At 41.7% G+C, this 72,089-nt stretch overlaps 2 protein-coding genes across 2 annotated transcripts; one reads left to right on the top strand and one right to left on the bottom strand.

Moving 5' to 3' along the window:
• Window positions 1-26,400: 26,400 nt before the first annotated feature.
• Window positions 26,401-38,054, bottom strand: NUDT9 (nudix hydrolase 9). Its single transcript, XM_032224568.1, is given in 15 exon segments — window positions 26,401-26,975; window positions 28,830-28,873; window positions 28,876-28,912; window positions 30,395-30,474; window positions 30,477-30,540; window positions 32,637-32,689; window positions 32,692-32,733; window positions 32,736-32,746; window positions 35,513-35,538; window positions 35,541-35,575; window positions 35,578-35,600; window positions 35,997-36,093; window positions 37,817-37,853; window positions 37,855-37,878; window positions 37,880-38,054. Coding segments are annotated over 15 exon segments (864 nt in total). The 5' UTR covers window positions 38,015-38,054; the 3' UTR covers window positions 26,401-26,819.
• Window positions 38,055-45,085: 7,031 nt separating this feature from the next.
• LOC116513544 (estradiol 17-beta-dehydrogenase 11-like) lies at window positions 45,086-60,772 on the top strand. Its single transcript, XM_032224684.1, is given in 10 exon segments — window positions 45,086-45,398; window positions 50,862-50,889; window positions 50,892-50,968; window positions 52,461-52,512; window positions 52,515-52,547; window positions 52,550-52,590; window positions 54,224-54,330; window positions 58,236-58,373; window positions 60,230-60,346; window positions 60,512-60,772. Coding segments are annotated over 10 exon segments (879 nt in total). The 5' UTR covers window positions 45,086-45,188; the 3' UTR covers window positions 60,588-60,772.
• Window positions 60,773-72,089: the final 11,317 nt, after the last annotated feature.

The raw sequence follows: 72,089 nt of genomic DNA, 5'->3' as shown, positions 1-72,089 counted from the left end.
AGTGACACACACAATTTTCACTGTCCCTCAGTTCAGACTTCATTGCTGCATGAGCTACATTGCCTTCCAGTTGCTTTCTGAGTGCAAGGTCCTGGTCACTATCTTTAAAGGCCTGGGCCTGTATGGCCCAGGGCTAGGTTACTTGCTGGACCACTTCTCCCTTAGCGTATCTGCCTGTTCTACTACATTAGATAGGGAAGATGCATTCCAAGTCCCCTTGCTTAAATGTAGCTATTTGATGGGACCTCAAAGGCGCAACTTCTTGGTAATTGCCCCACTCTTTTAAAACAGTCTCCAACTGAAGAACAGAGAGATTCTTTCAGCTTTCCAGAGGAATATTAAGACCTGGCTCTTCCCCCAAGTTTTGGGCCACGGTTTGGGATTGAGCTATGAAGATGTTTGGTATGATAACCTTGGAAGAATATGCTTTTAACTGTGTTTTATGGATTGTTAGGAGCTGCCTAGATATTGTGTGAGATTGGCAGAAATATAAGTCCTGTAAATAAACAAATAAAATGAATAAATCACATGACGTTGCAGAACAAAAGTAGTTACAGGGAGTGGCCATTAGGAAGAACCCAAGATTAATTGTTCTGTCAGGATATTTGTAGATTAATATCAATTCTGTCAAGGAATTGTGCAGCTGATGTCCAAATGGACTCGAAGATGAACTTCTAGTTTTATATAAATAAATATATTTTACATTTATATTTGCAACAAGCAAGATAGTCAGGCACATCACTACATCATGAGGCAAATCGTCAGGTAAATTGCAAAACAGCATACAGAAGAAAAAGGCAGGGAAAAACAAAAACTTCCCCTTTGCACCCAGCAACCAATCAAAACGTAGATTGCCTCATGCAGGAATTCACACTCTGGAACCAATCAATTACAACTCTGTGTCCTGGTCTACTTTACTGTTTCAACTATTAAATTAAAATATCTTAACAAATCCATTCAAATTCATAGAATAGGAAACAAAAGACACATGTCCATCATATTGGCAGTTCAATTGTGATCTGCTCAAGGTTGACTCAGCCTTCCATCTTTCTGCAGTCAGTAAAATGAGGACCCAGATTGTTGGGGACCATATGCTGACTCTGTAAACTGCTTAGAGAGGGCTGTAAAAGCACTGTGAAGTGATACATAAGTCTAAGTGCTATTGCTATTTTAAATTTTATATCATATAGTATGCCTTATGTTAATCATGATGCTTCTGACACAAATAAACAAATATTTGAAAATCATACTTCTCTGATGATATTCAGTACACAGATCTGAATAATTTATATAATACAGTTATATTGTCAGGACATTCCTTATTCTTACATATTTCCCAATATGTTCTTGGTTGCTTCTCATCCATAATTTCCTATCTAAAATATGAAGGTCTACCAGATCTGAGCTGTAGATGTGACAAGTAGATGGCAAATAAAATGGACATCATCTAGTGGTCAATTGGATTTTTTCAGAGGGACTCTTTTGCCCCTAACATTGGGCATATATCCTAGCAACATAGTTAAGAAATTGGTGTACTTTGTTATTAAAATGGCTGGGGAAAGAGAAGAGGTAGCATAATTTAATAAGCAAACCATATTTTATTTGCATTTTTCTAAGCAAATTAATCTTTAAACATCAATGACGGACTTAGAATAAAGAAATTGACTTGCAAGCTAAAACATTTTTTAACCTGTTCCATTTGACCTCTCTTATGTTACTTGGAGGACCCAGAATAGGTTGACAGATGGCGTGCCTAAATGTAAAAACAATATGCTCAAGTGGAAGTTCTTAGCAGATAACAACATGGTATGTGAATCAGGGGTGGGTTGCTGCCAGCATTACTGCCGGTTCGGTGTATGCGCAATTCTGTACGCAGTTGCCCATAAATAGGTTGCCCATAAATAGGTTGCCCATAAATAGCATGCGCAAAACATTAAAAAATGAAGAAAATAAACATGTCGTGCTGACCGGGGAACCCAGGCCAGCAAACCACTACCGGTTCGGCCAAACCAGTCCGAACCATTAGGAACCCACCTCTGATATGAATGTGGAGAGACACAAAGCCCGGCCCCTCCGCTGGTGTGTTGGCTACTACCAGAAACATGTACCAATAATGACTTACCTGAACCGGGAGGCTCTCACAACAGTCACTCGCGCCCTTGTGACCTCCAGACTGGATTACTGCAACGTGCTCTACATGGGGCAGCCCTTGAAGAGTATTCGGCGACTTCAGCTTGTCCAGAATGCAGCCGCGCGAGCGATTGTGGGTGCACCTCGGTTCACCCACGTAACACCTATCCTCCGCGAGCTGCACTGGCTGCCTATTGGTCTCCGGATACGCTTCAAGGCGCTAGTCGTCACTTATAAAGCCCTTCATGGTATTGGACCTGGGTACTTGAGAGACCGCCTGCTGCCAATTACCTCCACCAGACCAATTAGATCGCACAAAGCAGGCCTCCTCCGAATTCCATCCGCCGGCCAGTGTCGACTGGCGACTACTCGGAGGAGAGCCTTCTCTGTGGCTGCTCCGACCCTCTGGAACGAACTCCCCGTGGAGATTCGCACCCTCACCACCCTCCAGGCCTTCCGCGTAGCCCTTAAAACCTGGCTGTTCCGACAGGCCTGGGGCTAAAGAATCGTTGCCCCTATCTCGAATGTATGATTGTTGCGTTTTAACTATGTATTGTTTTTGTGTTGTTGTTAACTGTCTGTATCCCCCTTCCCTTGAGTTGTGAGCCGCCCTGAGTCCCTTCAGAGAAAAGGGCGGCATACAAATGAAATAAAACTCAAACTCAAAACTCAAACTCAGACTTATTTTTGGCCAAGACAAAGCCAAGAATGTGGCTTCATTCTGGCAGTTTAATGTTGAATCTACACGCAGAAGAAGACGCAGTTGTCCAACTCCTATCAGCTTTGGGCATCCTTCTTCCACTTCAGTTACTCCACTCATCAATCCATGGCATTAGTGTCCATAATTATTATGACATCCTCCACCCAAAGTGCAATGGCATGCCTACAGTGATGTCATGATACAAATCCCACCTCCTATTTTTGTCCTGTGTCCAGAGGGGCGCAAATATGTAAGTCATGAAACCTGCATCGTGCCGTAATGACATTGCAACATATATTTCATTATTTTTCATTCCTCATAACCTCCTGGGGAGGCCTATACTTAAGAAGAAATATTTTTTGAAATGGGAATTGTAATAATAATGAAAATAGTAACAAAATGGAATATTTGCTTGTCTTTAACTATTCTAATAATGCCTAAAGAATAAATTATTGTGGAATTGAAATTGTGCTCAGTCATCCCTGTGGAAAATATTTACTCTTGTTTTGCCCTTTTGCCTCAAAGGGACAACAACAAAGGCAATTAAGTATTTTTGTTAAATCTAAACATTACTACCTAATCCAGAAGATGGTGATGTCAATAGAAACACTCCTTGTGGTTTCCAAGGGATTTACAGAGGAAAGCAATTAAATATTTGTAAGTTCACTCTAGTGGTTGAAATAGATAATGTGACTGGAGTAATAAGAGAAATCTTATGTGACCTTTTTCAAAAAAGAAAAGAAAAAAGGAGGAGGAGTGGGCAGGGGGAGGAAAACCATAACTTGCAGGAGAATATCTGTGTTGAAGGATGGAAAATGGAAGTGAAGTGAGCACTCAAGGTTTCTTGGTAAATTCAGTGAGGAGAGGAATAGAAATGAATATGAAATAATAACGGGAATTTGGTTGTCAACTGGATGAGAAAGATGATAAAAGTTTGACAAACATAGGGTTAAGAACTGTAAATAGATTTAAGAGATTACATTTCAATCACAACATAGTAAATTTCAATTGACTGTAAATATATTATTCTTGATTTTTTTTTAACTTCACTTCCCTCAAGTTTTTTTCCAATATTAAATTTGATTCATCACTTCATATATTAGTTTAAGTTAGTTCGGGAGAGATAGCAGATAATATCCAATGCGATTTGATGTACATTTCTCTTTGATACATTTCTGTAAGCAATTTGCCCTATATTGCCATTTTACGATGACTTTCATTAATACAACGCACAAAAAACTTGTGAAAAAGCAATACATTTGCAACCTGAGCCAGCCTTGCATACATTTGAATGATTGGATTCTGCTTATATAATAGGTTGAAAATTGAAAATAGTTTGCACTAGAACAAGAATGGAACAAAATATTCCTCCACAAAGAAATGAATGGAAAAAACCCTATTTCATTATCTGTTTTATCATTGTAGGTGTGGGAGATAGCCAGGGGTGGGCTTCCAATTTTTTTAGCAAGGGGTTCTCTGCCTGGTTGTTGGGTGGATGTGGCCATGTTGGCCTCCTGCACCACAGGGGGGGGGGCATTTTTGCACTCCCTGGGCTCTGGAGGCTTTCCTCGAGCCTCCAGGAGGGTGAAAACAGGCCTCCCCAGGCTCCGGAGGCTCTCTGGAGGCCGGAAACAGGCCTGTTTCTGACCTTCCCATACTTCCGGTAGGCCCATTTTGTCACCCTCCCCGAGCCTCTGTGCACAACCTGCATTTACTCCTGGGAGGGGAGGGGTGGGCAAGGCCAGCCAGGAGTGGGATTTGGGGATTCTCCGAACTACACAGAATCTTCCTTAGAGTTCTCCTGAACCCCTGAGAACCCTCAGCAGCCCACCCCTGGAGATAGCAGAAAGTAGCATTTGTTATGGATCCTTCTCAAGCCTGAAGCTAGTTCTATTGGTCTATCAACAGTTGTGTCTCCATGAAATCAAAGTCAGTTCAAGATGGTTAAGCTATGGGTTGTTGGAATTACCTTAATTGTTTACTACTATTCATTATGGAAGAGAAGATACAATTCAATAGGACAGAGGTCTCCAAACCTGGCAACTTTAAGACTTGAGAACTTCAAATCCCAGAATTCCACAACTGAAGTTCACAAGTCTAGAGCACTGGAGGCTAAATTGAAGTCCACAAGTCTAGGGGTCCATAGATTTAGGGGACAGGAGAATAAAACATATAAAGAATGGTTGTTGGAACTGGGTATGTTTAGTTTAAAGAAAACAAGGACTGGGGTGACATGATAGCAGTGTTCCAATATCTCAGGGGCTGCCACAAAGAAGAGGGAATCAACCTACTTTCCAAAGCAGGACAAAAAACAATGGATGGAAACTAATCAAGAAGAGAAGCAACCAAAAACTAAGGAGAAGGTTCCTGACAGTGAGAACAATTAACCAGTGGAGCAGTTTGCCTTCAGAAGTTGTGCTCCAACACTGGAACTTTTTAAGAAGAGATTGGATAAATATTTGTCTGAAGGGTGTAGGGCTTCCTACTTGAATAGAGAGTTGGACTAGAATACTTCCAACGCTGTTATTCTGTTAAAATGTGGGACTTTATTGTGTTATCAGATTTTCATTCATAGGAATGTAAAAGCTGTAAATATAGATGGTGTCAGTATTGGGATTTCTGTTGCAGACAGAAACTCCTATTGGATTATATCTTCTCTTCCACAATGCATAATAGTAAACAATTAAGCCAATTCCAACAACCCATAGCCTAATCGTGAACCGACTTATAGATGGAGACACATTTCCAGACAATTATGCTATCAGGATTCCATTGTCAATTCTAGAATGGCTAGCTAAGTGTTTTGAAGGAGAATCCACAATAAAAACCGCATATATCTCATATAAAACCATAATGATTATGACTGAGCTCTGTCAAAAAAAAAAAAACCCAAAGCCACCAGCTGAAGAAGATTGGTGTTCCTCAAACTGAGACTTTAATTATGGTGAAACTTCAGAATGGAAAGGTTTTAAAATATATGTTGTATCCACTAGTTAATCTCACCTAAGTATAATACATCCCATATAATCATTATATTTTACAAAGCAAGATTTTGGATTTAATAGGATTAGGAGAAATGTTATTCACACACACACACACACACACACACACACACGCAATCCATACCAATTTCTTGTTCAGTTTCTCACAATTTTAGAACATCCCAGCTTTCCTTCTGAAAATAGCTGATTATAACTATTTAACAGGTAGATAACTATATGTTCTTCCAATTATAACTATTACAGGTGCAACATAATTTGTACCAATATAGTGATTTATATATGAAAGGAACCTGGCCTGAACCTATGAACCTAGTGGGGTAATGCCATTTCAATTCTTCATTATGCCGTGATTTGATATTATGTGACTATTTGGCTTTATGTAAGAATGACCTATAGCTAAACAATATTTAGTAAAGGGATTCCATGCACAGAATGGAAAACTTTGCCATGGCTGATTTTCCATGGCCAACTCGCCGCAGGACAATTCAACAAATACAAAAGTTAAATTAATTTTGACAGAAGTCATGGTCAGTAATAATAAAACAAAGAAAGTCAATACAAAAATGCAAGAGTTACAATGTTTTTGATGAAAACGTGGTCACCTATTGGTGACTACCTATATATAAAAATAACTGAAACAATAAATACAGCACGAAATTGTCATGCAACAAGTTGTCCCATGGCGAGTTGCTCGCAGTGAGTTGGCCCATTAACTGTGGTGAGTTGGCCATAACAAATTGGCCATGGTAAGTTGTCCTAAACCCTCCAGGGAAACAGTAAGGGGTTAGCCAAATTTCTGAAGATAGAACTTAGAGATGCCATGTTCCTCCTTTTGAGAAACCAGCATCTTTATTTTGTTCCCTTGTTATTATGTATTAGGTCAGGAAATGCCTTGTTGATATAATTTGCTAAGTGTTGGCATTTACCAGATCTTGATAGCTTTTTCAGAGAAGTACAAGCATTTAAATGCATGTATGTAAAATTAAGGCAAGTGTAGCATGCTTAGTCTACTTCACACAGTGCAATTTTGAGATAACTTTCTAATTGCATCCAGCAATAATAACAAACCATTTTAGCAGAGACCCACTTAGCTTCTCCTTCAACAGAGGCAATAAATAATAAAGAAGGAATGGGAAGGTTGCACTTCCTATTTTGACAAACTGCTATTCATTGCATCATCTGAACTTGAGAGACTGTGATTAAACTTAAAAACACTCTGCTTAAAACAAACCAAGATCAAAAATATTTAGATCATCCTCTTTCTTTGTAAGTTATGAAGCTGACATATTTAAGCAATCTTTAATCACAAAATGACAGGCTAAAATGGCACTGTTTTTCATAATTAGTGAAAGGTTTTTGTTTTTTTAACCTTGCTCCTTTTGTCGCCTCCGCACAGCAGAAAGAAAAGGTGAGAATAAGTGAACCCAACATTCGCTGGCTTTGTTCTCGAATTAAACCAAGGGAATTATAACATTTAATTTGCAAATTAAATTAAGGTCATTATACCATAAGATAAAGGTAAAGGTTTCTCTCATACATATCCCATAGTCATTCCCGACTCTAGAGGGCAGTGCTCATCTCTGTTTAAAAACCGAAGAGCCAGCGCTGCCGAAGACGTCTCCATAGTCATGTGGCCAGTATGACTAAACACCAAAGGCGCATGGAACACTGTTACCTCCCCACCAAAGGTGGTTTCTATTTTTCTACTTGCATTTTTTATGTGCTTTCGAACTGCTAGGTTGGCAGAAGCTGGGACAAGTAACGGGAGCTCACTCCGGTATGCAGTGCTAGGGATTTGAACCATTGAACTGCCGACCTTTCTGATCAACAAGCTCAGCATCTTAGCCATTGATATACCTATAGAAAACCCTATATATTATAGGGGGTTTTTTTTTAGTCCATTCCTTTGAAAATAACACTAAGTAGTTGGAGAGATTAAATAACTGCAGATTTCAAAATGTAATTCTGGGCAAGGATAAAAGAGAATTCTTGTTATGAAAATTAATAGCATTCTTTTTATATTGCTTTTACCATTGTTCCTGAATGAGTAGGTTGAACTGAGCAGTTAATAGTTTAGAAGTGACCAATGAATCAAGGCATCAAGGCATCAAGGACAAGGTGTGTGTGTGTATGTATATATATAGGTTCAAATCCCAGTAAGGGTATGGCTAGCTGATGAGAGCTAAATAGCTTGAAATAGATCTATACTAGTCTCCCTTTATTTATTTATCAGCACAAATAAAAAATAAATAAAAAATAAAAAAAATAAAAAACATATATATATATATGTATGTATGTATGTATGTGTATGTGTATGTGTATGTGTATGTGTATGTATATGTATATGTATATGTATATGTATATGTATATGTATATGTATATGTATATGTATATGTATATGTATATGTATATGTATATATGTGTGTGTGTGTACGTACGTACATACATATACATATATATATATATATATATATATATATATATATATATATATATACACACACATACATACACACATATATATGTGTGTATGTGTATATGTATATGTGTATATCTATGTATGTATATATGTATGTATGTATGTATGTATATACATACATACATATACACATACACATACACATACACATATACATATATATATTCCTCCCATATTTGGGCATACCAGGGGTTGTGACACAATACATACCTATTTCCCTGGCTTAGCTCATAACGGAAGAGAGCCTGTGGCTTAGTGGCTAATATAACTGCCTGATATGTAATACAGACCAGGTTCAATTCCCAGTAAGGGTATGGCTAGCTGATGAGAGCTAAATAGCTTGAAATAGATCTATATTAGTCTCCCTTTATTTATTTATCAGCACAAATGCAACATACACACACACACACACACACACACACACACACACACACACACACACACACATACAGAAAGAGTTAGGTACATCCATTGAGCCATGCACAATGTTTTTAATCTTTTGAACATTCTAATTTTGTATTATTTTATGACATTATAAGCCAACTTGAGTCACTTGATAATAAAATGGGCAGCCTATACATTTGATAAATAAATATCCCATTGTCTTATCAATTTCCCACTTAATGCAGGAGGTTGTCTGAACCATTTGACAGAAATGGTATAGGGTCTCCTGCTCAAGCAGGACTAGAAGACCTCCAAGATCCCTTCCAATTCTATTATTCTGTTTTTTACGGCTCTAATAGGACTCTTTGGGTACCAATTTTATGGTAGATAAAATCAGTTCAGAATAGAAGGTTATAATAAGGTCCAGTTACCAATGCAGTCTGTTTCTGTGGGTGCAATTCTTTTCCTTGATTTCTTTTGTCAAAGCACCATAGACCAGTCCTTCTTAAATAACTTAAATCCTTAAAAAATTCTATATTAAAAAAGGTCTTCAAATTATACCCTGGATATTTCTAGCCATATTGAAAAAGACATAATTAATTAAATTCTTTTCACAACAAGTTTTGTGTCGAGATGAAACATTCCTCCAGGGATTTCTGTAAGTAAGTCACAAAACCCCAAATCCTTAACCCAACAGCTGTTTTCCAAGTTCTGATTCATGAAACCTATGATTATATTTTTAATAAATAAAGCCAAATCATCAGGACAGCATATAAATACTAGCTACTGAGAAAAGCCTCCTAGATCAAGCTGATTTCTTGGTTCTTCTGCTGGTGTTGATACAAAGCAAAGGTAAGACAAGGATTCTAGTATATTTTAGAATAAGCATCCAAATAAATTGAATATATTTTAATAGCTAATCTCTGTAGAATTACATTTTCTTTACTTAGATTTAATGATTGTTTAAGATATGTTGACCTCAGTTGCAGATGAAACTTCCGATTCTTTCAGACAGAGATCTGGTTGCTAAAATTAGAAATCTATAGCATTTGGTCACTCTGCTCAAACTTTTTGAAGTTTCCTGAGCCATTCTCTTGTCTATGTTGAATTTCAACCAATTCCAAAAAGAAACTAGTCGTAACCTACCTATGATTTGTATGAGGGGCTGAAAAAAATTTCAACTACGGATAGCTACATTCAAAAGCATTTTTTAAAAAGTATTAAATGACTAAAATTTGATGAGAAAACCAACGTCTTGAGCTATTATAAGATGTTGGCAGTTTGGTTCCAAAACTTGTAAGGTCTTATTGAGATGACACCAAAATCTCATAAATTTTAGTGTTCTAATGCTGCAAGAAAAGACATGTTTTTATACCTTCTTAGGATTCCTGATCATTTCTTTCAAAAGTGGAGTTGAATCTGCTGCAATGTTGGAGGTAGCAGAGGATGCTCCTATGACTGTTTGATAGTTCATAGTATGTAAAAAAAATCAGATAGCAATAGTAGTATTTCTAATATTAGCTATATTTAAAACTGAGTTTTACAGCACCTTTACTGTTTGGTATTTCATAAAATGCACCCCAAAAAATCAGATATGAATGGTATTTCTACTACTAAGAACTACTACTAAGAACTGATTCAGAGGATATTCAAAAGAAAACAAATCAATTAATACATTCGTACCAATGAAGAAAAGGAATGGCAAACTTTGGGAGCAACCAAAAGTAAAGAGTAACTTGAATTGTTTCTCTGTTATATCATTTCAGGTTTCCCTACCAACATGAAACTGTTGATTCTTGTTGCCTGCCTTCTGAATGTGGTACTCACAGTCCCTGTCCGGGTAAGTAAGAATTAAAGTGAAGACTACCTTAAACTGAGCTGAGCTCCTGGTGATTCCAAGAATAAATTGTGTAGCTTTAAGTTGAAGTAGTTTGTCATTGTCTTTTAGGTTGTTTCTTCAACTTCTCACTCTAACCTACAACTTTGGGATTTCCCATTTAAGTTGGGCATTGTTTTGTTAGTGAAGACTTATTCAGCATGGCACCTTTGCAAAATAAGGTAGTCCTCAATGTATGACCACAATTGAGCTCCAAATTCCTGTTGCTAAATGAATGTTACATGAGTTTTGCTCCATTTTACAACTTTGCTTGCCACAGTTGTGGCATGAATTATTGCAGTTGCTAAGTTAGTAACATGGTTGTTAAGTGAATCCGGCTTCCCCATTGACTTTACAGAAAGTCATAAAAGGTGATCTCATGACCCCAGCCTATTGCAACAGTCATAAATATGAGTTAATTGCCAACCATCCGAAGTTTGATCACATGGGATGCTACAACATGCAGTTCCAATGAGGACGTGTAGTCCTCAATGGAACTGCATCTTCATGGAGGGAAGTATGCAGTGGAGTAGCCCAAGGCTCTGTTTTTGGCCCAGTACTCTTCAACATCTTCATCAATGATTTGGATGAGGGAATAAATGGGGAACTCATCAAATTTGCAGATGACACCAAGCTGGCAGGAATAGCCAATGCTCCAGAAGATAGGCTAAAGATACAGAAGGATCTTGACAAACTTGAACATTGGGCACTATCTAATAAAATGAAATTCAACAGTGAAAAAGAGTAAGGTTCTACATTTAGGCAACAAAAACCAAATGCACAGGTACAGTATAGGTGGTACCTTGCTCAACAGTAGTAACTGTGAGAGCGATCTTGGAGTCCTAGTGGACAACCATTTAAATATGAGCCAGCTAAAAAAGCCAACACAGTTCTAGGCTGCATAAACAGAGGGATAGAATCCAGATCACGTGAAGTGTTAATACCACTTTATAATGCGTTGGTAAGGCCACACTTGGAATACTGCATTCAGTTTTGGTCGCCACAATGTAGAAAAGATGTGGAGACTCTAGAAAGAGTGCAGAGAAGAGCAATAAAGATGATTAGGGGCCTGGAAACTAAAAGATATGAAGAACGGTTGCAGGAACTGGGTATGTCTAGTTTAATAGAAGGAAGGAGTAGGGGAGACATGATAGCAGTGTTCCAATATCTCAGGGGTTGCCACAAAGAAGAGGGAGTCAAACTATTCTCCAAGGCACCTGAAGGTAGAACAAGAAGCAATGGGTGGAAGCTAATCAAGGAGAGAAGCAACTTAGAACTGAGGAGAAATTTCCTGACAGTTAGAACAGTTAATCAGTGGAACAGCTTGCCTCCAGAAGTTGTGAATGCCCAACACTGGAAGTCTTTAAGAAGATGTTGGATAGCCATTTGCCTGAAATGGTATAGGGTTTCCTGCCTAGGCAGGGGGTTGGACTAGAAGAGCTGGCTGGGGAATTCTGGGAATTGAAGTCCACAAATCTTAAAGTTCCCAAGTTTGGACACCTCTGAAGTAAACCAACATTGGTAGGTTCTCCCTGATTCTGTATATAATAGGTGCTCTGTATCCTCACTTGGTGTTCAAAATACAAAATATATGAAATCCCTAATACAGTCATCGATGTTTTTAAACAACATCTATATAAATGGATGGAATCCCATAAAACTGGAGGCTAGATGGAAGAATTATGCTCCCCTCACAACTGACAAGCCTGACATAGATGGCAAGACCAAAAAAGCCAGAATCCAACTAATTTCAAGGATTTAACCTGGGGTAAAGATAGAGCCTTGAAAACCAGGACATTCCCACTCTCAGGTCAACCTAATTTCCAGAACACCTGAAGGCAGAACTAGAAGCAATGGATGGAAACTACTAATCAAAGAAAGAACTAATATAGAATCATTCCCACAAGAATGATGTGCACAAGATAATCTGCCATAATATCCTACCTGATAATGGCTACTTTTACTTCAACTGAAATAACACAGGGGCTATCAATAGATACAAACTAAATGTAACCCGTTCTAAATCTTGATTGCAGGAAAAACTATTTCACCAATAGAGTAGTAAATGTGTTGAACACCCTACCTGATCCTTTTGTTAGTTCCTCTAACCCCCATACCTTTTACCTTAAGCTATCTACCATGGACCTTATGCATTGCTTAAGAGGTGCCTAAGGGGGCGTGCATAAGCGCAACTGCGTGCCTACCGTCCCTGTCTTGCTGTCCCCATTTATATGTACTCATTTTATGTGTTTATAGCTATGTTTTGCTTATTTATATCCATTTATTTGTGCCATTTTTTCTGTGTTTTCATATTTGTTTCCTTGTACTTGTTGACAAATAATAAATAAATAAATAAATAAAATAGATAAATAGAAATAAGGGGAAATTTCCTGACCTTTAGAACAGTTAATCAGTGGAATATCTTGCCTTCAGAAGTTGTGGGTTAGTGTGTTTTAAAGACGAAATTGGACCACCAGTTGTCCAAAGCGGTGTGGGACTCCTGCATGAGCTAGAAGTCATCTAAGATCCTTTCCAACTCATGTTGTTCTGTTAAGTATGAGTGTCTGTGAATTCTGACTGCTGATCCTAAAGGCTACTCTTCTAATGAAGGATCAGGTATGGGGGCTGGGCAAATAGATTGGATATGGCATGTTGAGTTACTCTGAAATTAGTTTGGACAGTTAGGCTACAAGTTATGGCGAGTTAATTTAGGATAAGTCTCCTTGAAACACTTTTCCCCTTAATAAATATTAATTCTTAATAATAAAACTGAATTGCCTTTGCAGAGATAAATATTCAAATGCCTCATTCCCCATTTGTCTCTCATGAAAAAGTTTAGGGCTACATTCTGGTGGGATCTCTATCTAGTTGCTCTCAATGGGAAAACAGAAATGGTTACTGCATTAAAATAAGGAGAGGAAGGAAATTGTTGGGTGTGAGGATTGCATCTTATCCTTCCTCACCTCCGCAGTTATGTTATATCCATTGTACAGAAGGAGATACATCTGCAAAAAATAATCAGTATTTCTTACAGCCTGAAAAGTCTTTTGAGGTTGCAATCAGAAATCATGGAAAAAGCTACAAAGAGTGTAGGATATCAATAACTACTCCATGCTTACTTGGATGTCAAGAGCATAATGATGTTGTATGGTGCCTTTCCCTTAGTGGACATTGATGGTTACATTTGATGAATGATACTAAGCTGCAGTTGTAGGCCTTTAATGGCTCTTCTTATTGAAGGAAAGTTTTGGAGAATCACTGGAAAGGCAGAGGCAGATCCTGAATAGGGAGCAACATTGCATGAATTTCCCCTCCAAATATGCGAGATTGAGTAGACACATTGTGCTTGAATGATCTAGTTATCCTCCCCAAATTGAGATCAACCCTACAAGATTTATGAATCCCTTCGTACATTGGGTGAAGCATTGGTCCAAAAGGAAAAGGAAAAAAGAAAGGAAAAAACTTATCTTTTTCTTCATCTTACAAATAGCGAACCAATAGGTAGTGGTTGTGGTAGATTTTTTTTTTTTCTTTTGTAAACATAGAATGGATTTAATCCATATTCTTGAAAACAGGGAAGGGAGACCATTCTATTTTGCATCATTTTGGTTCTCTACTTACATTTTTTTTTTAAATCCATGAAGGAAAGACACCCAACAAGAGTCACAAAGAAACCGGAAACAGAACATCATGGTGTCAGAAAGAAACCGGAAACAGAACATCATGGTGTCAGAAGACGTGTTGAGGTAAATCTCACTTCCCTAACCAATTCCTATTTTGTCACCAATGTGTGCGAGAATACATTTCACAATACTTCCGGGTTTTTTTTTACATCAGGCATGTCCAATCCCTGAACAGCTGGTATTGTGGCCCCACAATATATGTATATTAAAATATATATTAAAAAGGGAAGTTTGTTATATATTATGTATTTTATATATAGTCCAAGAGTGACCCCTTCACTCAATGCAGCTTAGGGAAGCCAAAATATTGGACACCCATGTTGTGTATTGTTCACCTCTAACTGGATTATGGATTGAAAAAAGGAAAAAGAAATGAAGAAAATTGGGAAACCTGATAGGGAGAAATTCTTGAAGAATATTTCTCAAAGAACTTTTCTCGCAATATGAAAGCAATAGCAATAATAATAGCACTTAGTCTTATATACTGCTTCACAGTGCTTTATAGCCGAGGTGGCGCAGTGGTTAGGGTGCAGTACTGCAGGCAACTTTAGCTGACTGTGATCTGCAGCTCAGCGGTTCAAATCTCACCAGGCTCAAGGTCGACTCAGCCTTCCATCCTTCCGAGGTGGGTGAAATGAGGGGCAAGACTGTGGGGGCAAGTTGCTGACTTAATTTGCTAAAAAATTTGTAAACTGCTTAGAGAGTGCTGAAAGCCTTATGAAGCGGTATATAAGTCAAATAAATAAATAAATAAATAGCCCTCTCTAAGTGATGTACAGAGTGAGCATATTGCACCCAACAATCTGGGTCTTCATTTTATCGACCTTGAAAGGATGGAAATCTGAATCAACCTTGAGCTGGTAAGAATTGAGCCACCAAACTGCAGGCAGCTGGCAGTCAGCAGAAGTAGCCTGCAGTACTGCATTCTAACCACTGCGCCATCATGTTCTAGTGTCTAATCTATGATAATAAAGCACTGTTTCCCAAAAGCTAAGTTCTAACTCTATTTTACTCTTTTCACAGAGATCAGCAAGTGCATCCAGTGAACTGGTAAATTATTTCTTTACTATAATTTCCTAACAGCTAATGCATTGGGGTTAGAACATATACCCTGTAATGACTCCTCAGTTGGGACTATGAAATAGGGACACTCAGAGAGAAAACACCATCAAATTTGAAGCTAAGATCTTATAGCTTATTCTCTGAATAAATCTGAAAGGATTTTTAGGATAGCATAAATGTATTTTTATCCTATCTGATAGAACATTAGCACAGGGCATACAGCTTTTTCTCCTTCAAACAGAGAAAAGTCTGTCTTTCTTTCTTTCTTTCCTTCCTTCCTTCCTTCCTTCCTTCCTTCCTTCCTTCCTTCCTCCCTTTTTTAAAAAAAAAGTACCAACAGAACAGTGAAATTATCTCAGAGACCAGTCTTAGATTTCAGGAGAAGAGATGGCAAAGATGTAGAGCAGAGGTGGGGAACGATGGTCCTTTTATGACTTATTGACTTCAAATCCCAGAATTCCTGAGCCACCCATGCTTTTCTGTCTGGGGAATTCTGGGAGTTGAAGTTCATACATCTTCAAGCTGCCAAGCTTAAGAAGACTGCTCTAGAATCCCGTAGAATCCCTAACACATTGAGAAGAATGAAAATGATGCTGTTATATTTTCACAGCGCATGACTCGCTTCCTACCCCCTCGACCGCAAGCAGATGTGCCTGTAGGGATGAACATACCTCCAATACAAATACCGGTAACACCATCACCATCTTTCCATTGCAATGACATAAGTTGTACTTAACAAAACAGAAGAATCTACTTCCATGCTCAAAGATGTTTCATACATTACAGATGACAAAGGCTACTAGTGACAGCAGGATGTTCTGTGATGATCTGGCAGATCAAGGGCAGGATTCTCCAGACCACGATGCAAATAGAGCCTGCCATGTTTTCTAATTTAGCCTTCCCCATTGCCTTTGAGAGCCTGCTTCTTTTGTAGGCCTTTTTAGCTAAGAGCTGCCAATCTAGACGCTTTGACAATATTCATAAGAAAAGGTTCCTGTCCAGGAACAGATGATTCAGAAGGTATAATTACAGAAAAACAGGTGTCCACTGACACTTGAGGTCCACTCCATGAGTATGCTAAGATTTGCTATCGCTAGATGGCACTGTATATCAAGTAACACACGCTGATCAAGTTCATGATAACTTTTCCAAATCAGATTCCATCTGTACTGCGAAAGAGGTGGGGGAGAGAGATGGAGAAATTGCTCAGCATTTTGCTAAGCAATGTTTTTGGAAATTTGTAAGCATCTTATTTGACAGCATGTATTCAACTGCCAGTACTCTGGTAGGCAGAGACAGCATTGATTGCCAATTAAATAGAATAGTGGACCAATTAACATTGCTGGGTATGAAAAAAATACAGGTAGTCCTTGACTTACGACTATAATTGAGCCCATAATTTCGGTTGCTAAGTGAGACATTTGTTAAGCGAGTTTTGCCCCATTTACAACTTTTTTGCCACATTTGTTAAGTGAATCGCTTAATTAGTAACACGGTTGTTAAGTGAAGCTGGTTCCCCATTGACCTTCTAATTGTCAGAAGGTTACAAAAGGGGGGGTCACATGACTTGGGGCATTGCAACAGTCATAAATTTGAGTCAGTTCTCAAGCATCCGAATGTAAATCAGCAAGGGTCATAAGTGTGAAAAATGAACATCAATAGCTTTTTTTGAATGCCGTTGCAATGGTCACTGAAGGAACTGTTGTAAGTCAACTGCTTCTAAGTTCTATGTATGTTCTTGTGTCTTATATGACTGATTTCTATATTTGTTTGATCTTACAGATTCCTATACCAGTTCCTCTTGACCAACTGCGGTATGAGATAATGCAATTGTGGGGGTGGGGGTGGAGTGGGAGGGAGAAAGGATCAGATGAGAATCTTTCACCAGGTGCAAAACTGTGCCACCCAAATCACACGACTTTCAACAATTGACGGGTTGAACATGATAATTATTGTACATTTTATGGAATTGTTCCTCAGAGGATCTAGAAAGACAACACCATTTCCTATCTCTTTGCCCACCCCGCATGGCACAATTCATGTACGCAAAAAATGTAGCATTCAGAGCAAAATGGTAGCATGGCTTAAATCAGAGGGGCATAGCAGTAGGAGGCATATTGAACTGACTGGTGTGTATCTGTTTTCTTTAGATAAACGCAGCAGGGATGCCGATAGCTCAATACCTAGTAAGACAATTTCTCATTATTCATTTTGCATTGTTTCTGTCTAGGCTGGCATGTAGACAAGTTAAGCCATTTCTGCATTGCAAACTTACAACAATCTGCTACAAAACCTGAATAGGTTTGCAGTACAGACAAGTCTTTTCCTTAAAAAAATTTGAGTATTCTGTAGACCTGGGTCTCCAACCTTGGTAATTTTAAAACCTGTGGACCAACTCCAACCAGCCATCCTGGCAGAGGAATTCTGGGAGTTGAAGTCCACAGGTCTTAAAGATGCCAGGACTGGACATCCATGCTGTAGATGTTCCACAATTCATTTTACTTCCCTGTTTTAGATCTTCTCCAGTGTGTCAAAGTACAACACTGCAGTCTCAACAATTCAAGAGGAGGCCAAGCTGAAAAGCAGGGGCCATAAACCCTTCCACATTGTACAATGGAAGTTCCCAGGCTCCTTGAATAGAGAAATAATTCCCCAAAACCAGGATGAAGAGGGGCAGAAATTAATTAACTCTTCCCTCTTCGGGTTGAATTTTTATTGAAATAATTTCCACATAACTCATATCAAAAATATTCTATTAGCTAATATAAAATACAAAGGGGAAAAATTCCTCATAACTCATGGCCATATAGGGAAGGATTTAATCCTTCTAGTTAAGCACTTAGTATTGCATATGTCTAACTCATACAGAGCCTTCTCTATCTCTATAGAGATTTGCTTCCGGGTCCAATTCAAGGTGCTGGTTGTCACCTTCAAAGCCCTACATGGCCTTGGATCAGGTTATTTGAAGGACTATTTTTTCCTGGTCAAACAACTACTCGAATCACCAGAGCGGGGAGGCAGGGAATGCTACAGGCCCCTTCTCCTAAGGAGATTCATCTAGCAGGACCAAGAAGAAGGGCCTTCTCCGTGGTGGCTCCCTCCTTGGAACATCATCCCCGCAGAGATAAGATTGGCCCCACTTTGACACTGTTGCTCAAGGTTCTGAAGACCTGGTTTGCCAATGGGGCTGGGGAACCCTGGAGTGGGATGGAGTGATGGATCCCATCAAATGGCTCATTTGACTGTTATCACCAGAGGGGTGTGGGGTATTGCTTTTTATTGTTTTTATAGCAATAGCACACTTAGACGCAAAGGGGATTTTTCAGGAGGCAATTGGATTTTCTTGTTTTTTCCTTGAAGACGTTTCACTGCTCATCTAAGACGCTTCTTCAGCTCTGATTGGATAGTAGGGAATGGAAGGATGAGTCTGCATCTCAAACTGAAGCACAAATGGTTCCTGTAATCTGACTCCTCCCCAGACTCACAGACTCACCCCCAACAGCCTGCGCCTGTCTTCTGCAGTGAAGGGACACAGGGCAGAAAACATCCTGCAGCCAAGAAGTCTCCAAACTCATTTGCATTACTCAGGTGACCCTGCGGGCACAGATAAACCTCCTAGTGGCCTCAATGACGCTTTAAAAGGATGCAAATGACCAGCTGTCTGCAAGGAATATCAATCCTTCCATTCCCCAGAGCTGAAGAAGCTTCTTGGATGAGAAGCCAAATGTCTTCAAAGAAAACCAGAAAGTCCAGTTGCATGTAGAAAAAAGCACCTTGGGACAACCATGACCTGGATGACTGAGAAACTTCATAGACACAACCCCCTCAGACGCTCTATGAGCAGTTTACAATGTCAGCATATTGCCTCCAACAATCTTATATTGGCTTTTTATCCTTGTAAGTTCCCTGGAGTCACTGAGAAATGAATTGGGTGTCCCTATAAATTTTCTTAAATAAATAAATAACAATTATCATCTCACAAGACAGATTTTCCAAAAAGGGGCACAGAGCAGAGGGTAAGATCCAGCTTAGCTAAAGCAAATTACCAGGGCTAAGTGAAGTACAAATATAATGAGACATAGTCTTTGATAAGGGCATTGACAAGACTGTATACCTGCACAGGTGAAGAGGTAGTTTCCTTCCTGTTATTTACACTTTCCCAAGCTGAAACCTGGCCTGACAACAGATGCTAAGTGTTATCTTTAACTCAACTAACCACACCCATTCATTTTAAGAAGTTCAGTAACTATAGTAAGAATTTAAATTTGAAGAGGCATCACAGGATAAATTGAAACGTATTTCTTTTCAATAGATAAGATTAGAGATGCCAAGTTTCTGCAAAGACAATTAAACCCCACAAAATTCACACGGCATCTCAGCAATATGTATATGGGAGGTGAAGTGATTATATTTGTCTGCAATAGTACTGTATAGGGTGAAAAGGTATATTTGTATAGGGAAAAATGGTATATTTGCCTGGAATTATATAAGGTCTCCTGCTTGAGCAGGGGATGGACTAGAAGCCCTCCAAGGTCACTTCCAATTCTGTTATTCTGAATGTAAATGTTTGTGCATGGTCCTATTTAATGTGATATGGAATCCCCCCCCTTTTCTCCCCTGCTCTCCTCTAGGTTCCAGCACCTGCTCAGGTAAGACCAATGCTCTTCATTCAGTCATTTTTCAATCGTTAAGTTCAATCGTTAAGCCATTCTAATGGGAATCCTGAAGTCTGGTTGTCTTTTTAAGAACAGTGTAACTTCTATCGTAATTGTCAACTGTGTGTGCGTGTTGTGTGTGTGTGTGTGTGTGTGTGTGTTGCTAGATTGCTCAGGCAGCTGAGGACCAGCTATTTGGGGAGGTGGAGGGAGCAACTGCTCCCATATGCCAAAGTGTCTTCATAGATTCTTTTGTGCTAGAAATCCAGTCTTATAGGATGGATCCAGGGGCATTTGCTCTACCACCTAAGCTTGTCTGAAACTCTCTCATATATTTCAGGCCCTTGCATTGACATTCAAAGCAGTGACTGGTTTGTGCTGCAGGTGTCAGCATTCAAATATCATCCAAAATTAAATCAGAGTCCAAGGCAAAGCATTCCTCAAAGTTCCAATTTATTAAGAGAACCACGTTGACACATCTGGGAAGTCCTGAATCTGAAAGCTTCCTGGGTTTTCCACCCAGTTGAAAGTTCATGATCTTGCCTCCACACCCACCAGTCCATCACTTGGTCCAATCTTCCACTGCCACTCTGGCAGTTCCACCTATCCAGTTCCGGTCAGGCTCAGAGGTGTAGAGACAAAAGATGACCTTGGGCTTCTAGAAAGGATTTTTTTTATTTTGACAACAACACATTCTACTCCTTACTATTCCGCCTCCCAATTCCCCACTAATGAAACAGGACAATAATAGAGAGTGGTGGCAGGCCAAAGATCCTAAAAGCAACTGGCTGCAGGCCTGACAGCAGGAGTGAAATCCTCCCAGTTCGGCTGAACCAGTAGGGATGATTGTCCTTGGTTCTGTGAACCGGCAGAAATCAGCAGGAAAAAATGCTTTAAAAAGTGAAGAAATGTTGGCCACGCCCACCCAGTCACATGACCCTCCCCCAAAGCCACGCCCACAGAACTGGTGGGCAAAAAAAAATTAAATTTCACACCACTGTTGTGCTCTTATTATTGTTGTATACATTTATAGCTTGTCTACCCCAGTGGTGGGTTGTAGGTGGTACGCCCCAGTACGGGCGTACTGGTGCTGCCGGGAGCACCGGGTACCATTCCGGTACGGTACTTCAGAGGGCTCACCTGCCCACCATCATCCTTACCTGTATTTGAGCTCTTTGGCACTTCCGCGCATGCACACAAAGCGTACAGTACCTGCGCGACACTCCGTTGAGCAGCTGGAGCATTGTGGAGATGTGTCGCAGGAGGTGAGGATGCATGTGTGCACTGCGCGCATTCATGTGGTGGCTGCCAGACCCCATTGCACCATACCAGTTGCAACAGGATCCGGAACCCACCACTGGTCTACCCTGACAGGTGAAAGCAACTTTCATGTGTAGTGGTGGGACGTGTCTTCCTTCTACAATGTAGTGAGGTAGGCTGGGCTATATCAAGGCCCCAAAGTTTGGGCTTTGTTGAAGCTTTTCAACCAAGCTGTTTTGAGTGCGTAGCTTGTGCTAAGTGTGCACAAGAGAGCTCAACAGGAGAGTGAAGCCGCTTTTGTTGACTGTCCTTCTGTCTAGAGTCTAGACAGTCACCGCCCTTTTAATGTAACACCTCTTTACACCACTGTTTCTAAGACTTAACAGACAACCTTGCTTGGAGTTTCTCAGACTTGAGGCTAGGCAACAATTTACCGTGACCCGTCAAAACCGCGGTAGACTAAAGCGCACCCGATTAAAGCGCGTGCGTGACGTCATCAGCAGCGCGACGAAAAAAATTAAAAATAAATTAAATTAAAATTAAAATAAAATTAAAGCAAGCCGATTCACATAAAGGTAAGGGTTAGGGTTAGGGTTAGGGTTAGGGTTAGGGTTAGGGTTAGGTTAAGGGTTAGGGTTAGGTTTAGGGTTACGTTAAGTGTTAGGGTTAGGTTTAGGGTTAGGTTAAGGGTTAGCGTTAGGTTTAGCGTTAGGTTAAGGGTTAGGTTTAGGGTTAGGGTTAGGTTTAGGGTTAGGTTAAGGGTTAGGTTTAGGGTTAGAGTTAGGGTTAGGTTTGGGGGGGTTAGGGTAAGGTTTTCGCTTTAATTTTAAATTTACCGCTCACAGCGCGATGTTTTCGTCGCGCTGTGATGACGTCACGTACGCGCTTTATTCTACCGCGGTTTTGTGGTGGAACCACAATTTACAGCTAATCCTCAACTTACAACCATCTGTATCGTTCTAAATGTTACAGCAGCACTGAACAAAGGGCTCAGCCTTTACACAGGAAAGGAGCTTTGGACCAGGGGTAAAATGCTACCAGTTCGTGTTGGTTTCACCTGAACCAATAGTTAAAAATGCTTTAAAACATTTTAAAAAGTTCTGTGACAATCAGCTGTGTGACAATTATCGGTGCTGTGGGATTTATATTATTTAGAAAGCAGAAAATCATGCTTTCTAAATGGCACGGCACAACTGTTCACAACCTCCCCCAGCTGTTGTAGCTTCTTAGCACCTGCCGGCCACCTGAATCAGACCAGTAGCCGACTTCAGAGCATTTCACCCCTGCTTCAGACTATTAATTAAACCCTGTTATGGGAATTTCAAAGTACTATACTGATTTTGTGTTTCTTATCTTCCTTTGTCCTTCTGTCTCTTTTTAGTTTTACCCTGGATTTCCCGGAATGGCGGTAAGATCTGCATTCCAGCATTCTCAGGTTACTAAGATCCAAGATTTTACTCAGACAATGTCATATTATCCAATGGTCCAATGAGTAAGACCAACTTTTTGGTTAGGAATGAAGGATATTCAACAAAGATATAGAAGAAAGGAAGGCGAATGTTTTTTAAAAAAACATGAAACAACTAAATTTCCCAAGTGCAAATTCTTCTGCATAGGTTTTTGGGCCCATATCTAGCCAAAAAGACATTTGGTCCAACACTACAGAGCCTCATTTCCAAATTAATGATATCCTTTCCAGGACCCCATGGCTATTTTTCACATAGTGGCCTCTTGACATCATTTCCTTCTCTCCTAAACATACCTACAGTTTTGTGAGAGCTAATTGGCCTTTTTAAAAATTATTTTGATGTCCTCAGGACCTTCAGATGGTTCAAACATGGTATAGCACCCTTAGTACTTAGTACTATAAACAGGTGGAGGAATAGTCAGTGATATCATGAGGAAAGTATTTAATTAGGAGGGACTTTCACAAGAGGAAAATGCAAGGTGCATAGTTGCTGAGAACAGACACTCCCAGTAGTGCATATTGTCAGTTTTGTAAGGGAGTGGAATGCAGATCAACCATATTAATTAGCTTACTAATAAGACTTGCTGTAATAATCTAATATTTATTTTTTCCTAGGGCTTCCAACCTCTGCTAGGGGTAAGTAGTTTATGTTGTTTTATATACATAAAACTCACTTTCTTGTCCTCATCCAGCTTTAACAGTGCTAGAAAGGCAGATTCATCACCATATAATCATCCCATCCCATCTCCTACTTCATCTACTGAAGGAAGTGCTTCCCATGCAGCTTTATGGTAGAGGTAGTCCTCTACTTATGCCCACAGTTGGGTCAGTTGCCTAGAGAGCTAAGTGAGTTCTGCCCAATTTTAGTACTTTGTTGTTACCATTGCTATTTAGCACCTATTGCAGTTGTTAAATGAATTGCATGGTTGTTATCTGGATTCAGCTTTGCCATGACTGTACTTGGGAACCGACTTCAATTGGTGATCACATGCCTCCCGGATATTTCAGCCGTCATAAACACATGCTAGTTGCCAAGCAGCCAAATTTTAATCATATGACCATAGGGATGTTGTGATGGTCATACGTGCAAGGACCAGTCATAAATCACTTTTTCAGTGCTGTTGTAACCTTGAACACTGGCTGAATGAATAAATTAGTTCTGGTAGCAGAATGACGATATCTTCCCAGCATTACCATTTTCAGTGGAAATTTGTATGCAGGAAAAGTGATGTCTGGAAGGCCAATAATTTTGCCCTTGTACCAACAGCTGAGACTTTTTCTAGACCCATGGCCAGACACAGAATAATACTAGATTTGGAAGGGACCTTGGAGGCCTTCTAGTCCAGCCCCCTGCTCAGGCAGGAAACGCTTATACCATTTCAGACAAATGGTTGTCCAATCTCTTCTTTAAAACGTCCAGGTTGGAGACTTTCACAACCTCTGGAGGAAGTTGTTCCACTGGTTGTGCAGTGTCTTTTTTGAAAGCCTCCAGTAAAGGAGCACCCAAACTACGAAGGCAACAACTTTAGTCAACTTGTACTAAAAATATAGGGTGGGGTTAGAAGCTAGCAACGTATTCCTCTGAAAATATGAAGCCAGAGAATTTTAGTATTAGTTCTGACTTAATGGCAATGTGTACACTCTTGACCTAGGAGCAATGATGGTGCTTGGTTTTCCTTACCAATGCTCTGAGATCAGGAGGGTCATTCTTTGAGGGAGGGAGGGAGGGAGGACTGGGAAATGAAATGGGGGCAATGCCCCAATTTTGTAAGCATCCTTTTAGTTCTTATGGCACTTGTTGAATGTTGTAATAATAAAGCCACTCACAGCTTAATTTTTAGAGTCTCAGACAGGAGAGGGTTAAAACCTATAGACTATTAGGGCATGCAACCCAAGCACTTGCTTAATAGCTCTTACCATAGCATCTTTCCATAAATGCAAAATGCAAACCGGCCTTCTCCAACCAGGTGTCTTCCCAAATGGCTTGGATGAGAAACCCTAACTGTGCCACAGAGCATCACGGCTTGGGGAAAGCTAATCGCTGGAAGATCTTCCTGGACCTCATCAGCTCTGACCGTAGCATCCAGGGTGAAGCTCTCCCAGCACCCCACCCCCACCTGCCTACCATCTCAAACAGGGAGCTGTGGTTTCAGTTTTCAAAACAGAAGAGATTAGTAGTAAGGATTGTGGTACATAAAGATAGGATGTTGTTTTACCTGAGACAAAGAGCATCTATTTAAGACAGTGAAAGCTAATCTATATGTGATCATTCCTATGAGAATTTTAAAATACTTTTTTTCCCAACAGAAATAGAATCCTTATAGATGCTCTCGGTATGTATCAAGTACTTTTTGGTATTCTATTATATTCTTTGATTATTTCTATTAAATGTTTGTTGTCCACAGATTTGACAGCAAACTTACAATTGGAGAAAGTGTCATTTTTTAGGAATCAATCAATCAATCAATCAATCAATCTATCTATCTATCTATCTATCTATCATCTATCTATCTATCATCTATCTATCTATCTATTATCTATCTCTGTCTCTTAATCTAATCCATTTCTCTCTCTCTCTCTCTCTCTCTCTCTCTCTCTCTCTCTCTCTCTCTCATCATCTATCTATCTATTATCACTGTTCTTTGTGAAGGCAATCAAAGTATATAGCATTAAATCTCAAGAATTTGCCCTGAATACAGTACAAGAAAATATGCAATATGAAGATAACTTATGAGTAGCCCCAGAAATTTTATCCAACTCTAATTGTAGATGCCAGAAATTGAACCTAATATCTTGTGCATGCTCCACATTGAGTAGTACTCCAGCTATATAATGGCTAAGCATGTAACCCACCCTGCTTCTTCACCTTCATCCCATTGCCTTTTTTCAACTGCAGTGAAGTTATACCTAAATGTCTGAGCATTCAGTTCTCATAATCCATTACTCAATTCTGGAATTCAAAGTCCAATCCATCTGAAAACACCAGGTGACGGAAGGCTAGATTACAAGTAAAAGTATTCCAGAATTGCTTATTTGTTGTACATATTATATATATCATGTGTCATAGGGGAAACTATACCTGTAATTTGGAACTGTGCACAAAAGTTTGCTACCTAGTTGCGGCATTACAAAACTCAACAGTTGTTCAACAATAAAATCTTTTTTTTATTCTAAAGGTGACAATGAAAATGTGAGAGAGATCATCCAAGACGACTTACCTATTTCTAATTTCTTGCTACAGTTGCCCAAACCACAGCTTTAATGCATTCTAAATGTTGTATTTACTCTAAATATTAAGAAACTATCTTCATTTCATGATAACAGTGTGCGTTTCTATTGCTGAAGTTATGTTCTGAATGATATGTAAAACCATCTAATATAAAGGCAATGATAACTTTGGCAAAGTACTGAATTCTCTTTATCATTCTTAAACTTATGGAGTTTTTTTTAAAGAAACCATAAGCTTTGATTTGCCAATTGTTGGGTTTATTGCACAAATGCATTACCTTTCTAATAAAAAAACGCCTAAGTAAATAATACAAACAGTGTAATACATTTTTGTTTGTGGAACTGAAATGAGCACTCATTTATTCTCTCTGAAGCAAAAACAAATGTTCTAGTTTTTAGTTTGCATATTTTTACTGCTCCTGTTCATTGCATCATTGCCTAACAGCTCACAAAAGCGTAACTGCAACATAAAGTCAAGTCAGTAACTTAGAGAGATGTTTTTATTCTCAAAAGACACACATTTAAGCTGTTCAATGAGCTGACAACTACAGAGATTTTTGGCAGCTGTATCTTTCAACAATATTACTGGTGGACCACAAAACACCTCAATATTAGTCATTTATTTTGTGTACAAACAGGTATACAACAGATAAATCCAATACTTAGTAGAATACATGATTAAAAAGGCACAATGTAGCCAACACTAAACATTTTTAAGTTCCAATTATTTCAACCCAAGAATGTCAGAAAATGTGTGAAATCTTGCATCTTTAATTCATGCGCCCAACAATGTCCTAAAAAGCATTTTCTTCCCATTCTCCTGCTACATTACCATCTGAAATGATAGGATTTAATTTATGGTTTGATTGTTAGTCCCATCCTGTCAACAAAGTCAGTCTTCCTTCCAGTGAGCTCCTCTTTTCTCTGCTACAAGTTGGACAAAGTTAGAGTGGCTGGCATACAGTGTAAGTTTTTCACTAATATCCACCCATTTCACTTTCCCAGCGTCATCTCCTGCTTCCAGGTGTAAATTTCTTCATGGCTTCTCCTATTAATACAAAGAAAGATATTATGGAATTCATCTGATTTCTTTCTATTCTACAAAATGGGCTGGCATTTCATTTCCTTCTCCTTCCAATCTCTACCAGCCTATACCAAAAAGCATGGAACCAAAGCATGAGCCATGGTGGCTCAATGGTTAGAATGCAGTACTGCAGGCTACTTCTGCTGACTGCAGGCTGCCTGCAATTTGGCAGTTCAAATCCCACCAGGCTCAAGGTTGACTCAGCCTTCCATCCTTCTGAGGTGGGTAAAATGAGGACCCAGATTGTTGGGGGTAATAATCTGACTCTGTAAACTGCTTAGAGAGGACTGGTAAAGCAGTGTAAAGCGGTATGCTATCATTGTTGCTGAATTTTCTGTTATGATTGAAATCATAAGAGAGCAGGGGTGGGGATGCTGGCTCAGGAATTCTGGGAGTTGAAGTCCACAAGTCATAAAGGGGCCATAGTTCCTGTACTGTCCCAATTACAGCTAATTTAAAATTAGAAGCTGTTTTCCTTTAAGCAGCTATCCAAGGGAAAATGCAACTACCTTGTGGGAAATGTAGTCCCATAACATGTGACCACTTCTGTGCTCCCTGATTGGGGTATTTTGCCCGGGAAATGTTTTATTACTGCGCACTCACATGAATCCCTGTCAGCACTAGCAGAAGCAGCTTTGTACAGCAGCATGGGTTAGAGGAATTAATGTCTTTTTACACTACGTGAAGGGAAAGATCATGGGAAACTGTTCAGACGAATCTAACACTGAACTGTAAGTTTTGCTATTAAGGATGCCTGACACTAAACGTAATCTGAAAAAATATTCCCAGAGTGGAGTTAACTGGCTGCCCGAAGCAGAAACCCTCATGCCCAGGGCAGAACAGTTCCCCACCTCTGCCTTAGAGCTAGTAGGAATTTTTTAAATGATGGATTGTCTGTTCAATTATCCCTAAAAGTCAGACTCAGTGGGAAGAGCCATAGCCCTGTAGAGAGTCATATAAATCTCTCTGACATCCTAACCTGGATTAGGGTCCTATCTAAAATACAGGATAGCTGCTACTTACAGCTACTTGTTTAGTGACATCGAAGTTACAACAGCATTGACAAAAGTGACTTGTGGACTGTTTTTCACATTTACGACTGTTGCAACATCCCCATGGCTGTGTTGATCACAATTCAGATGCTTGCAAGTGGAGTGCATTGATGTTGGTGTCAGCAAGGTCCCAGAATCATGTGATCCCCTTTTCCGATCTTCTGACAAGCAAGTTGATGGGAAAGCCAGATTCGTTTAACAACCATATTGCTAACTTAGAAACTGTAGTTGTTAAGTGAATAACAACTGTGGCAAGGAAGGTCATAAAATGGGGCAAAAATCCAGAATGGGACAACTCGCCACGGCCAATTCATTGTGGGACAATCCAACAATTCAATTTAATTACTTAAAATAATTATAAAGTTATTTTAATTTTTGGTTATTGTGTTACATTTTGTCCCTCCTTTGGCACTCTTTCTTTAATGATTCTGTTCCACCATTTCTTCAAGTTGGCCACGGTGACTTGTCCTAGACTTACCAAAGACACTGTCTCACTTAGCAATGGAATTTTGGACTCAATGTTGTCTGTAAATTGAGGACTACCTGTATCAATATGGCCAATACAGATCTAGAGGGAAGAAAGTCTTAACTTGAAGCAGAACTGGACTGAGAATTCTGGTGTCCCAATCTAATATAAAACATGATATCAAAAGACTGTTCTACCATTAATAGAAAAATAGAACTAAGTCAGTACAATGACACTGTGATCTATAATGAACACTGCTGAATTACAAAGGTTTTATTCCACGGCCCAGCTTCTCACCACAGATTCATCATGATAGTTTACTGCTTCTGTTTCCATCCAAGCATATCAGTATTACGGGGATCATCCACATACCCTTTATAAGCCTAAAAAAATAAATTAAAAAGCCAATACAGGCCCTTTAGGACAAGGTGTTATATTTTATTTACTGACATATTTGTTTATTAATCAGATTTATATCCCACCACCCACATAATCTAGGCACAAATAAGAATAACAATATAATTATCTCTATGGGGCAAAAAAAGTACGATATAGACAGCATCTGGCATCAGCTCCCATACAGCTGTTTCCAGAAGGTGGTTAATATTGGAGCCCAATGAACTCCCTGTGGAAGGCAAACAGGGCCCTATATTAAAACAAGATGTGGCTTCCAAGGTTGGCTGATCTAATGTGAAAATGGACAACAGCCAGTTTCTTCTGGTAACATCAAAGCAGTTGGACTTGGGCTGATTCCAATGAACTGCAGATAACCTGCTGCCTATTCATAATAGCTTTATATGTTAAAACCATTAAATGATCCTGTGCCCCAAACTTCATGTTAGATGTTAAGTAACTGGGGGGAGTGGGAAACAGCCATGCCGGTTCTCCTTCATAACATCACGGATGGGAATAAAAACCACTGTAAAACAGAGCGTCCAATTTCAAGCCAATTTAACTATCTAAATCTGTTGTGTTAAGTGAGCTAAATGTTGTCATTTTACCTACTATTCAGGGTTTATAAGTGGAGAAATTAATAATGTTCCAATTTACTTGAAGAGTCTCAGCAATCTTTCCATTTACCATATTTTTCAGAGTATAAGACACTCTGAAGTATAAGACGCACCTAAGTTTTGGGGAGGAAAACAAAGGGGGGGGAATCTGCCTCTGCCTCCCAGCAATTTGCCTCCTTGCAGCAACCAGCAAACAATACAGATGATATACACTGTTGTGGTGTTCCATTTCAGACTATACATGTACGATAATGTTAAAATTGATGTGGCTTTCTGGAAGTATAGTTTATTCTCTGCTATTTAAAAGAAGATACAATAGCACTGGGCCTCTTAGATCCAGCATTTATTTTAAAAAGCTTCATTTTGTTACGTTGTCTAGAACAATACTAAAGCAGTCTTTAAAAAATAAGTCTAATAATTTGAACATTCTATAGGCATTTATAGTTATTGACTTAGCTCCGTCAGGAAACAGCCTATTCAGTTTAGCCTGATTAGCACAAGGGGAAAAAAATCTGCCTCTGCCTCCCAGCAATTTGCCTCCTTGCAGCAAACAGCTAACAGCCCGTTTCACTTTCACTTTCAGCACAGGCCTCCCAATGATCAGCTGTTTCAGGCTGCAGGGATTGCCATAGCCTATTGCCGCCGCCACAGCCCCATTTTCCACATTTGCTGCAAGGAGTGTGAATTGTGGGAGGCAGAGGCCAAAGGGTGGGGGCCAGTGGTTGGGTAGTTGGGGCTACCTTCGGTGTATAAGACCCACCCAAATTTTCACCCTCTTTTAGGGGCGGTGTGTGTCTTACTCCGAAAAATACGGTAATATTTAAAGAGCTTAAAAACACAAGAAAGGTCACTTACCACAAAGTGATCCTGACTGAAGAGCCTATTCAGGTGTTCCTCCATCTCTTCTTTCTCCGCCGTAGTTTTCTGCAAAGAGTCAAGGCCTCTTCACTAAATTCTCGCTTTAGAGCAGCAGATAACCTCTCTCCTGGGTCTACATGTCCCTAAAGGAAGATTATAACCTGTCATATAATGTTCTGGCACATAATCGATAATAGCTATTGGGAAGGATGGTTGGGGTGATGCTGTATGTATTGTAAGATCGTAGACCTGAACACCAGCTGCTAATGTGATAGGTAGGCAATTAGCATGACTTGCACAACATCGACATGACATACAGTATCTCACAGAAGTGAGTACACCCCTTCACATTTTGTAAATATTTAAGTATATCTTTTCATGTGACAACACTGAAGAAATGACACTTGACTACAATGTTAAAGTAGTGGGTATACAGTTGTATAACAGCGTGACCCGTCAAAACCGCGCTCGACTAATCCACGCCCGATTAAACCGCGTCGCTGAGTCATCAACAGGCGACACACAGCCAGCGCGGAGAAGAAGGGCGCTTTAAATAGCGCTTTGAAAGCAAGCGATTCAACTTAAGGTAAGGGTTAGCTTTAGGGTTAGCTTTAGGGTTAGGTTAAGGGTTAGGGTTAGGTTTAGGGTTAGGTAAGGGTAGGTTTAGGGTTAGGATAAGGGTTAGGATTAGGTTTAGGTTAGGTTAAGGGTTAGGTTTAGGGTTAGGTTAAGGGGTTAGGTTTAGGATTAGGTTTAGGGGGTTATGTTAGGTTAGGTGTTAATTTAGGGTTTAGGGTTTACAGCGTGCTCTGTCTCCGCGCTGTTGTCGCCTGTGATGACTGTCAGCGACACGGTTTAGTCGGGGCCGCAGTTTAGCGAGCGCGGTTTGTGGTGGAACCGTATAACAGTGTAAATGTGATGTCCCCTCAAAATAACACATTAATGTTTAAACCCCTGGCAACAAAAGTGAGTACACCCTAAGTGATAATGTCAAATGGGGCCCAAATAGCCATTGTCCCTCCCTGGTGTCATGTGACTCGTTAGTTAGTTAATTTGGTGTTATCGTTCTCATGCTTCATACTGGTCCACTGGAAGTTCAACATGGCACCTCATAGTAAGAACTCTCTGAGGATCGGAAAAACGAATTGTTGTCTACATAAAAATTTATACTAAATGTTTACAAAATGTAGAGGGGTGTACTCGATTTCTGTACATGATGTGTCATTTTGAAGACTTTATGGCTCCTCTTGGATGCCTATGTCAGGAAATACTTTGATTACTGTATTTTTGGAATATAAGATGCATCTTTTTCCCTCAAAAAAGAGGCTGGAAAATATGGAGTGGTCTTATACACTGAATGCAGAATTTTTTGCCTCCCAAAACCCCACCCTCTTCACCCCAAAGGCCATGCATAGCCTTTAGGAGACTTCCAGAGTGCTATGGAGGTTGGGGAGGGCAGAAATGAATGAAAACAGGCCGATTTTGGTCAATTCCCCCCCCCCCCAGCAGCACTCTATAAGCCTCATAAAGGCTATGTGTGCCCTTTTTTTGACAAAAATGGATCATTTTTTTGCTCGTTTCCCCCCCCCCAGCCCCCCCCCCCTCAAGAGCACTCTACCAAGCCTCACTAAAAGCTATTCATGCACCTTTTGTTTGGAAAAAAAAAAACAAACCGGGCCCAGTTTTTGCAAAAACGAGCCATTTTGGGGAAGGTCTGCAGAGTGCAAAAACTTTTTTTTTTAATTTGCCTTCTTCAAAATCTTGGTGCGTCTCTATACTCCTGTACGTCTTATATTCTGAAAAATATGTAGTTAATATATTTTCCCTTTGCAGGACCATTGATTTGTTTCTAGAAGGCGGCGATTTATATATTTGTTATTTATAACAAATTTATAATTACAGGCTGATTATACGCTGTGAACAGAATGGAAGGGGAAGCTGTTTACTTGCTTTGAGAAATTGCATATACTCTCTTCCAAATTGCAATTTCACAGGGAGCTTATGTGTTTCTGACAAATGTCATTAAGGGCATTACAACAGCGGGACAGAAATGTAACTCCTGCAGCCTTGTTCACAAATTATTACCGCAAGGAGGATTGTATTTTTGCAAACAATTTTGCAAATTGCCTTTCACATGCTTAGCTTAATATATAACTGGAACACATGCAAACATATATTGTACACACATATTTCAGACGTGCAGATATTTTTTTCCTGAAATTGTTATTTTTGTTCTCACCCCTGGAATGGCCCATTCTCCGCAGTCCTTTCTTTTGATAGCACTAAACCTGTAAGAGTTTTACCAGATACCGGCTGAGCTGTTTTCTTCCCCTGCTATCTCTCTTCCATCTGAAAGTTATACCAAGATCGTTAAAATTCTCAAAATTCAAGAAGAAATGCAGTAGTTACAACAGAGAGACGGCACATAGGTCCAGGAACACATGTAGGCGTAATGTTTTATCCCCACAAGGTCAAATAAATTGCATAAAGTTGCACAAACAGCTTGTAATAAAGGAAGAGTTGAAGGGGTCAGAGGAGAGTAATATATGGTTCAAAGTTCATTCCTTATACGTTACACCATGGCTGGGAATTGGCATTGTGTACAAATCTAGAGGTCTATATTTGAACTGGCAGGAAACTTAAAGCAGGTATGTCGTTAATGAAGACTCAACCATCATGCTAAAGGTGTCTAAAGATTGAATCTTGAACTGGACCAAACTTTGTTACTGTGAGACGTTTCGTTGTGCATCCACAGCAACTTCCATCAGTCAGAGCAAAATTAGTTAGGCAAAGAGTCAGAGAGTTTGCAACTTTGCAACTTTAATAAGATTGTATGCCGCCCACTCCCTAGGGACTCTGGAAAAGTGGCAACTTTTTCCCCACCAAACCTCAAGGGTATCTCCCCAAAATAAACCAACCATATGAAATTGAGTTCTAAAGTAGAACTAACTGTCCATGTAGGCAAAGGAATCATGATATTTTTTTTTTACAGATGGATATTTGTAGCTCAGGATTTAAACAGATGAGTGTGGTTGTTGTGTTTGCAGACACTTTCATTACCCAACTAGATAACATCATCAGTGCTGGTAAGGGAGTTAGATTTGCTCTCATTTTTATTTACTAGTGGCTTGTCCTGTCAGTGTTGGTGTGTCCAGCGTTTTATATGTCACTTCTAAGACTGCAAATAATTCTAGATCGGAAGTGTCAAAGTCGATTTCATGAGGGCCGCATTCAGGGTTGTGTTTGACCTCAGGGGGCTGGGGTGGGCGTTGCCAAGGTGGCCCTTTTCGTTCTGTTTTTGCTGGCAAGGGGCTGCAGGAGATCGACACCTCATAGAGGGGAGCAACTATTCCCAGGGCTGGCCAACATTTTTTTGTGAAAATGGGCCCCCGTTTTTTTTTTCTTTTCCCAAACAAGGCTATGCATAGGCTTTGGGGGTGTGTTAGAGTGCTCCTGGGAGCTGGGGGGGGGGGGTTTGAGCAAAAAATGTCCCATTTTTTCCTTCATTTTGCCCTCCCCAACCCCAAGGAGCACTTTGAAAGCCTCCCAAAACTCTCTGCATGTCCATTTTTGTGAAGTGGATGGAGTTTCAGGAGGCCCAAAAATGCTTTTATTCAGTGTATAGACGCACCCAGATTTTCTCCCCTTTTTGGGGGGGAAACGTGCGTCTTATACTCAGAAAAATATGGTAACCCAACATAGCACAACCAGCACAACCGTGAAAAGGATAACTGCTTGTTGTGGCCCAGCAGGAGCCGCTGAAGCTGCTTGACAGACTCCGATAGCAAGGGACCCTTTGAGTTGGCTCTGGATGATGTGGAGGACCCTGGGCAGGGTTCAGACTCCGAGCAGGGTTCAGAGAGGCTGGTTGGCCACCAGGAGGTGCTGAGGCGTGGAGCAGCGGTGTGAAAGCCAAAGGGAGCTTGTCCCTGACGTCAGGCTCTGGAGCAGTGGGGAGGAGCAAAGGGAGTTGATCCCGGACGCCGGCAGAGATGGGCGGATAATACCGGCAGCAATTAAGGAAATATAGAAGATAATCGGGGCCCAGGTGATTGTGATTAGGCTCTCCTCTCAAGAGAGTATATAAGATGATACTTTGGGAGGGACCTTTTGCAGGACACAACCATTATACTAAAGCTGGAGAAGCTCTTGTGTATATTTCTTATCTGTGGGAGTCTGGGTTGCTGCCAAAGTCTTGTCTGTGAGTAATTACTGTGAATAAATGGATAACAGTAACCTTGCATCGGCGTGACTCACCGTACGGAGCGGGGTCAGAACAACTGCTGTACACCAAAAACATCTCAGAAAACTACCAACAGACTATTACAACACCACAGCACACACACCAACTAAAACCTTCAAAAACATCTCTAAGTAAATCAACGGACCCCAGCAGACCTAGAAGAAAAAACAGGCAACATCTATAGCATACAATGTAAGGACTGCAACAGCCATTACGTAGGACAACAGACAGAAAATTAGCCGAGTGCATTTACGAACACCAACTAGCAGTCAGAAGACATGATGAAAACTCCTTAATTTCACCACACAATGGATAGATTTAACCATAGTTTCCAACTGGGAAACTAAGCCTCCTAGACTAAGCCAAGTCCAAAAACACTAGGGAATTTCTGGAAGCCTGGCACTCAGAAAAATCTGCCACCTACATACATTCAAAAGAGACAATCAAATATCCCAAAATGAAACAAAACACCCAAAACACCTTTCTCCCTGCCATCAAGCCACGATGAACAGATTAATGCCAAGTTTAGTACTTGATGAACAGTCAAGAAGCAAACCAATATCAAGCGCTAGGGAAATCGGGAGATTCAGGTCGTTCAAATGAGTATAAAGATTTGTTGCATGCTTAAGTTCTCTACAAAAATCTGACTACTAATGGTCACGGGAAATGAGATGGAATTAAGAAGGCATTCAAAGTGGCTGGAGTTAGATCTCTGGTGGATGCGCAAGGACTCGTGACTGATGATGCATTTGACCCCTCCTTGGGCTCAGCCTGGTCACCTCCTACAACAATACCCCAATCAATCATATTAAGGTGAGAAATGAAGCATCCTTGGTGGACATATATTGCTCTGTATCATGTTGTTTTTTTACCTTGTTATTAGAGGATCCGCAGCATGATATTGGGTCCCCAACGCCCCAGCAGACCTCGTCCCCCAATCCTGTCCTGCCTACAGGATTCCTGAAATAACAGAGGTCTGGCTGTAATCCAGTGTTTTTTAAACTTGGCAATTTTAAGATGTGTGGACTTCCACCCCAGAATTCTCCAGCCAGGATAAAGAACGCACAGTGAAATACAAAATTAACAATGCTGGCACATCATGATGCCCAATTCTCTAAGCTACAGAAAACAGAAACTGATTTCAGGCCAGGCACAGATCTTCATGCCATAAAGGTTAAATTCATATATCATGTTAAATTAAATGTGGATTTACTGTTTGTAACTTTACATATTGATGAATACCTTAGTGGTATTTTGATTTATATGTGGTTTGTGAAGCCAGTTTATACAATGAATTCTACTTATTAAGCCACTGCTTAGTTGGAAGTGTCTACTTAGCTAAAGACTGCCGCGTACCTGGGCCTCCCATTTTCCACGTTATATAAGCCACCGTGGCTTCTCCTTTCCACTTGCCCATCCTTCTCGTTGAACTTTGGGAAAAGCTTTTTGGCTTCTTTTCAGAAGAGAAAGAAACAAAAACAATGAAAGATTAGACAAACTATCTCATGAAAGTTATGTAAACACTGTTAATTTCAAAACACAATTTTGAATTTATTGAAAGACCTCTAATCCCAAATAAGCTTTTTGTCAGCTGAAGTTAATTCCTCTTTGAAAATTTAGACTTATATTTTAAACCCTTATCAGTTCTTTCATTCCATAATACACTTCAGGCTTGCAGTAGTGATTAGTGGCAAATATGGCACGTGTGCCAGATGGTGGCACACAGAGCACCTCTCTGAAGGGCACGCGAGCCGTTGTCAAGGTTCAGCTCTGCTGCACCTACCACTAGCCAGTTGGTCTTAGGATCGTCTGCCACGCATGCGCGAAGGGTGGGGTACCCGGGGTTGAGCGCTACTGGGGAGGGCAGGGCACATGCATGGGGGGGGCACGCACAATTGCATTTGGGGAGTTCGGGCAGAGATGGATTTCACATAATTTACCACCGGTTCACCGTGCATCGAAACGGTGAGTGCATTACAGGCTTGCTCTTGGGCAGGCACACCTCACATGCATGCGCTCTGCTCACACATGCAGCTTGCATGCATGAGCACTGCTTAGAAAACATGGCTAAATAGGCCGGATAGAGCTGGGACTTGTGGGCCCCCAACTGGGGCATAAATTTCATGATTAAATTCATAATACATGTAAGCCTAGAAGACACTTGGTTACAATAAATACCCCTGCAGTGTTTTCAGCAATCCAGAAAGAGTTGGAAGACGACCTAGAACAGGGATGACAAACCTTTTTTCCCTCTGCTGCAAAAGCACAAGCACGCGTGCCCACACCCATATTTAAAGCCACCCCGCGCCGTGACCCCTGGACATGCATGCTGGACCCACCTGCTGTCCTTTTGCATGCACGCATGGCTTTTTTTTGGAGCTAGGGAACGGTGAAAACAGCCTCCTCCCCCCACCACCAGAGGCTGAAAATTGCCCTCCAGAGCCTCCACACGATCCCTGCATTTACCTGGCATTGCGTGGAGACTCCTGGAAGGGAAGGGCAGCGTCGGTGGGCCAGCCGAAAATTAGCTGGACAGGTGCACGCATGCACCCTAGAGCCGAGCTAGGGCAACGGCTCGTGTGCCCGCTGATATGGCTCCGCGTGCCACCTGTGGCATGTCTGCTATAGTGTTCGCCATCAACGGCTGTAGAAGATATCCTACAATTTGGTGCAAAGATCTGAAGCATGACTAATTTACCCACTATGTATTTTTCATAGGTGGCTCAGTGGCTAAGATGCTGAGCTTGTCGATCAGAATGGTTGGCAGTTTCAGCAGTTCGAATCCCTAGCATCCTGTAATGGAGTGAACTGCCGTTACCTGTCTCAGCTTCTGCCAACCAAGCAGTTCGAAAGCACATAAAAAATGCAAGTAGAAAAATAGGAGCCACCTTTGGTGGGAAGGTAACAGCGTTCCATGCTCCTTCAGCGTTTAGTCATGCCGGGCCACATGACCACGGAGACGCCTTCGGACAGCGCTGGCTCTTTGGCTTGAAACGGAGATGAGCCCTGCCCCTAGAGTCGAGAACAACTAGCACATATGTGCAAAAGGAACCTTTACCTTTATGTCTTTTTCATAAGTACTTTGGCTATTTTTATTTAATAAATACATGGGACGTGTTTTTTTTTTTTTTTAAATTAAGCCAGTCTGTTTGTTTTCATCCTATTGAATGACTCACCCATCCCTGGGTCTGCCCATTAGGTCCCGACAAAAACCACTCGGTGCCGTATAGTCCACAGGGACTGTAGTTCCTTCAGTTGATCTAACCAGTCCCTTATCATCTGGGTACTTGTGTGCGTTCAACTTTTGATCCTGGATACGGGACGTCCTGGCTTTCCAATGCAGTATTTTCTTTTGGCCCCTTACAGTCTGACATTTTCGTTGAGTCTCTGTGGAACCAGTGGTGTGAAGATGGGCTGGCAGAAATGATGTACACTCCAGAGAGGGACAAAAGGTAAATCTATGGTGCTTTCTTCTTTACAGAGTCTGATGTTCTACTAGGAAAATCCTGCCTGCTGATCTATTACACTTAGAATAAAGAAGATATCTAGAATTTAATGCAGGGATCCCCAACTCCTGGGGTGACCAGCACTGGTCCCAGCGTGCCAGCAACCGGGCTGTGCAACAACCAAAGCCCATCCGCGGGATGCCGGCAGCATGCAAAACCATGCCCCCCTGTGGGCTGTGGAAAAACCTTTCTTCACGGAACTTGTCCCTGGTGCCCAAAAAGTTGGGAACCGCTGATTTGTATACAGAAAAATACACCTCACTTTTGTTGATTTCAATAATCGTTCTGACCGAGGCTTCCCAAAATCACAACGCAGACTCCTTGTCCCGACAAAACCCCTTTTTATTAAGCTAATGTGAATTCTTCCAATTCACATCCAGCAAAGTCCCAGCAAACAGTCTTTCAAGGGTGAATTTATAATCACAGACCTTATCAGGCTTGGAGATCTGCCAGGCCGATATCTTCCAAGAGCCACTCTGTAGCAGTACTTGGCAATACTTGGCAAGGAGTCTCTGAGAGTCACGAATAAATCTTCACACTAATTAAACGAACTAATTCTCCTGCAAACTCCCTTCCCCTTTCGCTCCTCTTTATTCCCTATGGGAAAGGCCATTGACAGTCCACCTGTGCCTTTACTCATGAGTTGGCCCTTGCTCCTTAACAGTTTCCTTCTCCTGGCAGCTCTGCACTTGCACACTTCGGGAACAGACTCCAGCTGTTCTTCTTCCCCCACTGATTTCCGACTCCAAAGGCAGCTGATAACTGAAGAAGAAAAGAACAGCTAAGAAATCAGGGTCAATTTGAGAGTAAAGCCACAAGTGGCCAATGAATGGCCCCTCCCCTAGGAAATAAAAGAGGAGCGAAAGGAGAAATGGGCTTTTGTAGGAAACCATTCGTTCGTTCATTCGTTCATTTGTTTCAGTAGTGTGAAGATCTGTCCGTGAATCTCAGAGAATCTTTGCAAGCCTTTCCTTGCACTGCATTTGGAAAATATTTAGATAGCAGCTTTCCAAGTAGATAAGTATGTGGTCATAAATTCACCTTTGAAGACCTGTTTTCTAGGCCTTGGCTGAATGTCAATGAGAGGAATTCACATTCGTTTATAAAAGGGGTTTTGTCGGGACCAGGAATCTGCTTCGCACCTTTTGGGGAAGCCTAGGTCAGAACACACGGCTTCATAAACTCCAAGCATCAGCTATTTGTGCTATGGCAATATTCTGAACTTTAGGCAACCATCAGTTTATTTGTGATATTAGGTTTGCATTTCACCTTCTAGCTAGAAGCAAAAGAGTGGCTTATGTAGGCACTTTTCTCACATCCCCCCCCCCCCCAATTTGATGTTATTTTGACTTGAAAGAATGACTTGCTCAAAAACATGGGCACTTCCAGTGCTAGTCAAACACCTCTAACTGCGATGGTTCTCTGACATGGAGATTTGTATAGAAAGTAAATTAGACCATGGAATAAATACCTGTAAGCAAGATTCTTTGTTGTCTGAAATATGGAGAGAAATTGTGGCAGGACTTGTTAGTAACAACCGAAAGAGTTACCGAAAGAGAAACTACAGTAATGGTTTCGAACTAGGAAACTTCTTGCCATACCATGAAGTGAGTTCATAAGAAGCTGGCTTCTTCAGAAAGAAACACCTAAGTGCGGCATAGAAAAACATGGATACCAAACAGTGGAAAAATTGGATGTGATATATGCTGTCTTCACTTCTTCCTCACCTACAAGATAAAATGATTATCACTATAATGTATATATTATAAGTCTGGATGCAAGCTGTCTATTCTGCTCACCTGCAGACCCTAATTCAAAGTTTTTCCCCTTTGCTGATCTTTCTGTCAATTTGCTTCCCAAATTCATAGTTTTATATATCTGAAGATATTGCAATACATATGAATTAATGGACAACTCTGTGTTTCTTTTTTATATTTTAACACTGTACTGCAGGGTGGGTTTCCTGCCAGTTCTAACCACTTCTATAGAAGAGGTTCCACAAACTACAGTGCCGTTTAAGAACCGGTTCCAGATCCCTCCCCCTGCCCGCCCGCACATCATCAAGATGAAGAGCGAGAGGAGGAATTCTGGGACTTGAAGTCCAACAAGCTCTGTTAGTAGTAAAAATTTCTAACCGCCCACAGTTCCACAGTAATAGTGATTTATAAAGTAGGAAAGTAACTTTATAAAATTTATAAAGCAAAGTTACAGCAAACCCCTACCGCCCACCATGAAAGCTGGAAAACCAACTAGTGGGCGGTAGGGACCCAGGTTGACTACCACTGACTAGACTATCTACCGTAGACCTCACCCATTCCTAAGAGGTCTACAGGGGGCATGCATAAGCGCACCAGCGTGCTACTGTCCCTGGTCCTAATATTCCCTTGTATTTGTATTCATTCCATGTATTCATAATCATGTTTATACACACAACACACCATACACACACGCACACACACACACATGCTAGTCTTGTATTCAGGTCTTTTCCCGTGTAAGATTGAGATTGTCTTGGTAAAACCCGTATACAAGACCAGCATACCTACACCCGTGAAAATCTACAAAGCCAAGACAATCTCAATCTTACACGGGAAAAGACCCAAATACAACAAGACCATACCTACACCCGTGAAAATCTCTCCCTCCTCCCTCCCTCCCTCTCTCTCTCTCTCTCTCTATCTATCTATCTATCTATCTATCTATATTATATGTGTGTGTGTGTGTGTGTGTGTTTATTGTGCTGATAAATAATAAAGGGAGACTAGTAGATCTATTTCAAGCTATTTAGCTCTCATCAGCTAGCCATACCCTTACTGGGATTTGAACCTGGGCTATATTACATCCTAGGCAAACTTCTTAGCCATTAGGCCACAGGCTTTATCCGTTATCAGCGAAGCCAGGGTGAAAGGTATCTATTAGATTTTTTACAACCCCTGGTAAGCCCCAATTATGGGAGGAAGCTAACTGCTTCCATCATCTGTCTATCGGCTCGTCACAAGAGTCCATCACGACAGAAACCCAATATTTTTACTGTTGCCTTTGTTATATTTGTGTGTTTTTTTATTTGTGCTGATAAATAAATAAAGGGAGACTAGTATAGATGTATTTCAAAAATCAAAAAATCAAAAATCTAATATATATATATACATACATACTATATATATATATATATATATATATATATGTTTGTTGTATTTGTGCTGATAAATAAATAAAGGGAGACTAGTATAGATGTATTTCAAGCTATTTAGCTCTCATCAGCTAGCCATACCCTTACTGGGATTTGAACCTGGGCTATATTACATATTAGGCAGACATCTTAGCCATTAGGCCACAGGCTCTGATCCTTATCAGCCAAGCCAGGGTGAAAGGTATCTATTAGATTTTACAACCCCCGGTATGCCCAAATATGGGAGAAGATCACTTTCCATTCTCTGTCCTTCGGCTCGTCACAAGAGACCATCCAGGCAGAAACCCAATATTTTTACTGTTGCCTTTTTGTTACATTATTGTATTTGTGCTGATAAATATATACATACATACACATACATACATACATACACACACACACACACACATATAAACATCGTGGTGATTTCCTTAGAGTCCTGCGAAAAAATCAGATAGAACAACGGCTGATGACATCTTTCCATCAGTCCACTATAGAAAGTGTCCTCACATATTGTATTACAGTATGGTATGCTGGTTTAACAGCTGCTGACAGGAAGGCACTACAGAGAGTGATCGATTCGGCACAAGAAACCATTGGTTGCCCTCTAACACCACTGGATGACATTCCAGGTCTCTCTGCTTTAGCAGAGTAAGGAAGATACTCAAAGATCATTCACACCCTGGTCAGTGTCTCTTTGCACTTCTACCATCAGGCAGAAGACATCAAAGTATAGCCAGCCAAACAAATAGGTTTAAAGATAGTTTCTATCCTTGGGCTGTCAGACTTTTAAATACAACCACAATCACTCCACGCACACACGGAAACGTATGACTAGTTTTTTCTTTACCTTTCTTTTTTCGTTTCCGCTATAATTTTGCACCAGCGAGGCTAAAACCAATTTCGTTTTATTTATTTTGTGCAATGACAATAAAGACTATACTATTATCTCTGTTATCTAATTCATTGTTGACGAAATAAATAATAATAAATAAATAAAACATAATATGGTTTTGTTTTCGTGGGTGAATGCATTGTGCAAACCTAACTATCAGTGATTCGACAAGCAGACACACATATATAGGTGTGCTTGTATGTGAAATAAATAATATACACATATAATATGTGAATTCACTCCATAAGCAAAGTAATTATACTCTTAGGCGGGGGAGAACGAGTGTACTTTCCAGCCCACTCTTTTCCTCCACCAAACTCACCGTCAAATTTCCTTCCTTCCTTGTCACGTGATCCCGCCTTCAAACAAGCCGCTGTCTCGTGATTGGTTAATGCTCGAGCGCCTGTTTCCCTTCTCGACTTACCCAGTGGCTTGGACTTCTCTGCACTTCCGCCTTGATGAGGCGGAACAATAAAAGACAGCAACTCTCGCCAATAAAACGAAAGATATCGTTCCCCCCCACCCCGCGTCCCACGTTAGCCCCGGCCCACGTGCAATCGTAATTAAAAACGCGCAGAGGTTCGTCTCACCTCGTCGCAAAGGATTACGTCACGCGGATTATATTTCTGATTGGATATGGGGTGAGCACGTGATTGCCTATTGGCGAGCCCATCTTCTCATGTCTGTGTCAATTTTCTTCCTCGCTCATAGAGATAGAAAAAATCAGAGCCGCGCTAAATGAGGTTATTTGGGAGAATTATATTTTGCATAAAATTATTTTGGAGAAATAATTAATAATTTTGCCTAAAATTATTTTCCATGCAAAAATATGCAGGGAAGAGAAGGAGACGTCTGTGCAACCAGCGGAGATAGAAGCGTTCTGACTTTTCCTGGTCTTATAAATTCAGACTTTATTTCTGAAGCCATCGTTTCTGATCGGAAAAATCCATTTTTTTTTAAAAAGAATCCACCGAAGCGATTCGTGTTTCTTCTAATTGGATTCGAATCGGACTCTGTTGATTCATTTATTTCAGTTTAAAAATAATAATAATACAAAAGCAGAGTTGGAAGGGACCTTGGAGGTCTTCTAGTCCAACCCCCTGCCTAGGCAGGAAACCCTATGACGTTATTTAGGAGAATTATATTTTGCCTAAAATTATTAATAATTTTGCCTAAAATTACTTTCCATGCAAAATATGCAGGGAAGAGAAGGAGACATCTATGCAACCGGAGGAGATTCTGATTTTTCCTGGTCTTATAAATTCAGTCTTTATTTCTGAAGCCATCATTTCTGATCTCAAACATCCATTTTTTTAAAAATAATCCACCGAAGCAATTCGTGTTTCTTGTAATTGGATTCAAATCGGACTCGGTTGATTCATTTATTTCAGTTTTTAAAAAAAACATTAATAGCAGAGTTGGAAGGGACCTCGGAGGTCTTCTAGGCAGGAAACCCTATACAGACAGATGGCTATCCAACATCTTCTTAAAGACTTGCAGTGTTGAGGCATCACAACTTCTGGAGGCAAGCTTGAGGTGCAGGAGGCGGACAGTGTGGTCAGCTCATGACTAAAGCGACCAGATTTTAAAATTGGTTAAGCGGTGTGTTCTTGATTAAAAATTTGCCACCCGGCACTGGGGCTGAGGTGAAGCCGCCAAAGCTCCCGCTGGCACCCCCGCCCGTGGCAGTGGTGGTGCCGCCTCCCTCCCGAGCTGGCCACCGCATTACCCCTGCTGCCGCCGCCTCCACCGTGCTTTTGAGAAGCCATAGGGCCTTTTTTTTCCTGCTCCCGCCCCCTCTGCTGCCTTCCTACTAGCTCCCGCGACCTCATGGCTCATGTAGTCCCTCCCACACACACTTTTCTTTGCAAAAAGCGCCCCCTCCCTTTGCAAAAGTGTTTGGGGGTGGGAAGGAGAGAAAGGCAAAGGCGGAGCCCTTGCCTTGCTCCTTGTGTCTAGGGCAGGGGTCCCCAAACTGGGCACTTTAAGACTTGTGGAGTTCAACTCCCAGCATTCTGCAGTTGGAGAATGCTGGGAGTTGAAGTCCATTAAAGTGCCCAAGTTTGAAGACCTCTGCGTGTCCAGGGTGAGGGTGAGGGGTCCCTCTTCCCCACCCCCCATTGTTCCTTTAGACCCTTCTTCACCCAGAAGACGAAGGTGTAGATGAGGAGGACGCTCTTCAGGCAGGTGATGACTGGCTTGGTCTGCAGCCTCCGCGATGGGGATGCCATTGCGCCAAGCCTGGACGCCGCCACTCCGCCGCTTGTCCATTCCAAGCCAGACTTCTCCCGGCCAATTGCAAATCCGGGCGGACCTGCCGAGCCTGTCTGGGATTTGCCGAAAGACGGAAACACCCCTCTACTCTCACCTCTCGTAGCCGACGCCTGCAACACCTGACGCTAGCCAAGCGCTTTTCCGGAAGACCCGAACCCAATCGGAACCAACCTGAGCTTTTCCGAGCTATCCCAAAAGGAGGCAGGAGCTTCCTTTGGCTTCCTTCGCGGCCGCACGAAAAATCACGCCATTTTAAAAACGCCATGGGACGTGGAACAAATTATTTAAAAAAGGGACTGTTCTGCCAAAAGCGGGACGTCTGGTCACCTTACTCATAACTGCTGCTGTTTTGCAATATTTTGAGAAGGGCTTATTTTTGCGCATGCACTCAAAAGCGCAATTGGGCTTATTATCCAGGGAGGTCTTATTTTCGGGAAAACAGGGATTATGTATCCTATAAAATTCTCTGAGTCAGAACTGCTGAAAGAAAAAGGATGACACTTCTCTGTCAACATGCTGGTTATCATAAACTTTAAAGAGCAAGTATATTTATCATTTCATCATGTCTATGTTTCATTTTCTAAGTGGATTTGCATAGGGTGGAGTTTTGTCAGAGCTTTAGTTAGTAGTTGAATAGCCAGCTGCACATTTTTCCAAAGTTCTCCCAACAGTCTGTCAAATCACATTTGTAGAAGAAAGCAAGAATGCATTCTCTACTCCATTTCCTCTGGTTTGTAGTCTTTGCAACCTATTGCTATATTGAAGCTTTGGTGAAATGTTTTATTCCTGTGAAGAGAAAATCTGTAGCTGGTGAAATTGTCCTTATAACTGGAGCTGCATGCGGCATTGGAAGATTCACAGCCTTTGAATTTGCCAAACAGAAAAGCCGACTGGTTCTCTGGGACATAAACAAGGTAAGGCAATTATTCTACTTTAGAATTAGTGAATTAACAAGATTTTTTTTAAAAGGGTGGGGGGTTGAGGGAGGGAGCAAGAATAATAAGCAAAAGGCTCACAGACATTCCTGGAAATCAATGTAAACATATCTGTGGGACAAGTTCCAATGGAAATACAGTACGCTTTCTTTTCTTTCTTTTTTTACAATTTTTATTTTTATTAAACAAACAACACCCACCCACAATAATCATCTTGCATTACATCTTGTAGAAAGTGTTTCAATTGGTTACAATTAGCTTTTGTGCAACTCTTCCACAATCATCACTTACATTCATATCAAATGTCAAAGTTCTTAATGAGTCTTACTTTCAACATATCATAGTTCTCATTTGACTGAAATTGTTTTAGTGTCCTTTTGCCTAGAATAATGCATAGTTAAAAAACACAACCACCTAATGGCATTTCATTAATTATTACAAAGTCATCCAATAGCCTTAAACCTTTATAACCTATTCTAAACAAGAATTAGTTGAACTCATTTATTACTTCTATCCAGTTTCCTCACCTCCAGCCAACATAGAAATATACCTTGTTACCATTATCAACTATTTATTTAAGCAAGCAATCTAAAAATTATTAAATTCCTACTTACTAATCATCAAACTTAGCTATTTTGTTTATTATCATATTTTCAATAAAACAAGTATTACACACCATTTATTTCTACAAGCTGCTTTCTTATTTTCCAAACGTAACAGAAAGCGTACTGTATTTCGGAGGAGGAGCCAATGTCCCTACGGTACGGACGAGCGATCTCGATGTTTCTGAGACTGCAGCCGATACTTTTGCTATTGGGGGGGGTCCAATCGGACCTAAACCGTCCCGAAGGCACGTAGTCTTATTTCTTTTGCCTTTTGTGGAGTTAATTTTCTGTTTATTTCCTTGGTAAAGTTTTTATGGACATCACTCCGCACCTTGTTGTCTGGTTATTTTTTGGTATAGACTCTATCTTCTTAAAAATTCTCCAAGTTATTGTAAAATGTGATTGGTTGCTGTTTTCCTCAATCGGCCATAAGAGGAGCCAGAACGACTGTTAGCTCTCTGTTCAATGCTGGGCTGATCTGATCTGAGTGTTTTGGAAGCTGGCTGTTAGAAAGTGCTGTGAGCTATTGTAAGTTTTGCAACTGCTAGCAAACTTTGAGTACCGGACTATTTGATGGACTCTGATACCTCTATTTCCATGAAAGTAAAAGCCTATTTAAACTGCAGTGTCTCTGTATGCTGGTTTGTGTGTTCTCCAACACCATTCTCACAATGCTTCTCTGAACGCACTCGCTCTCCCAACGGGGAGCTTACATAACAGTTACTATGGTATTTTTATTGGAAAATATGTTAACAGAGGAAAGGAAGAGCATTACAATGTTTAATTGTTCAATGTATTATCCTGTTTCTCTGAAAATAAGAACAACCCCCCCCCCAATAATTATCCCACTTGGGCTTTTGAATGCATGCTCTAAAATAAGCCCTCCCCTGAAAATACCCCCCCAAAAATATTGCGACACAGCAGAAGCCTTGGGGTGACTGCGATCACCGCCACCTGCACCTCAAAAGAAATAAAACCTTCTTGAAAATAAGGCCGTGCTTATTTCGGGGGTCAAAAAAATAAGACTCCTAAGTCCTAATAGCAATGCTTCCGTTATATAGTAGTCGGCTTCTGTGCGCAGTTCACTGTAAAATGTTCTGCGCATGCACGAAGAACAATTTACATTGAACTGCACATGCGTGTGCAGCATACATCTGGCACACTTGAAGCAAACCAGTAGTAAAACTGACAGCAACCCACCCCTGCATATGACCCTGTTTAAAAGTTAGGAAAGGGAGAGTATACACTCTTAAATCTAACCACAGGAATGATGCAACACACACACACATACAGAGAGAGAAAGAGAGCGCTTAGCTTTTTGAAGACGATTGGCTACTTGCAGGCGCTAACTTTATTGTTTTAATGTCATCTTTTCTTCAGCAAATAAATTCCAAATAAAGGAGCAAAGGAAGCTTTTCTTACAGCTACAGAAAGTTTGTGCATATCTATATGTTTATGCACACAAGAATACATGCGTTTGTATAAATCGCTTGAAGGCCAATTTTGTGGTCAGTTGCTTGTTTCGTTGTAGCATCCAAAATGTATAAAATATGAAATACAGGGCGGAAAATGTAGTTGATATGTGGGTGGTTTGCTTCAGAGCAAACAGGTGGGATTCAGCCGGTTCAGACCAGTTCGGGCGGACCGGATGCTAATCTTGCATCCGGTTTGCCGAACTAGTTATTGCAAGGAGGATTGTAGGAGACCATCGTGGCTGGAAATGGGGCCCAGGAGGTGCATGTCGAGTTCCATTTTCACTGGCAGAGGGCCATGACCTCCCCCCCCAGACCCCTATTGTCAAACACAACACTGATGTGACCCTCAATGAAATCGAGTTTGACACCCCTGATATAGGTGGTCATGGATATTATCTTAACATTTTTTATTCTTTCTCCTATAGACACCCTTATTTACACCATAGAAATAAGATGTAGGTAGAGCCTGAATCCAGAGTCAAAAGAGAAATCAGCCTGGAGTCATCACGTACTCTTATCTAGTGACAATAGTTAACTAGATTCTTACACATAGGTCAGAACCATGAACTAGCTTAACTGGAATTGAACATGTGGCCATTGCTCTTTGAATCCTGTCATAAGTCAAGCTAGTCCTGGTCGCCACAATGCAAAAAAGATGTTGAAACTATAGAAAGAGTGCAGAGAAGAACAAAAATGATTGGGGGCTGGAAACTGAAACATGAAGAATGGTTGTAAGAATTCAGTAGGTCTAATCTAATGAAAAGAAGGACTAAGTGGGGGATGTGATAGAGTTCCAATATTTCAGGGACTCCTACAAAGATGAGCGGGTTAAATTATTTTCCAATAGTGCATGTGCAGGGGATCATGGGCAAATGTGCGGAGGCAGTGGATTGCCCACGTATGCATGGGTTGGAGCAGCGCTCCCTGTGCCCCGTTTTTGGGGTTCGGGAGGCTTCAGGGAGACCTGCTAGGCCCAAAATGGGGTGTGAGGGTGTGGTGCCCTGTGGTCCATTCTTGGTCTCAGAAGGCTTCAGAGATACCTGCTAGGCCCAAATCAGGGTGGGGGAGAGTGCAGAAGGTGGTGCGCATTTGCGGGGGAAGCACAGCGGCATGTGTGCATGTGCAGGGGGCTGGGGCACATTGCACTATGAAGGTGAGCACGCGAGGAGAAAAAGGTTAGTCATCACTGATACAGGGTCTTCTGTTTGAGCAGGGGGTTGGAAGTCTGAGAACCCTTTCAACTCTATTATTCTATGTTCTAACCTGAAAGGTGTCTCCACCTCTAAGTCAAATATTACCTTCTAGAACTACTGATTAGTGGGCTGTAAGAAGCCAGAGAAAAGAAATATTTAGATAATGTAGCATTCAACGGGCAAGAACTGTTAATTAAATAGATTAATTACATATATGGGTCCCTTGCTTCCTGCTACATCCTTGACAAAGAATGCCTTGTGTTGTTCAAGATTATCAACTAGGTTGAGACATTCCAAGATTACAATCGCATTGAAACAGGAAACAAATGATTTTATTGTATGGTACTTTTTATTACTGATCTCACGGGATGGCCCAGTTCATTCCAATAGAGGCCAGGCACATCTGTGGAAACTTGAGATGAGTCTCAATGCTCCATACATTAGTATAGGATTTTATAGGGGTTTGTGCTAAGACTACATGACCCTAAATCCACAAAACCACACCCCTTCCGGTCCGCGGGAAAAAACCCTCTCCATGGAACCGGTCCCTGGTGCCCAAAAGGTTGGGGCACCGTTGCTCTAAATCATCCTTCTATCTTACATTCTCTATTTCCAAGACACAATGCATCCCCTGGTGAAAACAGGACATGTATAGTGGCCAACTGAATGGGACCTTTAGGCTCCTACCATTGGCCACGCCCAGTTCTCCTCCAGCCACCCGCTTCAGCCCATTCACAGTCAGCTTTCCTCTTCTGCTGACCCTCCCTGGTGATTCTCCCTGGACAATGGGCCTCTGGCCCTCCACTCAGCCCATTCACCAAGACACTATTTGTTCCTCCGGCCCTATGGAACGATTTCCCCTTTGAGATCCGGACCTTACTACCCTTTCCGGCCTTCCACAAAGCGACCAAGACCTGGCTGTTCCGGCAGGCCTGGGCTGTTGAATTATCCAGCCCCATACTAAGTTATGACTGTTGTGAATTTTTAAATTGTTGTTTTTTTTATTTCTGTATCCCCACCCTTCCCTTCTTATTTGTTAGCCGTTCCTGAGTCTTTCGAGAGTAGGGCGGCATACAAGCTAAATAAATTCAATTCAATTCCGAGAAGCCACCAGCCAATGGGTGGCAAGCGGCAATGATGGTGTGCGAAGGGTAACCAAGGGAGCTGGGAGGAGGTTGTATGGTGATAGATTACAGAAGAGAACAAGATCTGGGGTGTGGGGGCAGGCAAATGCTGCCAGTGCGTAGCTTGTGGTGGTACTGGGGCAGCGCATTGGCCAGGGACAATCGCCGAGGGAGGCCAGCAGAGGAGAGAAAAGCTGGTTCTGAATGAACTAAGGAGGTGGCTGGAGGCAAAATAGCAATAGCAATAGCACTTAGACTTATATTCCGCTTCATAGTGCTTTTACAGCCCTCTCTAAGCGGTTCACAGAGTCAGCATATTGCCCCCAACAATCTGGGTCCTCGTTTACCACCTCGGAAGGACGAAGCTGAGTCAACCTTGAGCCCGGTGAGATTTGAAACTGCTGAACTGTACCTAGCAGTCAGCTGAAGTAGCCTGCAGTACTGCACTCTAACCACTGTGCCACCTCGGCTCTTAAACTGGTGGGAGCCTAATGATCCTAGACATGTGGCCCTCTAGTTCCGACTACTCCTTGGACAGCGTAAAGGGACCATGGCTTCCCATTGATTCAATTAACAGTCTAGTATCAAACTCAAGGCCTGCGGGCTGCATACAGCCCCCGGTGGTACTTAGATCTGGCTCGTGGGGCCGCCCTGGAAACAGTGAAGTAACCGCCCATGGTGCCTCTGCCAGCGAAAAACGGAGCTTGGGAGAACTGCTGGCGGGCTGCAGGACATTGAGCTGGCCACGCCCACCCCAGCCACATCCACTCAGCCCCTGAGATCAAACACGACCCTGATGTGACCCTCAATGAAATCAAGTTTGACAACCTCCGATCTAGTCCATGTAGAAGGAAGCATCCTTTCACAGAAGCCAATCTGTGACTCTTCAGAATATCTATCTTGGTTTGATCATACATGAACTTTAAATTCTCGAACTATGATTTTGTTGGCACTGTAGTAACTTTTACCCCCTTCTTTGATTCAGTAATATTTTGTTGGCAGAACACAAAAAATGAATTATATTTATTCTTTCTACTGTTTGTAGAGTGGCCTAGAGGAAGTCGCTGAAGACTGCAGAAGCTGGGAGTCGAAGTATATCCTTATATGGTGGACTGCAGTTCGAGAGAGGAAATCTACGCTGCGGCTGAGAAAGTAAGAACAGTGAATGTCTGTCTTCTTTCCCTAGTTTTTATAAAGTTTGGAAACAAGCTTAAGCGCATTCTAATGAGCTTAGAGACTGTTTATTTTCCCTTCCTATTCAGTATGATATAGTTCTTATGTTGCATATAATAGTTTTCCAAATTGGGTATTGGTATTTTTTCATTCCTTGATATATAGCTATATCGGTCCTCAACTTACACAGATCATTCATATTTATAACAGTGTTTGAAAAATATGACTTATGACCAGTGGTGGGGATTCAGACAGTTCGTACCACTTCAGGAGAAAGTGGTCTGAACTTTCTGAGCAGTTTGGTGAACTGGTTGTGGAGGAAATTATTAAGGCAGAGAACCGGTTGTTAAACTATTGAATTCCAACACTGCTTATGACCATTTTTCACACTGAAACCTTGGTATATCACCCATGCTCATATGATCACAATTCAAATGCTTGGCAAAGATCCATACTTATGACTTTTGCTGTGTCCCAAGGTCATGGGAGTCACCCTTTTGACCAGCAAACTCAGTGGGAAGCAGATTCCCTTAACAACTGTGTCACTAAACTCATCAACTGCAGCGATTACTTAACAACTATGACAAGAAAGTGGTTAAAATGGGGCAAAATAACAACAAACGTCTCACTGGACAACCAGAATATTGGGGGCTCGATGTGGTGTACGTTGCGGACTACCTGCATATATTTATTTATTTTAACTCCATCTCACTACAAATGCTCCTGTGTTGCTTTCTACGTCATATTTTGTCCAGTGAATGTCTTGCTGTTAATTGGAAGTGTTGTTGTTCAGTTGCAAAGTCGTGTTGGACCCATTGCGACCCCATGGACAAGGTTCCGCCAGGCCTTCCTGCTCCTCTACCATCCTCTGGAGGACCATTAAGCTCACACTGATGCTTCTGTGACTCCATCCAGCACCTCATTCTCTGTCGTACCATTCTTCTTTTGCCCCTCCATCTTTCCCCAACATGAGGCGCTTCTCAGTGAGTCCTTCCTTCTCATTAGGTGGCGAAAGTATTTGAGTTTTTATCTTCAGGATCTGGCCCTCTAACGAGCAGTCAGGGTTGATCTCATCTAGGACTGCCGGTTTGATGCCCTTGCAGTCCAAGGAATTTGCAGTGTACTTTAGTGCAACTCTGGCAAGGAGCCAACAAATTTTAAAACAAAATCAAAGGGCTTTTGTTTTACAACAATTGTTGTATGTATATAGGCTGATTGTGTCACTTGCCCCCTAAATCAGCCTATCCAGATGTCTCAAGACTTCAGCTCCCAAAACTCTAGTGTTGACATACTAATTACAGCACATCTATAGAATGCCAAGCTGATCTTGTAAATGTGCTTTTTTTTTTTCTTTCTTTTAAAATATTCAGTCTCTGCACGGTCTATTTGGCAGCGCCCCCCCCCCCCCAAAGGAAGAAAACCAAATTTAACCAGTGCACAGTTTAATCATTTCTGTTTCTTAATTTTAAAGGTAAAAGAAGATGTTGGAGATGTTACTCTTTTAGTGAATAATGCTGGTGTGGCATTACAGGAGATCTGCTTTCCATCCAGGACAAGCAAATACAAAAATATATGATATCAATGTTCTAGCTCATTACTGGGTAAGTATCACTGAGAACTTAAATTTTAACTATTTAATTAATATTAGGAATACAGTGCTTAAGCTTAATGAGCTTACAGTACCACAAAGTACCTTAAAAGTGTGATCATAACTAAAGATATGTTGGGGAAGCTTATTCATCTGCCAGCAAAACAGTTTCTGCTACCTGCTTGAAATATTTCACATGAAGTATTACTACCCGCTTTATAAAGTCTTGATATGACCATGCTTGGAATACTGCATCCAGTTTTGGTCAAGATGATTAGCGGGCTGGAGGCTAAAACATATAAGGTTGACTCAGCCTTCCATCCTTCCGAGGTGGGTGAAATGAGAACCCGGATTGTTGTTGGGGGCAATATGCTGACTCGGTAAACCACTTAGAGAGGGCTGAAAGCCCTATGAAGCGGTATATAAGTCTAACTGCTATTGCTATATAAAGCTGGAATTGGATATGTCTAGTTTGATGAAAAGAAGGACCAGGGGCAGTGGTGGGTGGCAGTGGTGGGTTGCTATTTGTTTTACTACTGGTTTGCTCATGCGTGAGCGTTGTGATCGCGCAACACTTCCACGCATGCTAGGAAGACTTCTGTGCGAAGAATCCGGGGGTGGGCGGAGCCTCCTGCCACTGCGCATAGGTTCGCCCGATCCAGGCCGAACTGGTAGCAATCCACCTCTAATTAGGGGAGACATGAGCAGTGTTCCAGAATTTGAGGGGCTGCCGCAAAGATCAAGGGGGTCAACCTATTTTCCAAAGTACCAGAAGGCAGGATAAGAAGCAATGAATGGAACCTAACCAAGTAGAGGCCAATTTTTTTTATTTTAAAACTGTATACTGTTCATTCCCGTTAGTGGTCCTGCACATATATTTTGCAAGTGTAATAAAAAAAAAGTTATTAGATCTTTGCGCCAAAACTCAGGCAAACTTTTTTTTTTAACTCTCTAAAAAGTCTCAGTAAAAAAACTTTTTGAGTTGCATCCTTCTATAAGAAGCAGACCTTTTTAACAGTAATTTCCACAATGAAAGTCCCATGGAATTATACAGGATTAACAGATAGACTCCTGAAAGATCTAAGCATATGAGGGAGCATGTATAGGCATTAAAAGTCCAGCAAGTAATTTGGGCTCAAGTCACATAAAGCTTTATATACCCTAATGCATATCCTGGACCACATCCAACCCTTTGGCTGTCCCTGACCAGCCAGTGTGCGGTCAATCAGAAATTAGAAATCTAATAGCAATAGCACTTAGACTTGAAGGCCCATTCGTCATCTGTATTACCACCCTTTAGGGCCAGGGATGTCAAACTGGTAGCCTGTGGACCGAATGTGTCACACACAGCTCACGTCCACCCCAGCTCCATGAAAGGGGAAAATGTCGCAAAAGTCACGTGATGGCAACATGACGCGGCGTGTTTGACACCTGTGCTTTAGGCCAATGGCTGTATCCAGTCTCTTTACACATATGTATAAAACTATTACGTTCACACTGCTTCCAATGATTATTGGAGGGGGAGAAATCATCTAATTATAAATAGCATGCACATCAATTATTCATTAAGAATATGTGTGCTTTTGAATGAAAAGGTACAGAACTGTAACCATACTTTTGGGTCACACATGAAATCTTCATTACAGACAATAAAAGCTTTCCTGCCAGCTATGATGAAAAATAACTACGGTCATATTGTCAGCATTGCATCCGTTGGTGGCTTTGTGTCTGTTCCTTTTCTGTTCACTTATTGGTAAGTATAAGAGTCATGTGTTTCTTTCTATTGAAATCTAAAAGTACCATATTTTTCAGAGTATAAGACGCACCAGAGTATAAGACGCACCAAGGTTTTGAAAAAGCAAATTAAAAAAAGTTTCTGCACACTGCAGACCTCCCAAAAACGGCCCGTTTTTCGTGAAAATGGGCCCATTTTTTTAAAAAAATAAATGTCACGAATAGCCTTTAGGAGGCTTATAGAATGCTCCGGGGGTTGGGGGGGGAATTGAGCAAGAAACGGCCTGGTTTTCGCTTATTTCTGCCCTCCCCAAGCCCCAAGAGCTCTCTGAAAGCCTCCTACAGGCTCTGCACGGCCATCTTGGTGAAGGGGGTGGGTTTGGGAGGCAAAAAATGCTGTATTCAGTGTATAAGATGCACCCAGGTTTCCAGCCTCTTTTTTGGGGAAAAAGGTGGTCTTATACTCCGAGGGAAAGAAAAAAAATTTTTTTAGGAACAGTGTCAATATTCATATGGCTCTTTTGCACCATTTTGGGGTCAATGCTAGTTCAGAGAATAGAATTGGGAGCAAATTGTACTGACCTCCCTCTGACATGCAAGAAATGCTGGCATAATAGCAGACTAATAAAGCAGGATTCTAGTAGGGGGTATTTATATGGGGTATTTAAAAAAAGGGACATGCTCAGCATTACAAGACAAGATAGAAAGTATCCCCATAGTCATGTGATTTACATTTGGATGCTTGATAACTGACTCACGTTTATGACAGTTGCGGTGTCCTGGGGTCAGGTGATCCCCTTTGCGAACTTCTGACAAGCCAAGTCAATGGGCAAACCAGATTCATTCAGCAACCGTGTTACTCATTAACAACTGCAGCGATTCACTTAACAAACGTGTCAAGAAAATTTGTAAAATGGGGCAAAACTCACTTGGCAAATGTCTCACTTAGCAGCATAAATTCTGGGCTCCATTGCGATCATACATTGAGGACTACCTGTAGATTATAAACAGAGATTAAACCCCACACTCTTCTAGCACTGAAGAAATTACCTAGCTGGGTAATGAAACATCTTAATAAGAGCCGTGGAGGGGCAGCGGTCAGAATGCAGTACTGCAGGCTACTTCGGCTGACTGCCCGCTGCCAGCAGTTCGATACTTCAATTCTTCCCGGCTTGAGGTTGACTTCCATCTTTCTGAGATCAGTAAAATGAGGACCCAGATTGTTGCGGGCAATAGGCTGACTCTATAAAACCACTTAGAGAGGGCTGTAAAAGCAATGTAAAGCAGTATATAAGTCTAAGTGCTATGCTATCTTCAAGAAAACAGCCAAGCTCAGGGAGAACCGAAGACTCCCCGGTTCAACCCAGAGCTACATATTTTCTTTTACTGCTGACATTCATGAGAAAAGAAAGCCATCAGATCAGAGTTGCATAAAACTCTGATCAATATTATGTTGCTTCACTTTGTAAGCTTGTTTATAAGCCTCTTGAAGGGATTATTGCATTTGTCTAAGTCCATGATGGTGGTTATACGTTCCCACTCTGCTATCAGGCACAGATCAAGCCAGACTTCCAGGACCTAGAGCTGTACATTGCATGGGGCCAAGTTAATTGAGAGACTACCTCACCCCAATTATATCCACCCATCCCATCAGGTCCAGAAGGAAGGACAGCATGTTTCTGGTCCCATAAGCCAGTGTTTCTCAACCTTGGAGACTTTAAGTCCTGTGGACTTCAACCCAGAATCTGGGAGTCTCCCAGAATCTGGGAGTTGAAGTCCACAGGACTTAAAGTCGCCAAGGTTGAGAAACACTGCCATAAGCCACAGAGTTTCAGTTGGTGGGGTTAGGGTTAGGGTTGGAGCAGGGGTGTCAAACTCAAGGCCTGGGGGGTGGGCGGATCTGGCCCATGGGGTTCTTAGAAACAACAAAGGACCAGCCTGTGCCCTGGAAACAACAAAGGACCAGCCTCTGCCAGCGAAAATGGACCTCGAGAGGGTTATGGGAGCTCCCCTCCCCAAGCTCTGTTTTCGCTGGTAGAGGTTGCAGGAAGCAATCGCAGCACAAAACAGAGCTCGGGAGCCCATTTTTGCTGGGCAAGTGCTCGGGCCACCATAGTCATCCCCGACACGAGTGACGTCGAGCTGGCCATGCCCCCAAACTACACCAACCACAGTCAAACACAACCCTGATGTGACCCTCAATGAAATCGAGTTTGACACCCTACTTGTGCTCCAATCGCAGCAAAACAGAGCTCGGGAACCTGTTTTTGCTGGGCAAGTGCTCGGGCCACCATAGTCATCCCCGACACGAGTGACGTCAGGCTGGCCATGCCCCCCAACTACCCCAACTCAAGGTCAAAACAACCCTGATGTGACCTCAATGAAATCGAGTTCTTCCCGGCTTGAGGTTGATTTCCATTTTTCTGAGATCAGTAAAATGAGGACCCAGATTGTTGCGGGCAATAGGCTGACTCTATAAAACCACTTAGAGAGGGCTGTAAAAGCAATGTAAAGCGGTATATAAGTCTAAGTGTTATTGCTATCTTCAAGAAACAGCCAAGCTCAGGGAGAACCGAAGACTCCCCGGTTCAACCCAGAGCTACATATATTTCTTTACTGCTGACATTCATGAGAAAGAAAGCCATCAGATCAGAGTTGCATAAAACTCTGATCAATATTATGTTGCTTCACTTTGTAAGCTTGTTTATAAGCCCCTTGAAGGGATTATTGCATTTGTCTAAGTCCATGATGGTGGTTATACGTTCCCACTCTGCATATCAGGCACAGATCAAGCCAGACTTCCAGGACCTAGAGCTGTACATTCCATGGGGCCAAGTTAATTGAGAGACTACCTCACCCCAATTATATCCACCATCCCATCAGGTCCAGAAGGAAGGACAGCATGTTTCTGGTCCCATAAGCCACAGAGTTTCAGTTGGTGGGGAACCCACCCCTTGGAGCAGGGGGGTCTAGGGGCAGTGCGGTCGGGCGGGGGGGGGGCGGTGTCAAATCAAGGCCATGGGGGGGCGGATCTGGCCCATGGGGTTCTTAGAAACAACAAAGGACCAGCCTCTGCCCTGGAAACAACAAAGGACCAGCCTCTGCCAGCGAAAATGGACCTTGAGGGTTATGGGAGCTCCCCTCCCCAAGCTCTGTTTTCGCTGGTAGAGGTTGCAGGAAGCAATCGCAGCACAAAACAGAGCTCGGGAGCCCATTTTTGCTGGGCAAGTGCTCGGGCCACCATAGTCATCCCCGACGAGTGACGTCAGGCTGGCCATGCCCCCCAACTACCCCAACTCAAGGTCAAACACAACCCTAATGTGACCCTCAATGAAATCGAGTTTGACACCCTACTTGTGCTCCAATCGCAGCACAAAACAGAACTCGGGAACCTGTTTTTGCTGGGCAAGTGCTCGGGCCACCATAGTCATCCCCGACACGAGTGACGTCAAGCTGGCCATGCCCCCCAATTACCCCAGCTCAAGGTCAAACACAACCCTGATGTGACCCTCAATGAAATCAAGTTTGACACCCTACTTGTGCTCCAATTGCAGTACAAAACAGAGCTCAGGAGCCTGTTTTGGCTGGGCAAGTGCTCGGGCCACCATAGTCATCCCCGACACGAGTGACGTCAAGCTGGCCATGCCCCCCAATTACCCCAGCTCAAGGTCAAACACAATCCTGTGACCCTCAATGAAATCGAGTTTGACGCCCTACTTTGGAATATCAGGTGAGATTGGCCCCAATTCTGCCAGCTTTCTGGAAAACCCTCAGAATATGGGGCCTGGGCAGCCCACGAAGGGCCTGTATAGGTTTAATTGCATTCTTTCCTGTCTTTTGGTTGTTACAGTTTTGAATTGGTTTTAACTGCTTTAATAGAAAGATTAAGATTCTTTTCTCCCCTAATTTTCCTCTCCTGTTTAGCTCCAGCAAGTTTGCTGTCATCGGGTTTCACAATGGCTTTACCAAAGAATTATCTGCTTTGGGAAAAGATGGGATCAAGACTACCTGCGTGTGTCCATTTTTTGTAAACACAGGGCTTGTAGAAAACCCAAAGTCACGGTAAGAGGCAAGATGGGTCTAGTTAGCATAGAACAGTTCCCCAATCTTGGCAAGACATGTATCTGAGGAAATTCCTGATCCTCCAAGTCATGGTTGTCCCAAAGGTGCTTTTTCAAGAAGTAGTTGGACTTTCTAGTTTTTCTCTGAAGACATTTCGCTTCTCATCCAAGAAGCTTCTTCAGCTCTGATTGGATGGTGGGGAATGGAAGGATTTATACTCCTTGCAGACAGCTTGCCATTTGCATTCCTTTTAGAGAACACTTAAGGCCCTCTGGAGGTTTATCTGTGTCATCAGGGTCACCTGAATGGTGCAAATGGGTGTGGCATCTTCTTGAGAGACATTAAGACATGTGGAGGTCAAGTTCAACATGCTGGTTGCGGAATTCTGGGAGTTGAAATCCAGACGTCCAGTTGCCAAGGTTGAGAAACACTGGCTTAGATGCACATTGCTAATCATTTGAAACCAACAGAATCTGGACAGCATATTTTGGGCGTTTCTCCCAAAATGGCTGCCATGGGAAAGAGTAGCTAGGTCAAAACCTCAGGGACCACAGGAAAGTTGATGAACCTTTCCCTCACCATGGCCAGAAGCTTCTTCCCTCCATCTTGCAACTTTATTTTTCTGGACAATATATGCAGACTTCTGAACCAGATGCTGGACTGCCATTCTCTCTCCCTCCCCCTCCCCTCCCCGGTCCTCTTTCATAAATGCTTTCAAGGCCTTTTGGCTAAGATCGCTTCTCGGCCTTTTGGCTAAGATCAAGTGTAGCTTTCAAAAAAGCTACACTTGATCTTAGGAAAATATTCCTATAAAAAAGATAAGTTATTGTGATGGCTGCAAAACAGGAACTGGTGTTCCTGCATCTTTGAGGTCATGGTTTTGTCACAGTGGTAGGTTCCAAAAAAATTTAGAACCTCTTCTGTAGGTGTGGCCTGCTTTGTGGGAGTGGCTTGCCGGCCATGTGACTGGGTGGGAGTGACTTGCCAGCCATGTGACTTGGTGGGCATGGCCAACTTGTAAAATGTGGTGAAACTCACTTAACAACGCTCTTGCTTAGCAACCAAGTGCTGGCTCAGAAACCCTGGCATTTGAAGCACGCAAGTCTTAAAGCTGTCAAGTGACAAGACCCTTAAACCCCTAAACCTTTAGAAAAAAAAACCCAAGGGTGTTCAAACTTGACAGCTTTAAGACTTGTGGACTTCAACTCCCAGAATTCCTCCTCTCACTCTTCATCTTGATGATGTGCGCACGGGCGGGAGGAGGGAGCTGGAACCGGTTCTAAACGGCACTGTAGATTTGTGGAACCTCTTCTATAGAAGAGGTTAGAACTGGCAGGAACCCACCCCTGGTTTGTCACCATCATATTTGAGCAGATAGAATCAATATCTCTGATAACTGTAGTCAGGGGTGGGCTTCAAACATTTTAGTAAGGGGTTCTCTGCCCGGTTGCTTGGTAGGGCGTGGCCATGGTAGGCGTGGCCCAGTTGGCCTCCTGCACCACGATGGTGGGAGTTTTTGCCCTCCCGAGACTTTTCTCGAGCTTCTAGAAGGCCGAAAACAGGCCTATTTCTGGCCTTCCCGAACTTCTGGTAGCCTTTTTTTTTCGCCCTCCCCGAGTCTCCGCACATATCCCTGCACTTATCTACATCCAAAATGGGCTGCGTGGAGACTCCTGGGAGGGGAGAGATGGGCGGGGCGGGGCCAGCCAGGAATGGGATTTGGGGGTTCTCGAATTGGACAGAATCTTAGTTAGTTTTCCCAAACCCCTGCGAACCCCTGGCAGCCCAGTCACTTCTTTTAAAATATAATGAATTAATAGCTCACCATTAATAACATTAACAATTATAAATTGCAGGGTAATACCTGTTTTGAAACCTGAGGCAGTTGCAAAGAGGCTTGTGGATGGGATACTCTGCAATCAAAAGAAGATCGTGATCCCATCTCCTCTTGCAATGTTCCCTGTGATGGAAACGTACGTATGCAGAGTGCTTAAGGGCTGAATTTCTGCACTGACAATTAGATTTAAAATACATGTTGCAGCATATCGGGGGAAAAAACCCAAGCAATTACATCAACGTCTTGCATTGAAGATAGATGTTGAGATCTTTATTTAATTTTCTTGTTTTTTCCCCCCCAGAATTCTTCCAGAGCGTGCTATGGTGGCTTTGGAAAAGTTTCTGAGTATCGGATTTGATGTCAAGAAACAAGAATGACTCAAAGTATCAAAGCTTTTCAAACGTTAAGTCAATGTGCAATCACATTTCTAATATCATGGTTTTATATTCCTTATGCAAACTGCAAAAGCTCTATTCTTCACAAAAATCTATATTAACATATCATATACTGGTGTGAGTTTATTTCTTCCTCACAATAAAGAAGACGTAAACGTAACTTCAAACTCATTGGGGTCTTTTTTAAGTATTTTCTGAAAGAAAACTGAAGATCTCTAAATTCTGTGTGATCTTGTTTCATGTTTGCTTTACTTATTTGATCTCATGTGTGTTTTAAGGAAATTAATTGGCACAATATCTCAGAAGTAGTGTTGTGGCTCGCCAGTGGCCAAGGGAGCTGGCAGCAGATTCGGACAGTGAGGAGGTTGGGGAGGAAGATGGGCCAATCTTGGAGTCTGGGGAAGGCTCTGTTGAGGGCTCTGTGTCAGAAGCAGAGAGGGGGCCAGAGCCATATGTCAGTTATCAGCTACCTTCAGTGTCAGACATCAGTGAGGCAGATGAACAGCTGGATCCTGTTCCCAGTGTGTGCATGCGTAGAGTTGCCAGACGAAGGGAACAGCTAAAGAACAGGGGTTGACTTGGGAGTATGGCCACAGATGGACGATGAATGGCCTCTCCCAGAGGAAATAAAAGAAGAGCGAAACAGGAGTGAAGTTTGCAAGAGACAATTAGTTCGCTTAATTGGTTTGTGGCTCTCTGAGACTCCTTGCCAAGTTTTGCAGATAACAGCCTGTCAGATCTTCAAGCCAGATAAGGTCTGTGACTGTAAATCCTCCCTCAAAAGACGTTGCTGGATGTGAATGAGCAAAATTCCCAGTAAATTAATAAAAGGTTTTTTTGTCGGGACAAGGACTTTGCTTCATGCTCGGGAAGCCTCGGTCAGAACAAGAAGTGACCGCCATGTTGGGAGCAACATGTTGAAATTGTTAAGAATAGAAAACACCCTCTGAAGGAAAACTAAATTGGAATGGCAGGCCAAAAAAGATATGGAAGCAAGACATACAAATATTAGCCTGATAGCTGTGCTATCATTGTGCAAATACGTCCTTGTAATGTCTTTACAAATGTTCATCCAGAAACCTCTACTAATCACCCGAAAGATCATTCCAGAATGAAGGAATGGAAGACAAGGGTTTTCGGACACATTCACTACTGTGAGTAACTCAATAAACCTACCAAAGTGTAGCAGTCTAACAAGGTGCATCTGTTAAGGCCATTATTATAAAACCATGTTTCTTTTCTCAGAAAACACTTTCAAACAGGCAAGTCGCAGAGCACAAAACAGAATACTTTGTCTAAATGTGGTTGTAAGGATTTTGGTAGAAACCCAAACAAGTCATCTTCACCTAAAGAAATCTCTTGAGAACAGTGCTCCACCCAAAGCAAGGAGCAATAAATCAATTGCAAGGATGGTTGGAACATCACCTGTTTTCCGACTACGAAATCATAAAGGTAGAAAAAAATGTAACATGTGCTAAGCCATCATGCATTTGACAGACGATATCACTTCATCCCACATTCCTCTGTTTCTGAAGTAAAGAAATGCCAGTTTTCTATCCTTTGCATTCATATTTGGACAATAAAATAGCAATAGCAATAGCAGCTAGACTTATATACCGCTTCATAGGGCTTTCAGCCCTCTCTAAGCAGTTTACAGAGTCAGCCTATTGCCCCCAACAATCCGGGTCCTCATTTTACCCACCTCGGAAGGATGGAAGGCTGAGTCAACCTGAGCCGGTGAGATCTGAACAGCCGAACTGCAGAACTGCAGTCAGCTGAAGTAGCCTGCAGTGCTGCATTTAACCACTGCGCCACCTCGCCTCCAAATGTTTTCCCACTGGAGCTGCAAGTTAACCCAAGTTAAACACTGCAAAGGGCACATTCGCACAAACTTCACAAAGGACCACCTCTACTATAAATATTACCAGCCAACTTGTAAGCTACCTCCAGTGCTGTTTCTGTGCTCTCAAATAAACTGTTTCTGTGCTCTCAAAATCTTCAAGCAGCTGAGTCCCATGTCATTCTTATGCAATCCCGTCTTGGATTTAGAATATAGAATAACAAGAGTTGGAAGGGACCTTAGAGGTCTTCTATTCCAACCCCCTACTTAGGCAGGAAACCCTACACCACTTCAGGCAAATGGTTATCCAACATCTTCTGAAAAACTTCCAGTTTTGGAGCATTCACAACTTCTGGAGGCAAGTTGTTCCACTGATTAATTGTTCTGTCAGGAAATTTCTCTTGAGTTCTAAGTTGCTTCTCTCCTTGATTAGTCTCCACCCATTGCTCTTATCCTGCCTCAGATGCTTGGAGAACAGCTTGACTCCCTCTTCTTTGTGGCAGCCACTGAGATATTGGAACAGTGCAAACATGCAAAATGTTTCTCCTGAGTTATATTACTCACTCTGGCAATGAAGCATGTTCAGAAAATCAAGCAAGTTCAGAGAACGCCCCAAGAAAATCCAACAATTTATAAATAGTCAAGCTCAATCTCTTTTATCATACTCCGCAGGCTCTGACATGAATAACTCATACCTCTTGCCACTCAAAGAATTGTGTAAGTCCCTGGATAATATTTTCCCAGCAGTAACTATGTAAGTAGGTTGTAGTACAATAACTGGCTTATTGAGTCAAATCTCAATTGTTTTGCCAAAGCAAACAAATCATGTTCTAGTTTAGCACAAAGCATGGCCACCCTCACTTCTTCAGCCCTCTCCCTGCTTGTGAGATTGTACAGAGCCATTATGATTTGACAGGTCCAATCAATGGTGGGATTCAAATAATTCAACAACCGGTTCTCTGCCCTAATGACCATCTGGGTAGGTGGGGCTTGGTGGTCATGTGACTGGGTGGGCATGGCCAACTCAAGATCATTCAGGTCAATGGACCTTAGCTGTTACAATGTAATAAGGGTTAACCGGAGAGGCAGTTTCTGTAAGCAGGTCAATAAAGATTAGGCTAGAAACAACACCAGAATGTTTCCTTCCTGCCTTCCTTACAGGATTAGCCCTGTAAAGTGGAAAAAAACAAAAGGAGATTTCTTCCAACAACTGGTTCTCTGAACTTCTGAACTGGTTCTCTCTTAGAAAGTTACCAACCGGTTCTCCCGAATAGGTGCGAACTGGCTGAATCCCACCACTGGGTCCAATCCTCTGATTCTAAGCTACACTCTTCTTCTCATTCCCAGCTGATGAATCAAACAAACTTAATTATTAGTAATTCATAATTAATACCTAGGCAATATGAAGACTATATTTCCCTTCCTAACTGATAAAAGCTTATCTCAGCTTCAAGGTGTGCAAAATCTGCAATTCTTTGCAACCTGGGAGTCAGATGAATAAATACGATAAATGGTGAGAAGGAGGTAGAGAAGGCCTTTAATTTACAGGAGAAGAGGTGACACAACACAGGTGAGAGCCACGAGGAAGAGGTGTTTGAAATAAATTTTGTGTTAAGTAACCACCTGAGAGTTTACTCTTAAAAGATTTCAAGATTTTTGTTTTTATACCCTCATGTTACCATATATTTATCTAAAATGTATGATTTTCATCTTTGGTTTGCCAGTTAAACTGCCTTGACAGAATCCCAAAGAGTGGGATCACACAGAGGAATATTGAAGGAATAATGGAAGTCATTATTCACACTTCCCTTGGCCATGAACCAGTGTTTGTTGCAACCATTTCACTCCCAGCAGTTGGCTTTTCTGTTCATTTTCCTAAATTCGATATTAATTCTACCCACCCTACTTCTGTTACCAGACTCCTGCGAGTCCCTTGGGCTGCAAGGCGATCAAAGTGGTCAGTCCTAGAGGAGATCAACCCTGACTGCACTTTAGAAGGCCAGATGCTGAAGATGAAACTCAAATACTTTGACCACCTAATGAGAAAGAAGGACTCTCTGGAGAAGAGCCTAATGCTAGGAAAGATGGAGGGCAAAAGAAGAAGGGGACGGCGGAGAAAGAGGTGGCTGGATGGAGTCACTGAAGCAGTAGACATGAGCTTAAATGGACTCCAGTGGATGGCAGAGGACAGGAAGGCCTGGAGGAACGTTGTCCATGAGATAAAATGGGTCAGACACTTCACGAGTAACAACAACTTCTGTTACCAGCCTTTCTCCAAGCTTGCAAGAAGGTAGAAGAGAGTAAAAGTCCATTGTTTATCTAGTCCAATTATCTGTCAAGCAGAAGATTCTATACCAATGATGGCTAATCTTTTGGTGCCGAGTGTCTGGCCTTCAGGTGCTTTGGAGAATAGATTGACTCCCAGATTGTTGCAGAAAATGACAGGCTTTAGACTTCTCAGGATACAGGAGAAGTTTATTTGGCAGCCAGGTTCAGAAAGTTAGCGAAATAGCTAACATTGCAAATTCTGAACAACCTTCATCATCAAAAAATCTAGTTAATTTTTGATGATTATTAAGTAGAGATTTTAGTACCTTATAGACTGTTTTAGATTACCATTGAATGTTTATCCATTAACATAAATTTACTATGATACTAATAGAGAAATAATAACCCTAGTTAGGATAATAACCAGGCCATAGAAATGCTAATGTATATTTTCGGTGATTGTCAAGTAGAAATGTTAATATCTCTTGTCTTAGATGTCTAATGTTTATTTTTTTAGCACGTAATTAACTAATTTGGGACTGAGGGAAAAGTCCTATAAATCTTATTATAAATCATTGTTTAAAGATGGCTATAAAGTTATAATATTGTGTGGGCCTGGAGAGGAGAGGTGAGATAAACAGTAATAACCTTTTAGTTATTACAATGAAATGTTAATGGACAATATTTAATGATACATACAGGTGTGTTACGGTGGGGGAATGCTTAGATATCTTACTTAACCGAATTAATTTAGAATATGTTATAAGATGCAATGTTATTGGAGATTTATTGAAATGCAAATGAATGCCAGTAGGTGGTTGTGTCTTCTAATATAAATGATTCTAGATAAAAACATGTTTTAAACAATGGTAACTAAATGAGATTTATGGTACAGGGATAGTAAAATACATAATTTTTCTTTCTTGACTTAAAATGTACAACCTGATTTGAATGAAGCATATGTACGGATGTGAAGAAACGCACAGAATATATTTGTAACCAATTGATACGCTTTCAACCGTGGCACGACAAAACCGCGGTCCACTAAAGCGCGCCTGATTAAAGCGTGTGCCTGACGTCATCAGCAGCGCGACAAATACGACCACGGAGAAAAAGGGCGCTTTAAAACGCACTTTTAAAGCAAGCCGATTCACGTTAAGGTAAGGTAGGGTTAGGTTAGGGTTAGGTTTAAGGGTTAGGGTTAGGTTTAGGGTTACGTTAAGCGTTAGGGTTAGGTTAAGGGTTAGCGTTAGGTTTAGCGTTAGGTTAAGGGTTCGGTTAGGGTTAGGTTTAGGGTTAGGTTAAGGGTTAGGTTTAGGGTTAGGTTTGGGGGGGTTAGGGTAAGGTTTTCGCGTTAATTTTAACTTTACCGCTCACAGCGTGATGTTTTCGTCGCGCTGTGATGACGTCAGGTACGCGCTTTCGTCGAGCGCGCTTTAGTCTACTGCGGTTTTGTGGTGGAACCGCTTTCACCAAGATGTAATGAAAGATGATTTTTTTTGTTTTTTTGTTTAACTAAAACAATTTTAAAAGTCTCAAAAAAAAAGGCAAGCATACAAGCAAAACATATCTTAGGGCTTATCTTCGGAATCACTTTCTCTACTTCTAAGAGTGCAATTTGAATATAGGAGCTCGTATCTGAAGCTTCATCTTCCTTGAGGGTATGTGGGATTAGGCTTTCCATTAATTATTAACTCCTTTTCAGCCCATATTTCTTTTACTGACCTCATAACGAACTGTTTAAACAAGGATATTATGCAATGTATACTTGCAATTCCACATAATAAAAGAAATAGCATTTAATTAATCCAACCTGTTCCCGGTAGCCAGAGAACCACAAATCTGTTCCTCGTACTTTTTGACCAATAGAGGAAGCTCGTTCTCATAGTTCTTGGATCTGCTCCTGATTTATTCATATAGAAGCAACAATCTTTTCCCAGAAATACACATAGACCCCGCTTTTTCGCAGTTAAAAGATCGATGGCCCGCCGGTTCTGTAACACGATGGCTGCTAAGGAATCTATTTGGTCCTGTACTTCAACCAACGGTACCAGCAATTTTGTTCAGGCTTTCTCTGAATTCTTCTGACAGTTGCCTGAACTGTGTAATGGAATGGGTCATTCACCTACACCCGTTCCAACTGCAGTCCCTATTCCCAAGATTGCTAATAATGGAATTAGGAGTGGCACTCTTTTCTGGACATGTCCCATGAGGAGTACAGGGAGGGCCTGTTCCTCACTTACTACCCGCATTTTGGGAGAAGGTATACTAGGGTGCATGTGCCAGTCCAATTAGTGGGCAAGCACAGATAGGCATTTCTCCCACATAGAAAGAAAGCTCCATTTTCTCCTTACACATACGCCGATGTTCATGGAGAAGGCATGGGCTCAGAGGTTCCTTTCATTAGTCCAGACTTGTAAAGTTCCTGCTAGGATCATACCAGTCAGGGGCTGTAATGGAACTTCTTGATTAGGGTCCATTAGCTTATTCCTGAGGACTGGACCTTCAAAGAGATTTTGGGCACTGGCGTTTCCAGGGGGAAAGTAGCAATAGCAAAAGCAGTTAGACTTATATACCACTTCATAGGGCTTTCAGCCCTCTCTAAGCGGTTTACAGAGTATATTGCCCCAACAATCCGGGTCCTCATTTTACCCACCTCGGAAGGATGGAAGGCTGAGTCAACATTGAGCCGGTGAGATTTGAACAGCCGAATTGCTGAACTGCAGTCAGCTGAAGTAACCAGCAGTGCTGCACTCTAACCACTGCACCAGACTCCCGTAGTGGACTGTATTGAGAGCCAAATGGGTAGTCGGGGTGGTGGAATGGCCTTGGGCAGCTTCCAGTGGTCAGATTCCTCTCCCATCGGTTAAAACAATAGGAGGTGGGATGCGAGAAAGTGACTTTTGTTGGAAGATCTTGTGAGCAGAGGGAGACATGCTGCGAGTCAATTTTACGTCTACAAGGGTTTTCCTGGAGGCAAGGTACATTTCAGATGGACATTGTTCCTCTGATAGTGACCCACACAGGAATGCCAGGCTCCTGATATCGTTTGATGCACAAGGAGGGTGACCCTATAACTTCTACACCAACTTCTATGGGCCCCAACGATGGGGAGATGGCTAATCCCTAGTCTTTTAAGCGTGTCATACAGATCGCCATGTAGCTGGGCTTCTGCGTTCTAGTTCCCCATCTACCTCCCTTGTCAAAAACTATCATAGCTCTGGTCTTTTCCCAGAGTTCTGACTCCACTGGCAACTGCATGATAAGATGAGGGTTCCAGCAGACAAACACAAACAGCATTTCTGACCCAGGGCAGGGTCAAACTGATTGATTAAGCTTTGTCCTAATTCCAACACTCTTAACATGTAATCCCCTTGTCTTAACTATTGCAGGGGTCCGTTTTCCTTAGGCTTTGCTCTTTTTCTTACAGGGTTTGCCAAATAGTTGGCTGGAAGTGTTGGAATTGGCTTGCGGTTTCATCCCCAAGCATACATAATCCACCACTGACGGGAGCAGACCAGTTCCCCACCCTGTAACGGGTTTTTTTATTTTGTTCTCCGGGATTTTTGACATCCTCGGATCCTTCTTCAAGAGCTAAGGGAGTTTCTTGGGTATTTTCGCAACATGGGGAGTTAATAGTCAGGAAGGTATCACTTAGCTGCCTTTTGCCAACAACAGCCAAAGCCACAAACAATTCATAATTATTCATTACACAAGAGTTTCTTTTACACAATTCCCTTTTGCCTATAGATTCATCACATCAGGTAGAGGGTATAAGGATTATATGTGGTTTGGAGAGTTACAGCATCGGCTGCTGGTTCTCCACAAGACCAAATCTTATTTGCTAGAAACACACAACAAATTATAATAAGGATAATCAAACTCACAAAATAAAAGATATAGTGGCTACAGATATAAAAGCTTGCACCGCCATATTCTGATAGGTGCTTACATTCTCTAATTCATCTTGCAACTGATTAGTTGGAACGTTGTTTCCTTCCTTCAATTCTTGAATTCATACCTCGAGAAACCAGCTTCCAGTTGTGATTCCAGTAGGGCTTTTTTCTGCCCAGTAAGAGCTTCCCGTTGCCGGTAGGAAAGCTTATAGGTGGCGTTTCTTTAAACGTATTACTAAGGGATGGGATTCATCTGAGTCAGCCTCCCAGTATTCTTCAGCGGCTGGTTAATGCGGGTCCAATGAATCCAAGACTTGGATTCTAAAACTTTTACTGCAAGTGGAGAACACATAACTACAGTATACGGGCCCTTCCATCTAGGTTTCAAGCTCTCCCCTTTCCGTGTTTTACCCACACTCTGTCCCCCACCTGACTATTATGACTGGAATTTGTTTAAAAATGGTGGGGGTAGGGAACACAATCTATTGGATTTCTTGTACTTGCTTATTTAATCTCCCACATTTGATTTACCCATGAGGCCCCCCAGCTGTCCCAGGTCCCTACGTGATTTTTCAAATTAGAACTTATTATTAGTGGCTGTCCAAATATCATTTTCAAAAGGGACAGTTTGAGTCCTTTAAGTGGAGAGTACAGGGCGGGGCATAACCTTTTCCTAGGGGGTCACAGCACACTTGTAATAACAACACAAATAATTCATACACCATTCGAAAAGCCCATCAAAAACTGAGTTTATTGACACGATTTAATAGTCAGTATGACCACCATTAGCCCTTCGAACAGCATTCAAACGAGGTGGATAAGAACAAAACAAATCTTCAAACAGTTCCGTTCGATTTTCCAGATTTTTTCAACACAGTTTCCAAATTCATTCTCAAAGTTTCAACCGAATATCGATTTTGACCTTGCTCCTGAATCATCAGAGCTTTCCACTTCATCCTTAATTATGGCCCCAATGTTCTCTGCGGATTGAGATCTGGCGAATTTCCCGGCCAGACGTCATTGCCCCACAATTCGACATTGTTTTCCTTTAACAATTGCTGAGTCGCATTTGCACGCATGCAAGGAGCTTTGTCATGAAGAAAGACAGGCCTCACCAACCACCAAGACATTGTCTGGATCACTGAGAAATGGAATGACATTCTCCAATAAAATTTTCTCACGGAAATAACTGCCATCCAGGATTCCCCTTATCCTTCAAAACCCAATGCAGTTTCTGGCTGTGAAAATGACGAAAATCCCGATGCAAGTCGGATTGTGAACGATTTGTCGATATCGTTCATGTTTGGCGATGTCGTCGAGTCTTTAGCCCAAATTCGATCGTTCTGGAAATTCGGTTTTCGAATGGCATAAACGAAGAATTCGTCAGATGGCGCCAAATGAAGAAAATCTTCCTCGGTCCATTCAGACAACCAATCGCACAAACCAAAGCCGATCTTGAACGTGTGTTTGAGTTTTCAATGGTTTGTAAATGACGTGGAATGGCTTCAAACCTTCTCGTTCTCAATATCGGCCGATTGTCCTGTGATCAACTCGTTTTCCACGAATTTGAAGGATTTCTTGGGCCACTTTTCGGTTTCCTTTTCGTTGTTTGCGACTGCCAGTTGCAATGATGGCTTTGCTTTCTTGGGACAGTTGCAGAGGACGCCCTTCTCCAAATTTTGTGAACATTCTTGGGCTTTTGTTCCAATTATCAGGTAACCCAATCCGGATGACGTTTCAATTTGTTTGCAATCCATTTTCGATTGATAAACGTCGCTCCAGCATCGCGAGCCTCTCGAAAGGCAATGCATTTTATTCTGTCAATGCTCCTTTGTTCTTCCGAATCGAATTTTCCAGCCATTCTTAAAGCAAATTTAACATTTAATAGCTCATTCAATTCAGTTTTTATGGGCTTTAAATGAGGTGTCGCGGAAGTTGTAAACTGCTGTCGATCTTGCTGTGACCCCCTAGGAAAAGGTTATGCCCCGCCTGTACATCTTACAGACCAAAGGGCTAAAGGTAAGGTGTCAACCCATTTAAGGTGGGTTTCGAGACACACCTTAGTTATCTTCTCCTTAATAGTGCGATGTGCGCGTTCTGAGCGGCCAGCGCTCTGGGGATGCAGAGAACAGTGGCGCCTCCATTGGGTCCCTAAAGATTTGCTAGCTTTTGGGTTACTTGATGCACAAACTTCTGGCCCGTTATCTGATGATATGAATGAAGGAATTGCATATCGGAGCACGATGTCTTTAAGTAGGATTCTAGCTACTTCACGGGCTTGCTTTGTCTTTGTGGGGAAAGGCCACCCAGTGTAATTGCACACCATGACCAACATAGCTTTATAGAGTCCACACTGGGCATATCTGTGAAGTCAACAACTAATGAATCCATGGGGTAATACCCTTTAGGTGGCTCCCAGGGGGAAGTCTAGGTCCTTGCCTTGAGTTAACTTGGGCACATGTGTTACATCTTTCACTGGCATGAGCACATAGAGAGTGAAGGCGATCGATGTACGCTATACGTTGAATCGTCTCAGCTAACACAGTTTTCCCCATGTGCGTGTTGATGGGACTCCTTCACCACTTGCCAGGCAATATTAGCGGGTACAAAGATTCTTCCGTCTGGAAGTACATACCATTCTCCCTTTTTTAGTCTGTTCAAGTCTACAGTCATTTGAAGTTTCTCCGCCCTGGAATATCTAGGGCTGAGTTTCTTTGGCATTTCTATCGCTACGTAAACTGATATATCTCGCTTCTTTATCAGCTGCCCTATTCCCTCTGGCTATTTCATCTTGTCCCTTCTGATGGCCTTTACGATGCATAACAGAGACTTTTTTTTGGCATTTTTACTGCAGCTATCAGCCTTTCAATTAGGAAGGGGTGTTTGATTTCCTTCCCTGAGGCCATTAAAAGACCTCTTTCTCTGTAGACAGCAGCATGAACACGCAAAGTGAGAAAAGCGTATTTAGAGTCAGTCCATATATTTACTCTTTCATCCTTTGTCCTCTCTGATGCTTTAACTTTAGGATTTAACTCTAACTTTAGGCTTGCCTGCCTCTTTGTGCTGTGCCAAGGGGTGGTGGGTCACATCCATCCCCTGAGCTTACTTTTGGGGTAGGGCTTATATTAGGCCATCCAGTGGTGGGTTTCAAAATTGTTCAAACCTACTCTGTGGGTGTGACCTACTTTGTGGGAGTGGCTTGCCGCCCATGTGACCGGATGGGAGTGGCTTGCTGCCCATGTGACTGGATATGAAGATACCGACGACACTTGTCAGAACCACCTTAAATTACCTCACACACAGCCCTGGCATGCATAAGAATATGATGTAAATTGTTTTTTTAAAGGCATCTTTGGTTTGCGTTAAAACAACTTCGACACATGCAATGTTCTGATTGCACCACAAACACAGTAGTCATCTTTACCTTTCACAGAGGCACTGAGTTTTATAAATATGAGCATGATAGTGTAGAATAATCAT

Source organism: Thamnophis elegans, chromosome 9, assembly GCF_009769535.1.
Source record: "Thamnophis elegans isolate rThaEle1 chromosome 9, rThaEle1.pri, whole genome shotgun sequence".
Lineage (NCBI taxonomy): Eukaryota > Metazoa > Chordata > Lepidosauria > Squamata > Colubridae > Thamnophis > Thamnophis elegans.
Note: the sequence above shows the minus strand (reverse complement) of the source record. Positions and strands in the feature narration are given on the sequence as shown.